Raw genomic sequence first — 72089 nt, 5'->3', positions numbered from 1 at the left:
ATAACAGGGTCAATTAGTTACGATATTTAATTTGTAACTAATTCTCAATTTCTTACTACTATACGTGTGTTTAATTGCAGCGAATCAATCTCTTGGTACAGTAGGCATGCCGCGCTACGCCGGTCCGACATCATGTCCATGCTTCCTGAGGTTGTAATGTCGCCTGTTGTCATTGAGTCCTGGGCTGTTTTGCTGAACCATTTGGAGTGTCTTTGAATACTTACTTCCTAGGATGGCCTTCTTTGGGATACGTCATATGGCACCACCCCCCCCCCCCCCCCCGCACAAAGCCTAAAAGTCGTACATTATTTTTACTTTTATTATGTAGGCTCACTCACTTCTCTGAACAGGAATGTATCATGCATCTTTTGGATATACGTGAAGTAGGCTCACAGTCTAATGCCATCACTGAGCGGCTGTATCTAATTTGGGATACCTTCATCCAGGACTGTGATAAAACTTTCAACCTGAATGCCGAGTTTATCTTCGTACCTGTCAACATTGGTGGGCACTTTGCATGCGTATGTATAAATTTTGGAGCGCAAACTGTTGATCTCCTTGACTACCAACATCATGCCAACTGGGAGCAGTCTGAAATGTGCAATGTTACTCGCCAAGTGGTAAGTCTGATGCCAATAAATCATTTTCGAAGAGATGAACAATATATGGTTTATTTAATTGTTAGTGCTTTAATGGCAGGCATCAGCTGTTGGCGATTATTTGGATGTCGAACGGACAGAAGTACGAGATTACTAGCTTTGACCATCGGCAAATTACATTCGGCGCCAAACACCCCTTCCTAACATAACGAAATCAAGGATTTTCTGTATGATGTATATGCTGATGTACGAGGGTCAACCTTTTGAGCATCCAGACTTGGAGAGGAAGAGGAATCGACGGTACTTGGTAGTCGAGTTGGTGGCGACCCTTGTACTAGCTGACATAAATGTCAACAGAGACGTTTTTGAAGCAAAGTTGAATGGGTTTATCGCTGGAAAAGAAGATTTATGGGGCAAGTTACAAAAGAAGCGCAAAATTAAGGCTGTGTTATCGAAAAAGTAAACAATTTGTGGACATATTTTTGATTGAAATGTATTTTGTTTGGCAATGTTGAAGTTAGAAAAGAATCTTGACTATTTGTATTTTGGTTGGCAATGTTTACACTAATGTGTGTAATTGTATATTTTTTGCGATTATAATCATAGTTTTTTCAAAGTGTAAATGTGACTAAATTGCAAGTGTAATCAAGTTAACACACTTAAAGTGTAAATGTTAACACTGAAATTGAAGAATAGTTTCATTCAGATGAAACTATTATTGAAAGTGTAAACGTTATCATACTTGAAAGTGTGAATGTAAACACACTGAAATTGAATTTGATTTCATTCAGATGGAAGGTAAATGTGAATGAAAGGTAAAGGGTAAATGTGGTGACATGGGAAGTGTAAATGTTAACACAAGTTACTTGAAAATAAGTGTAATCACATACTTGAAATAACATAAGTAATCCAAAATAAGTTCAAGTAACACAATGTTTGGCTATCTAATAAAACAGAGAGATTTTGGTCTTATGACAGTGTAACTCTAACGTTGGTGTTACTAAAAGTTACACCAACTGCAGATTTCAAAGTTACTGTTGCCGCCATGAGACCAATTCCTAATCGCTCGCTCCAGTTATAGCACATCAAAGTTTAAAGTTACACACTCAAAATATATAGAGCAACATTTGTCACTGCTCGACGTCTATTCTTGTTCGATTCCAGCTCTTCCTCCTCCTCTCCTTCATCCTCTTAAGTTCGACGACCCTTCGCAGAATGGCGTGTGTCTTTGAGAGGGGGTTAGGGCAGTTCCTCTTGTCGTGATTTGTCATTCTCTTGCAATTATTACACTTACGTTTGGGTTTCCTAGCCAACACCATTGCTTTTGTTTTGGTTGACAACAAACTTTTTCCGGTACCCTTGTTTTTCGAATTCTTTGGTGGCAATATCGTCACTACCCCACATGTCGTACAATTTAGAAATTTCTCTATTTGTTGATTTTTATTCAACACTTCCTCTAATGGTGACAGCGACTCTTTAAATGCCCTAATTACAGCGGAAAAGCTGTCAACATCAACTACTCCTTTGTCTCGAAGGAGCCCTACAGCTTCATGAACTTCTGACCACATTATTTACATTGCAATTTGTTTTTCATCGATGACTTGCATGTTTTCTGTCCCTTCACCATTACTATTGAAAATCCTTAATCGGAGATACTCTTTCATCCATCTATTAACAACATAATCTTCTGGTATAGTCTTTATCCCACTTGCTGAAAAAATCTATATTATATGGCGGCATAGGATTCCGGTTCTTTCAAACATCGTACAACTGCAGCTTGCTTTACGTGTACCTATGTCATCAGTTAAAGTTAGCATGTAAGTGTGAATGTTAAAAATAGTGTAACTGATTATATAGAAATTTAAATGAGATAAAAACAGAAACTGTAAATGACATATCATGGAAAGTGTAAATGTCATATGATGTAAAGTATAAATGTCATGAATTGTAAAGTGTAAATGTTAAGTTATTAGAAGTGTAAATGTAAACTTATAGGGAGTGTAAATGTCATGAACTGTAAAGTGTAAATGTTAAGTTATTAGAAGTGTAAATGTTAAGTTATAAGAATTTAAATGAGATAAAAACAGAAAGTGTAAATGTCATATGATGTAAAGTGTAAATGTCATGAACTGTAAAGTGTAAATGTAAAGTTATTAGAAATGTAAATGTTAAGTTACAGGAAGTGTAAATGTCATGAACTGCAAAAGTGTAAATGTTAAGTTATAGGAAGTGTAAATGTCATATCATTGAAAGTGTAAATGTAATATCATTGAAAGTGTAAATATCATTGAAAGTGTAAATGTCATGAAGTGGAAAAGTGTAAATGTTAAGGTATAGGAAGTGTAAATGTCATATGATGTAAAGTGTAAATGTCATGAACTGTAAAGTGTAAATATCATTAACTGTAAAGTGTAAATGTTAAGTTATAATAAGTGTAAATGTTATGTTATAGGAAGTGTAAATGTTAAGTTATAGGAAGTGTAAATGTAATATCATGGAAAGTGTAAATGTCATATAATGTAAAGTGTAATTGTCATATCATTTTAAAGTGTAAATGTAATATCATTGAAAGTGTAAATGTCATGAACTAGAAAGTGTAAATGTTATGAACTGGAAAAGTTTAAATGTTAAGGTATAGGAAGTGTAAACTACCTGGACTGTATGCAACTTCAAAATTCTTCTTCCTGGATGAATCTTTGACAGTAGTTACCTCTAGCTCGTTTCTCTCAGTGAAACCTCCTGTTCTACATGTATCAATTGAGAAGATGGCTTCTTCTTTGAATTTCTGGAAAGCTAAATAGGTGTACACCTTTGCAGCATGAATCTCTAATGCAGAATGTGTTGACGCCGTTGCGGACGAGTGCTTATCCATGTTGTCAAGCTGCTTCTGTGTGTGTCTTTGTTGGTCCATAGCGCTCTCAAAACACATCCAAAACTCAACCAATGTTCCTGACTTATGCTCAAACCTCTTGAAAAAGCTATTTTCGCTCTCTGATCTTTGAGTCATCCTCATAATCGACGCCATCCTCAAGTCTCTGCAATGCGCCATCACCCACTGTCCCCTTATAGCATACGTATCCGCAAACCAATCATTTACGCCAACACTATGATCTTCAATTATTTGCTCCCAGATACCATCAAATTCTGCTGCTTCAAGCTCATCGTCTCATATAATGTCATTAATTTTACACATGAAATCATTATAATCACTCCTAGAGACACCAAACTTACTGGGCATTTTGTTCATTATATGCCACATACAGAACCGATGGCGCGCTGTCTTGAAAACAAGAGGGACAGATTTGATAATACCCGGGTCCTGATCTGTAATTATGTACTCGGGTTCCTTACCCCCCATTGCTTGTAAAAACCGGCTGAAAACCCAATTAAATGACTCATAATCTTCCCTTGCAATTAGAGCCCCACAGAACGTCACAGATCGTTTATGGTGGTCAACACCTGTGAATGGTGTGAATACCATAGAATACTTATTTGTGGAGTAAGTTGGGTCGAATGACAGCGCATCACCAAAACTTTTGTAATTATCTCGGGCAGTACCGTCCGCCCATATGGCCCTACGTAGGCTGCCATCATCGTCAAGATCATAGTCAAAGTAGAAATCTATTCTTGTTTCAGTCATTTCCTTGAAATGGTCAACAAACAACTGACCATCCCGTTCGTGAATGAAACATTTAACATCCCTATAGAAGTTCTTAAAATCATTTAAGCTTGCTCCAATGTTCTCGAATCCTTTCACTTGTTCTTTGCAGATTCTGTATGTCTTTCTTGCTTCTATCTTTAGCTGCCAATCAATCATTAACAGATACGTCATATAAATATAACATGAATGGAATTATTTATTTAGTATAGATAGTGATTATATATTACAAGCCCTTGAGTTCGAAACGATTATCATCTTGTGATAATCTGTTATGTTACGCGACAATTTCTGGAACTCTCTGTCCTTAAGTGAGATAAGCTCGTGATTGTGACCCTCGTGGAACCGGTCAATTAATAAAAAACCATTCTTCATATATAGTCGTATCCTCGCTTTACACCCCACTCTAGTGACCCTGAATATCCTCTGTGAGTTCTCCCCAACCAGTTCGTCATCCCGATCATTACTTGGCGTCTTGTGAGCGAAACCTTCTCGATTGCAGACGACGAGCTTTGACTTGATCTCACCGCCATGCCATTTTTTTGTTGTGTACCTACGCACATCAAACCCACAAGCAATGGCGGATATCTTATAAAAAGTCACCGCGTCCTCAACCCCCCCCAAACTCCTGCCCGATGTACGGTGTAAACCTCTTCTCGACCTCCCTACACAGCTCCTGCCTGTCAGGTTGAACTCAATTCTGTTTTAGTAAGTCTGTAAATGTCCACAGAGTGTAAGTGTAAATGTAAATGTCATCAGATATGAAGTGTAAGTGTAAATGTCCATAGAGTTTAAGGGTAAATGTCATCAGATATGAAGTGTAAGTGTAAACGTAAGTCGAAGTAAAGTGTAAATGTAAAGGGAATGTTCCATAAATGTAAATGTTCCAAAAGTGTAAATGTCCAAATTATGATGTCCCAAAAGTGTAAGTGTAAATGTAAACATCCAAAAGTGTAAGTGTAAATGTCAGCAGAAACGAAGTGTAAATGTGCTGTTCTGAAAGTGTAAATGTCAACAAAAGTGTAAATGTTGTCATAACGCTAACTCAAATTAAAACCATAACAATAACAATTAAAAAGTGTAAATGTAAAACTACACCAAAAGTGTTAATGTAAATGTCCCATAAATGTAAATGTTCCAAAAGTGTAAATGTCCAAATTATGATGTCCCAAAAGTGTAAGTGTAAATGTAAACATCCAAATTATGATGTGCCAAAAGTGTAAGTGTAAATGCAAAACATCCAAAAGTGTAAGTGTAAATGTCAGCAGAAATGCAGTGTAAATGTGATGGTGTAAAAGTGTAAATGTCAACAAAAGTGTAAATGTTGTCAGAATGCTAACTCAAATTAAAACTATAATAATAACAATTAAAAGGTGACAATAACAATTAAAAAGTGTAAATGTAAAACTATAGTAAAAGTGTTCATGTAAATGTTGTCAGAATGCGTTGATACTACTCAAAACTCAAATTAATGAAAACCAAGCATACGGATTTACTTCTAACAATCTTCATTTCAAACCCAGTAACAAATAACAATAACAAGAATGAACAAATTCGATGACATGCAAATTTTATCATGACCTTCATCCATCCTATTCAACTAAAAATATTAAAACGTGACTGAAAACAATGAATAAAATGAACAAAATACCATTGATGCCGTCTATTATTTGCATGTTTACGCTGATTTGCAAGATTTAGAGAGAATTTTAGCTGAAAAGTTCATTTTCAAAAGGAAGGACCCAGTTTTAGAGAGAAGAAAGAAAGAACCCAGTTGGAAATAAGTGTGTTAAGGAAGGAAGAATGTGGGAGTGTAAACATAGTACAAAGGATATATCCTTTTGTCCGTCAGTTTTGATCATTGGGAAGGACAACTTGCAGGGTTTGTTCTCTTCTTTCCTACCCAAGCTTTTCCCTTTCTTTTTTTGGCCTATATTTTGTAAATAATCTCCACCTTAGATGTTGTCCATCTAAAGGTCCTTATAAGGACTTAAGGACTCAAATGAGGTAAAGAACTCATTAGATCTCCTCTCATATATATATATATATATATATATATATATATATATATATATATATACATGTATCGTATATTATTATTATTATTATTATTATTATATTATTATATTATTATATTATATTATATTATTATTATTATTATTATTATTATTATTTTATTCTGTCTCATACATAACTCGTATAAACGCAATATAATATAATTTTATAAAATATATTTACCCATTTACCGTTGACTAGCCCTTGACCAAGGTAATTAAATAAGGTGTATTACAACATCAACTAGAGTCTTCACAAGAGTACTTGTGGATGCTAAATTACAAACTAAGGGATAGATGACTGATTACCTCCATGATGAGCTCGCCGTGCTACTTCTACTTCTAATGCTAATCTATGCTACGCCTAAGAAACTAATCTAAAAATAGACTAAGTTGTAGTTGTTGTTTGCTTGAATGAAATGCCTCCTTATATAGGCGTCATCCGGCTTCTTGGAAACTACTCATTAGTGGGAGGCGGTTAGTAAACCGTCGAGTCTTCTTTAAGCTTCATATGGGCGCTTATTACCCTCTTTAGCCCAGCGTTCTGTCTTTTGGACTTCTTGGTCCTCTTGGACTTCGTTTATCTTCGATCTTGGACTGATTTGACTTAGGCCCAATAACTTTATTCTTCAGTTCTCAGGGCTCACATTCCCTTAAAATAATAAATCTAATATCCTAACTAAATTAGGCGCCAACACTCAGCCATGTCTGTTTTGGTCTCCCTCTACCCCTAGAAACCTTTTCTGTTCCCCAAGTTTCCAGCATTCTAACGGGTGCGTTCATAGGTTTCCTTCTCACATGGCCAAACCATCTTCGTCGATTTTCCATCATCCTCTCAGATATGACATCTACATATAGAGGAATAAAAATTATGAATGATGGTATACTTTTTATATTTTTCAAATTTATCAAATTTTAGTTTTAAGGATTTTAATTTTTGATTTTATTTGTTTGTTAATCAAAACAAATAGTGATTAGATTATTTACTTGTTAATTCTTACTATAACTTCTTGTTTTAATTTTACATATAATCAAAACAGTGATTTGAGTATTTTCTGGTTAATTCTTACTCTAACTTTTTGTTTTTCCGATAATTTAGTATTTACTTACTTTTACTGGTCATTAGCTAGACACTAGCAGGATTCATGTCATTTGTCAAAGGTTGTGCCTGTTTGGAATTGGCTTAATACTGTCATACTATCTTGTACAGATTTGATCTACCTCTTAATGCAATCTTAGAGGTTTTGTTGCATCTTGCTTTTATTTGGGTTGGAACAAGACTCATTGAATAATTGTCATTGATCCTCCTTGGGGTAAGCATTATTTTTTCATGAAGATCCTTGCAGATCCTTTTGTGTATGTTTGGATCTAGATCTTGTATTTCTCTTTTATTACGAATTAGTTTTTTTATCTTTTCTTCTTCTTTTGGGCTTTTAAAGATTCCGACTTTCATTTGAGAATTTTCTTTTTGCCCTTGTTTTCTAGGTACTTTTTTGGTAATTTGAAAGTCTTTATCTTTCTGTTACGACTCTCATCCGCAAGGATGTTACAAATTAATTTCATTAACCTATTTTTTGTTGGTAAAGTAAAGAAGCAACAATGGACAGAATAGAAAAACTTATCAAAACCGGAGAATAAAGCAGTGCCATGGTAAGGTAGCCACTGACTTGAAAACTATATCGGCACGACCGCGGTGGTAATCGTCTAACGCCGGTAGTTCCCCATGGTTAACACTGCAGCTTTCGTGCCCAACCACTCGAGTAAGACAACTTTGGAACGAAATAGAGACAGTACCCAGGAAAGATTTCAGAAGAGTATAGAAAGAACATTTGAGAGAGAGAAGTGAGAATTAGAGTTGTGATTTTTCTGTGAAGAGAAACCACTCTATTTATAAGAATAAATAGAGCAGTTATGAAGCAAAAAACGCTCCACTAAAGTAGTAGTCAAATGTGATTAAAGGAGTTAATTAATCTCCTTAATCACAGCCACAATTGACTAACGGTTACAGAAACAAACACATACTCTAAATGTGGACAGTCCAAGTCCAATTACACACAAGCCCAAAAAGGTAAAAGTGGGCCAAGGCCCGCACCGCAGGTGCTCTACCCAAACCCGAGCCCGAGCTCGAGCCGGGCTGGCGCGCGCGCGTGTGTGTGTGTTTGGACCCAAACCAACAAGCCCAATACTCACAACAAAAGCCCCTTGGTCCACACTATTGAACACTACAATAACTTGTAGCATTATAAACAAGAGAAACGTGAAGTAATTCACCGATGTGGGACAAGAGGCAAAATGGGAATTGAAGACTTTGGCTCTAAGAAGCCATCACTGCCGACAATCCCCCACTGATGGCGAAGAGAAGCTAAAGAACAAATTCTTGGGTAAGGAAGGGTGGATACTTAAACGTTCAATGTCTTTCGACTTGAATTGACGTATTAGTGAAACGAGGTAACAACTTACTTTCAACAAGTGAATATCTTTCGATTTGAATTCCTCGTTGGACTTCGGTTGAGACCCCCACAACACATATCATACCTTCAAAAATTGTTCGTTCGCGATTTCAAAGTGCAACGCCTTTTAAAGCCATGCGTTTACCCTGGTTTAGGTGAGTGCTCTAGCGAGGATTTGAGTATTCTCACATAAATGGTGGCTAAACCATCACACCCCCATAGGTAGCTCAAGTACTTCTCAGTAGCACTTCTCATAAGAGCTATTAAGGACAAAAGTCCAACCTCAAATAAAACACAATCCATCAAGTGCGTCTCAAAAGCACCACCATAAATGGATATGGATTGTTAAATGCCATATGAATGGAAACTATATAGTCCATCAAGAGTCACTCAATCTTGACTCGAGGACCTAAGCCCCATTCCCCTCGACATCTCAAGGACTACTCTCCTTGTTAACCCCTTTGTAAAGGGGTCGGCAAGATTACGTTCGGACTTCACATAGTCCAAAGCAATCACTCCATTTTTATGGAGTTGTTTTACCACACCGTGCCTGATTCGAATATATCGTCTCTTACCATTATAGACATTATTCTTAGCAACACCGATTGCAACCTGTCGCCCCCACATAGGCACGTCTGCTAGTAAGTTCCTCAACCAATCTGCTTCTTGACCTGCCAACTCAAGAGCAATAAACTCAGACTCCATGGTAGAGCGTGCTATACAAGTCTGTTTTGCAGACTTCCACGAAATAGCACCTCCGCCTAAGGTAAACACATAACCACTAGTGGAACAGATCTCATCATTACCTGAAACCCAGTTTGCATCACAATATCCTTCTAACACAGCAGGAAACTTACCATAATGCAAAGACAAATCAATTGTTCCTTTCAAGTATTTAAGTAAACGACGAAGTGCGTTCCAATGTTCAGCACTAGGGTTACCGACTCAGTCTACTAATAGCATAAGCATTGTCTGGTCGAGTACAGTTCATGAGGAACATCACACTTCCTATAATTTTAGCATACTCTTCTTGGGAGACACTATCACCCAAGTTTTTACACAAAGATACACTAGCATCATAGGGAGTTCTAGCAGGTATAACATCAAAACTGTTAAATTTTGTCAACACTTTTTCAACATAATGAGATTGACTTAAGGATATTCCATTTGAGTTTTTAACGACTCTAACTCCAAGAATAACATCAGCTTCACCTAAGTCTTTCATCTCAAAACGTGATGACAAAAATTGTTTGGTTTTATTTACAACAAATAAATTACTACCAAGAATTAGCATGTCATCAACATATAAGCATATAATCACACAATCTGACCCAAACAATTTCGAATAACACATGAATCAGAATTGTTGGTAATATAGCCATCATCAATTAAAGTGTTGTGAAATTTCTCATACCACTGTTTAGGCGCTTGTTTAAGACCATATAGTGATTTTCTTAGTTTACACACTTTACTCTATTGACCCTTTACCACAAATCCCTCGGGTTGAGACATATAGATCTCTTCCTTTAGGTCACCATTCATAAAAGCAGTTTTGACATCCATCTGATGTACCACAAGATCATGAATAGCAGCTAAAGCGATCAGAGTTCTAATGGTGGAAATTTTTGTCACGGGTGAGTAAGTATCAAAATAATCAATGTGTTTCTTTTGTGTAAACCCCCTAACCACAAGTCTGGCCTTGAACCGTTCTATTATTCCATCAGGTCTCATTTTGTTTTTAGAAATCCATTTGCTACTAATGGGTTTACTACCTTTAGGCAAATCAGTCAACTCCCAAGTCTGATTAGAAATAATAGAATCAAGTTCGTTTTTAATAGCTTCTTTCCAAAAATTAGCATCGATAGATCTCATAGCCTCATCATATGTTTTAGGATCATCTTCTATTAAAAAAGCAGAAACAAGCTCATCACAAGCGCAGATATCACATGCATTTTCAGTTAGGTGAGTTCTAACATAATCAGTTCTAACAAAATCACTACCGAAGTTCTTTTCAATTCTAGGCCTTTTACTCCTTCTAGGTTCAAAAGCATGATCAACAGAGGTGCTACTACTAGCATGCATAGAACTATCAACAGGATTAATAGGCAAAACAGGAACAACAAGCAACGATACATCTTTCTTTAAAGGAAAAACATGCTCAAAAAATTCGGCGTCTCTAGCCTCAGAAATAGAACGGTCACTCAATGACATGAATCTATAAGCAGAATTTTGAGCATAACCAATGAAAATACAATCATAAGTCTTAGGTTCAATGGTAGGCCTCTTAAAGCTAGGTAAGCCTACTTTAGACAAACACCCCCACACCTTAAGGAAACTCAAGTTGGGAGCATAACCCTTCCATATCTCGTAGGGTGTCTTGTCTAGTTTCTTATGAGGTACCCTGTTAAGAATGTGATAAGTTGAAAGCACCGCTTCCCCCCACATATCATCAGAAAGGCCAGAACTTAAAAGCATAGCATTCATCATTTCTTTCAAAGTTCTATTTTTTGCGTTCAGCTACTCCATTAGATTGAGGTAAGTAAGGTGAACTTTTTTCATGAATTAAACCATTTTTCTCACAGAGATCTACTAAATAATTTGAGCCATACTCACCACCTCGATCGGACCTGACTCTTTTAATCTTTCTATCAAGTTGATTTTCTACCTCAGCTTTGAACTTTAAAAACATGTCCTCAGCTTCACTTTTATTTTTAAGCAAGTACACTTTAGTGTATCTAGAACAATCATCAATAAAAGTGACATAATAGTGTTTACCTCCTCTGCTCATAGTGTTTTTAAAGTCAGCTAGGTCGGTGTGAATTAACTCAAGAAGATTTGTATGTCTAGTTGTAACAGGTCTACTAGGTTTTTTTAGCAAATTTAGCCTCGACACAACTGGGACATTTTTCAAAAACTTCTGAAGATAACAATGGTATAAGCGACATAGATTTAAGCTTTTTAATCGAATCAACATTCACGTGACCTAGTCTACCATGCCAAATATCAATAGACTCAGCAATATAAGCAGAAGTAGAAGCATTATTATTAATGATAGGAGAATCAACGTTTAAAACAAATAAACCCCCCACAGAGATAACCCTTGCCCACAAAATCCCCATTGCGCGACATTACAACCTTGTCAGCCTCAAAAACAAGTTTCACTCCAGCTTTGTTTAGAAAGGCACCAGACACGAGGTTTCGACGCAAGGTAGGAACATATAAAACATTATTAAGAGAAAGAGTTTTCCCCGAGGTCAGTTTGAGAAAGATCTTGCCTTTGCCTGTGATCACAGCAGAAGAAGAGTTACCCATGTAGACACATTCACCATCAGCCACATCTTCGAACTCAGCAAATAGCTCCTTGTTAGCACAAAGAAGCCTCGAAGCCCCTGTATCCAGAATCCAATCACTGGCATTGGCAACCATATTTGCCTCAACCACCACAGCAGCAATGATATCATCTTTCTCAGCAAGATTAGCTTCAACAACTTTCTTTTGAGGACACTGCTAAGATTTATGACCCGGTTTTCCACAGACATAGCACACCAGATTCTGATTTGGTTTCTGGATCTTACTTGCAGGTTTAGTGAAATTTTCTTGACCGGATTTTTTAGCATTCTGACCCTTAGCTTGACCATGACTAGCTTTAGCCTTTCCCTTACCCTTGAACTTTTCTCCATTTGAAGACCCACCAGTTTCAACGAGATTAGCCTTTGTAGTAGTAAGAGACAATTGGACTGACTTATTTTTCAGACGATTAGCTTCCTCAGTCCTCATATGTCCTATCAGCTCTTATAGGGATAAATCCTTTATCTTATGTTTCAAATGGTTCCTGTACTCATTCCACGATAGGGGAAATTTCTTTAGCAAGACATTAGCCAAAAATATCTCATCTAATCTCATACCCTCATTGACCACATCAGCACACAAGTTCTCATAAATATGAACTTGTTCCATAATAGGTTTGTCATCTACCATTTGAAACCCAAGCCACTGCCCGACAACATACTTCTTTTTACCCGCATCATCAGCCCCATATTTTTTCTCTAAGGTCTCCCAAATGGTCTTAGCAGATTTATGGACCATAAATAAGTCAAAAAGGGTATTAGTCATATGATCGATTAAGGAGATGACATTTAGCAGTTTTGTTATTCTTATCATGTTTCTTAATAGACTCCTCATTTGACTTAACAATAGCAGATGAGGGTGGAGTAGTCTCGGCACTAGCAGCGACAACAGGAGAGGGAAGATCAGAAAACAGAACATAGTCTATTTCTAGTTGTTCAAAAAACATAAGCAATTTCTGAGACCACCTCTTATAATTCTGACCATCTAAAGGTTCAACTTTCGACAAATCAGGAATGGTTTTGCTCGAAATTACAGCCATTGTTACGACACAGAATATAGTTTTCAAATTGTTGGTAAAGTAAAGAAGCAACAATGGACATAATAGAAAAACTTATCGAAACCGGAGAATAAAGCAGTGTCGTGGTAAGGTAGCCACTGACTTGAAAACTATATCGGCACGACCGCGGTGGTAATCGTCTGACGCCGGTAGTTCCCCAAGGTTAACACTGCAGTTTTCGTACCCAACCACTCGAGTAAGAAAACTTTGGAACGAAATAGAGACAGTACCCAGGAAAGATTTCAGAAGAGTATAGAAAGAACATTTGAGAGAGAGAAGTGAGAATTAGAGTTGTGATTTTTCTGTGAAGAGAAACCACTCTATTTATAAGAATAAATAGAGCAGTTATGAAGCAAAAAAACGCTCCACTAAAGCAAAGAGTCAAACGTGATTAAAGGAGCTAATTAATCTCCTTAATCACATTTCACCGACTAACTACATTCTGACGAAATAAACACATACTCTGAATGTGGATAGTCCAAGTCCAATTACACACAAGCCCAAAAAGGTAAAAGTGGGCCAAGGCTCTACCCAAACCCAAACCCAAGCCCGAGCTCGAGTCGGGCCGGGCCAGCACGCGTGTGTGTGTTTGGACCCAAACCCACAAGTCCAATACTCACAACAAAAGCCCATTGGTCCACACTATTGAACACTACAATAACTTGTAGCATTATAAACAAGAGAAAGGTGAGCAAAATGGGTATTGAAGACTTTGGCTCTAAAAAGCCATCACTGCCAACAATTTCTTTACCAAAAACAAAAATTGAGAGTATCTTACTCCCTACTCTTACAAGTAGGACCATATTTACCGTAGACGTTAGGCAGTTAGACACCAGTTGGCCATAATAACAGAAAACGAAAGAAATAATTGGAAGCAAGCAACCAACCAATAGCATAATAGGAAGAGAGGATAGCGAAAGAATAACTGCCGATAAGTATTTCAGTTTATATCATACGGAATCCAACACAGTGAACAACACTTTGTAAAACGCAAAAGAATCCCCAGATATCCAACACAACACCCTTTTATTTTCCTGCGTATTCTCTCCTCTCCTCTCTCCATTTACACTTGTTGTTAATCAATCCCTTCAAATATATTCTGTTTTTGGATTTCTTTCTTAGCATTCCAACCATCACAATTTCGTATATATGAATATGATGTACAATCCATTTTGGGTATATTTACAATCAAATTACCCATTTTAAATTATAAATAACATTACGTGTCTTCTAAGTTTCACTTTCCTTGTTTCTTAACTCTCACTCTTTTGTGTTTTTTGTTTAATTTCAGGGTTTTTACCATTTCTTGAATTGACCCAATTTTTTGATGATTCAATTGAATATTTGCATTCATCGTGTTGACCCATTTTTAAAATATTAATACAGGTATTGACCTGTTCATACTTTCTTAGAACCTTTGATCAATCAACCAATCAGAAATCATCCAATTCTTTTATATATTCAATTATTCACTTCTTCATTCATTATCAAACTCTTCAATTCAAGGGTTTATTTCAATTTCCTCTGCTTTCCCTATTTTATTTCTTAATTTCATTTTATTAAATTTGATCGCTCGTCAAATATGTTGGGAGACTTCATCGGCAGGGGACTTTTGTAAGTAACGTGATCAAACTTGTTTCCATTATCGTTTTATTTTATGTTTTTCTTATTTCGGTGTCTTACTCTGTTTATTTACGTTTTCCATTTTTGAAATAAAATATTAACAAGGCTGGGATGGATGCAGTATGATATTAGGATATGCATACCCAGCATTTGAATGCTTCAAGACGGTAGAGAGAAACAACGCTGACATCCATCAACTCCGCTTTTGGTGCCAATATTGGTACGTTTTCTTTTTAATTAATTATCAATAATAATTAATTCTCCATAATTAATAATTAATAATTTTGTCATTATTATTATTATTATTATTATTATTATTATTATAATTTTGATTAGTGGATAATCATTCACTTATATTTGGTATTTAAGTAGTCCAATAATCTGTTTATTTGTTCTTTTTGTCGCCAATTCAACGTGCAACTATTATGGGGGTCCAATTATTCACAAATTCTCATTATTGACGAGAAGGTATCCGTTTATAGTTATAGACGGTCTAAATATCTAACCATCTAAAGTATAAAACAAGCAATAAGTTGCGTGGTGGGGCCCAAAAATATCATCATTTCAAGCATATTTGACCCGTCTTTCACTATAGACAATATATCCGTTTATAGTGAGACTAATTACCAATTACTTATTATGCAATGCAAATATGCAATGTAATTAATACTCCGTAATTAATAATTAATAATTAATGTTTTTTTTTTCGATTTTCTGCTATGTTTTTTGTAAGACGGTTGGCATTAAGCGATTGATTGCCCTGATCAAAAACTTGCTTACATAGGAAATGTTGGAATGTAACAAACAACAACAAAAAAAGTAGTTGTTTTTGGTTTAAAATGAAATGTAAAGTTGTTGTGTCAAGAGTGTCGGACACACGAAATGGCATCAAAGTAACCTAGTTTGAGTGTTTTCTTTGGTAGAAATTGTGAAAGAAGCAATCTTTACTGAGAGATGCTGTAGAGTATATGTAATTGAATCATTCCGGAAAAGTGGGTGATCATCAAATATGAATTTACTGGCCACATTTAAGCATAAATGATTTGAAATTGGAGAACAAATGTGGACTAGTCATTATCAATAATTGTCATTCTGTTTGTTTCTAGCCATCATGTTGTTCCTTGAAGCATCAAGCAACTCACATTCATTTGATATTTTTTTATAGGATAATTGTAGCTGTACTTTCAGTTTGCGAGAGATTTGGGGATATATTCATCTCATGGTAAGCATAACTTTCTTATTTATAGATAGATTAACCACTCCCAACTTACTTATCCACTTTCGAGCGGCTTAAGAATCGCTTAACTATTCTTGCAAAAGGCTCCCGCTGTATGGTGAAATCAAGCTGGCTTTTATCATCTACCTCTGGTATCCAAAGACCAAGGTAAATATGCATGCTTTATCAACTACTTTGTTGCTTTCTTTATTTCATTCATAGCAAAATCTTCCATAATCATTGACTGGTTCAAAAAATAAAAATTAAAAAAAAAAAAAAAAAAAAAAAAACCTAGGCAGAACCATGAACAATATCCTTGAATCACTTTTCTGACTTTCTTGTTAAAACGTCTTGATAATGAAAACGGTTGACATTGGGTTGGTGCAGGGAACTTCGTATGTGTATGAGAGCATATTGAGACCATTGGTGTCGAGGCACGAGACCGACATTGATAAACATCTACAGGAGTTGAGATTCAGAGCTTGGGATTTGGCTATTTACTATTACCAAAACTGTAGTGATTTAGGACAATCTGCCTTCTTCAATGTTATTCAGTATATAGCCAACCAGTCTACCAGACTTCAAGGCCGTTCTATTCAGGTACCTTCAACCTTTTCCTCTCTTTCACTCAACCTTGTTTTTCTTATTCAGAGTTCGTGAATTTGGTTGGATTCTTATTTGTCGTACAATGACTAGAATCAAGGACATCAAGGTTCTCCTCCACCGCCATCATCAGCGTCGAGGATTTCACCCCTCAGGCAACGAAAGCCAAAGCCGGAGTCACCCGCTGCCTCGCCACAACACTTGAACCGACGGTGGCCTCCACCAATAGTGGAGCAGCCGGCTCCATCAGCACCCCCGATGCCAGCCACATTTCCCACATTGTTCAAGGAGCAGGCACATCCATCAAAGTCAAAAGTGGTCCAAGTTGAGGTCGATGAGGTTCACACGGAATACGTCCATGTTGACCAACTCTATCAACATGAAGAGGCAACTAAAGAAAAGAAGCATAGCTCATCGCGTTTAAATTTTTTGCGAGTTAATAAAACTTGATCATCGTCATTAGGAATTAACATTTGTTTAACTCTTACATACCTTTGTACAAAAATAGCAAAATACATTGTTTGATATGCAGAAAAAAAACAGTTAAAAGATTAAGATCTCATTGCTTGAGGCAGACGGCTTATAACAAGACTTGTTTATTTTTATTTTTTTTAGGCAGAAAAGCACAATTTTGGTCCTCAAGGATGAGTGGGAAATGTTACAGATTTAGATCTCATAGCTTCATACGGAATACTCCGTATGATATACAGTACTTAGGTGTAAATGTTAGCCAACTTTACTAAGTCATTAGAAATGTTAATACTTGCGAACTGCATTCAAATTCATCATCAGCATCAAAATAATCATTTTCCTCCATTTACGTACAAAAGAAAAAAGAAAATTAAACTCATGCTTTTAATCGTTCATTAACTATTCTTGAAATTTGACAACTTGAATAAATAAGCAGGTTTGATGCAAAGTTTTCAAAGGATGAATATCGTCGCGGGCCTGTGATTCAACATGCAAACACAAACCACTAAACATGTAACCCAAAACTTCTGATTCACTTCAACTGCATCTATTAACACAGGTCTAGATTTCTTGCCGTTTTCACCAGTTCCGAATAAGGATGCTGGCTATCCCACCTCACAGAAAATATTCCAACAATATATATTTTGATGGAATCCCCCCTACATGTATGTATCATTTTGACATAGCATAGCACCAAATTGATTGTGAGAGTAACATAAGTTGCAGGCTGCAGCACAATCAGTTGGGGGTGGTGTTGGAGCTTATGAGCTCCCTGTGTAAAATCGGATTATAGAAATGATATGATGCAATAGGTCATTTGGAAGATACACCTTTAGTCCTGGTAGCATCAACCCTGAGTAAACTCATCCCCTCTCCCCCGAGATTAATCTCAGTGGTTGTTACATGCAAGTTGCATACTTATGTGTTCTTTTCCTGCACAGTAAAACGTAGCAAATTAGCCATACTAATAATGATATGCACTAGGATACAAGCAAAAAGTCTCGAGTCCGCTTTGCTCGGCATTTTGGGCAACTTTCAGATCTGCTACAAGACATGCTAAGTAGCCAGTCGCCTACCCCAACAATGATGTCTTGGTTAATACTGATAGACAAATGTAAAGATTTCATAATGGTAAAGAGAAACCAAACATTTTCACCACGGACCGCTAAAAAAGATATTTTATTTCTGGACTCGTACACAGTATAAAGAGCTTATATTTAATGTACTCCAACGAAACTTACCACTTTAATGCCACTGAAGAGTCCCAGCTCTCGAAGTGATTCTTCTGACATACAGTCACAATGCACAATCATATTGTGCATACCACTCTCATACGATGGTCCTGTTTCCGTGTTTCCAGACATATTCGGGATATAAACTGCCCCTTTGAACATCCATTCATCCCTTTCTTGACTATAGAAATCCTCAAAAAGCTCACCACACAACAGACACACACATTGACTTTCATCTGCAGGAACCATTTTCTCATTGTCTTCTCCTGTCCTGCTAGACTCTTCAGAGAGGCAGGTGAAATTATACCCAAATGGGAAACCCGCATTACCATCTATCCACTCCTTAGTATTTGAGTACCATCTTCTCGATGGTGGGTTTGTGCAGTTCCCTATTGAACTTTTGAAAGCATGCCATTCTGAATGTTTGGCAAGCCTTTCTTCCAGTTTAAAACAAAGACCACACACATCGCACCTGTGGGGGTGGTCTTCCGAGAGTCTGTCAATTACAACTGAATGGAAGTTACGTAGCACAGGTGGCTTAAATTCTAATCCAATGAGATATTCAGCTTCAGCTTTTGCACTTGGAACAACGATGTCAGGCGCCTTTTCAGCAGGTCCGGAAGGTGTAGTCTCATCACTAGCTACTGCAGGCAGGGCTTCAGAGCTTTTGCGAACTGGTGGTAATGTCACACTGGCATTAGTAGCAACTGTAGGGCTTTGCTCTGAAATCCGACCATCGCATATGATAGAGGCAGGAACTATTTCTTCAGGTTTCGGTGCAGATATCAAGCCCTTTGAAATCAATGTACTTAAGATTGAGAGTGGATTTGAATCACCACTTGCCTTTTTGGAAATTTGAGCTGATGTACTGGTCGCAAGAGGCAAAGAATTTGAAGGACAAGATGTGACTGGTGGCTTTTCCACTTCTCCTTCAGGCGCATTGGGGCCAGCTGTATCACGAGGACCTGACGATATTGTAGCACCCCTAGAAGTTGGAGAATTTGTTGCTGGTGATTGAACAGCTACCTGTCCTGAAATGGGCCTGCCAGTGATCAACCCACTTTTCATAACAGCAGCCAACAAGTTGCTCACATTTGATTGTTCACTTGAATCTCCCGGGAGCGGATTCGAACTGACTGGTGAAGCCACATGCCCAAGAGACGGTGATCCCAGGACCTGCTTAGCTTTCTGAACAATGCCAGTAAGCTTAGCTTCTGGATTTGACAATTGCAGTGATGATGGAACATAATGACTTTGTTCAGAAGAAGACACAACGGAAGATGGCTTCTGTGAGGTCTGCGATTGCATTTTTGGCAGATATCCTAGTTGGGGATTTTGATTCCGACCTGGTAAATCACGAAGCCCCGTGTTTGGCTGGCCAGAAATCAAAGCTGCTCTTGGATTAGTCTGAACCAAGGATTGAGATTTCAAAATGTCTTTTTCAATAAGACTTTGACGTGGATCTCTTTTAGAAATGGCAGAAGGTGGACGTCGGGGGCCCACAGTTTGTCCAGTTGAGTATTGTTGCCCCAGGGAAGCTTTGGCACCTGAGGCAGCAGCAGCTGGAACACCAAAATTTGATAAACCCGCCAAAGAACGAGTGCCTACTTGCTGCAACGAAGGACTACTGGACCTTGGTTGAGCAAAAGGTGAATCTTTTGGTTCAGTGGGACTCTCAATGTTGTATCTGCCTTCACTTTGAGTTTGCAATTTAGAATGATGATTACCGAATTCCTGCAAATTGACACCATAGCGAGAGTTTACCAGGTCAATTACTCCGGAAAGCCATGCAGATGAAGGGGGGGAGGGAAACAATGAACCATTTTGCCTCATTATGTACACGAAGCTGAGATAATGCCAAAGCAAATAAAAACATTCATTACCTGGCAAGAAAAATGGACACCCAAAAAAGAATTTATATAACTCTTAGTGAAACAACTCCCAATTATGTTTTGCCTCCCCAGATATTATAAAATCAAGTATACATGTACTCGGAAATGACAAGCACAATCATGATAACATACCAATTTGTCTATAGCACCATGATCAGTTGTCCTATTGCTCAAATCATCCCACCTGAACTCCTCTTCTTCGGAGTTCTTCCAGCTCTTAGACACCTCTAGGCTACTTCTTGGAGGATTCTGAAGTAAAGGAACATCAGTACTTGCTGCTCTGGCACTTTTGTAATTAGAAATCGCACGTTTGGCATCATACCCATTTCTTTGGGTAGAAATAGACTCTTCCACCTCTCCGCTAGCACCAAGCCATTGTTTTTCATTTCCTTGTCCGATTGATTTACTGACTGTAGTTAGAGATCTCTTTACACCTGAAGGAAAATCAACGTTTCCATATCCAGCACCACGCGGCTTTTGTAGACTGGTCCTAGTTGGCCTTTCCACATCTTCGGAAGATCCTACATCGACCCCGCTTGTATCGATTACTTTAGGCTGCATGAGTTGATGCAAAAGGGGGAAAAAATCAGTAAAAAGACGTAAATATGTTTCGATCAAGTACATCTAAATGCAGCCGGTCACCTAGGCACAAGTGAAAGGTTGCAACTACCAGCACATACATGGCAAAGAGAAAATGTTTTGATACACCGAAAAATGAGGAATCCACTGGATAAGCTAAACAGCCGACATTTTATAGCGCGCCATTGTTAGTCAGATTCAACGGTTAATTAACGGTTAAACAAATAATGCGGTAAAACATGATCAATAGCAACACTGCGATGGTTAATCCAAATCCCTTCATATGATCACCCTTTTGCACTCGGTAGGAAATCAGAAATGGCCAGAGTGACTGACTGACGATTCAAGATCCAATATCCAGAATGTTACTGTGATTCATGTCCAGGACTCAGTCATGTAACAAATACAAAATGACGAGAAACTTCTGCCGCTCAATTGACAGCCACTCTCAAAAGGAATGAAAACGACAAGCACAACAAAAGAAGAAAACAATAATAATAATTGTGTGCAGTGTGTAAGAATGAAATGTGAACTTACTTTTAACAAAAATTCAAGTCTGGTACTCTAGCGACCATGTATTGTAATCGGAATAACTATGTTAATTTGACAGTGGCAAATATAAGTGGACAGACAAAGAGAACATAGGATAACTACCTACTTTGTTGGTAGTCTGTCATGTTTTGTAGACTGGTTCAGACATTAAGAGAATACAAAATTAGAAACAAGAAATTAGGTTACCAACATTTAACTCTTATATTTACATGTTCCTGAAATCTAACAAGATAAAAAGAACATAGAGGTTGACTTATATGTCCTGTTGTTTCATCCTGTTCCTGTCTGTGACCCTCACCGCCTTCTTTTGCCCCATTGCCTTCCTCATTTCCCAAAAAATCTACAAAGCTTCTCTAAAATTAGAACTGTAATGGAGTTATCTTACAGTACAACTCCCATGCATCTAGGGCTCTAAGCAGCATGGAGTAGTGCATAGAGCATAGCAATATAGCATGTTAGTAGCAAATACAGTTGACTGAAATCAGATGTCCCTTTCACTATCAAAGTATATAACAACGGGTTGCCAGCTAAAATATTACAAATCTAACGCATTTTTAAACGATGAGTCAGCCAATTCTAAGACAAAATTTTACAATAAAGTGAGTGTTTTAATTGCTCAAGGTCCAATAAGAGCAAGACGAAAATTAGCTGCAAAGCATACTTTTGTTTGGCAGGATTTTTTTGTTGTTTTCTATATCATTAGACAACTCACATGGTACCAAAATAATCTGAGGAACTATACTAGGCCAAAGTACAAACATGCAAAACAGCACTAAGATATATAGCTTACCGGACTTTCTTGTTGAAGCCGTTGTCTAGCTTGCAAATATTTGGGATTCACATGGATACTGTGGGGCTGACGCTGAGTTTGTGAATCGGTCTTTGATGAGGCGGATCCAGATGATGACCCATTGACAGCAGTCGAAAATCCCAACTCCATCTCAATAATCTGCAGCTGCTGAGGAGGGAAAACTCCCTTCCAGGTTCCAAAAAGATGCCGCATACTAGAATGGATTGGAGGCTCAACTTGTCTATAAGCCTTGCAAAATACCTAAAGAATCCCAGCCAAAACGTAAGGTGACATACAAGAAAATGTTTCATAAAATTTGGAAAATAAAGGTTAAAAAGCATGGTTGATTCTTCTTAAAATTGCTTTATAAGAGGGAAGAGTCTTAACTAGTGATGCAGCATTGGAAAAAAAAAACACGCGCCACACAAAATAGTCATTCTTTGAAAACAATCAATCCCAAACTTCAAACGAACACAATAAAGCTTTATCTGTAATAACTAAAGACACGAGGACAACACAGGTAACCATGAGATCAAAACATCCATTTTTCGACATAATGCTAGATGATTGGAAAAGACAAGGCACTTGTAACTCGTCAAACGTATTTTGAAAAACTAGTCTTGACTCCTGAGGGATGGAAAAGTGTCAAGATTAGGGCCACATAGCATAGCCCAAATGTACTGTTAACTGAAACAGAGTACAAAAATATAAAATTCTTACCTCAGGTAGTCTTGTTGCAAAAAACTTGATGTAATCTCTACCAATATTCTTGACAATACTATCAAGAAGATAGAGTGATGGCAGCTTTTGCTCACTAGGAACCTGCAGAGCAAATGCTAAGATCGTATGAGAAGCCAACACTCATGAAACAAAGAGATGAAATAACACACGAAATCTGGGCAAAGCTTTAACAAGATAGAGACAGCTATCAAGAACCAATCATAGATACACATGCATTTGAAACAATTTCTCGAACATAATTTCTCGAACATAATCCTGAACCATTTCTTCACCCTGAAACACTACGACACTGAACCTATCTAGGAATACCAGAATTAATAATGCACGGTGCAACAGCTATTGTTGAAGTTACAGTAAGAATGAAATGGTCTTGAGACTCTTGACTGTGAGGAACCTTGTCTAAACAATTACTGTGACTTGATAAGGTTTCATACATCACAGAAGCACAGAAATTCCACTGTCAGTCGGAAGCATAGACACATCCCAATACACTCTTGTGACTGATCCTTCCAAATGTTGTAGAATATTTGATACACCGGATTTAGAAATCTAAATGAAAAGCGGTAGTGAAAAAATATTCACGAAGAAATACGTTCTCCACAAGTTGCACGGTACGAAATTCTAATTCGTATCGCGTTCATGTGAAGATAACATAAACCAGTGCCTAACATCTAGAATAAAATCGTAAATGTTGACTGCCAAGTGTCAACAATTCCTTCATATACAGTGGCATGATAAATTGATTTTTATGGGGAAAGCCTTACACCAACCCAACAGATAATGCTCTTCTCAAATATTATCATAAGAGAGAGATTAGAAATCGAGAATAGTACATCTTGTACATCAAAATTACAGTTTTGAAACAAAGATATAAATATAACACCGTCATTTGGAGCAGAGCGCACAGACTGAGTGCAGGCTGCCATGTCAAACATAATGGATAAGCAGTAACCCATATGTTTCCTGTAAAGCTTAGGAAAACCTAAAAGGCATAAATGGGGTTCTTAATGTTCCAGAACTCTATATTTAAAGGAGCAACATTAAACAAAACATGGGTTGTAGAGAGACCTTGTTTAGAACGTATCACAATGAAGTGCCATATTTCCATCAACTCATAAAATGACATAAAACATGTAATTGTAGATGCCCATAGGCTTCGAACTCCAGTAGATACAAATTGCAAAAGATGGAAACTTGATCTCAAATTCCTGAGCAAATCGAAGTTTGCTGAAGAGTGAGAAAAATAAATTCCGGTAATGAGAAGTTGCAAACACATTGATGTTCCATTTAGGAAAAGATTATTTAGTTGATTTTATATGCTCAATCTCATGGCATGCATATTTAGCATTCAGAGTTTTCCCTAAGATACAAGCTACCAAGCCTCAAAACGGACATTGGAGAGAAAATTGTGAAAGGTGAAGATATACATCATAAGCTCCGTAACTGATCGGAATAACTACAAACAGCTGTAATTGGACAGTGCTCTTGTTTCAAAGGTTATTCCTGATTCAGAACCATTTTTTTCTTTTACAATTGATCAGAAGAACTAAAAACAGCCTACAGCATACAAACTTAAAAGAACCATGTATTAAGCCCACTAGAATTACCTTCTGTACATAAACATTATATCAAGATAAACCTTATCTACCAATGCTTCATATTTAAAAAAAAAATAAAAAAAAAATCACTAGTATACAATAAAATATAAAGCTACGTTAGCAACTAAAAACACTTTGATTGATAGTTAAGCCGAAATACGGATTTCACCTCAATGATATGAGAACAGATGGTGGAGGCAATGGCGCGTGCCGCCTGCAAATTCTCTCCGGCAATAATAGTCAAATTGGTAATAATAGGCTTCGAATTGAAGGTAAGCTCAGCCAACGCGGTCTTATACTGATTTAGCAGCTCCTGATGCTGCTGAAACTGTTGTATCGTGCCTCGAACTTCGCCCACGCCCTCATTCGCATTATTCCGAAACCGATTTGAGCCCAACCCCGTCCCGATCGTGGTCAAATTACCACTATTATTCGGTGGTGGCAGTCTTCGAGGATCTTCAGCTGAAAGCCTTGGCTTCTTTAAGCTGCTGAGTTCTCTTGATCGATCGAAGGGTGGCCGCCGAGAACTCTCCATTGTACAAGTATAAATTACAACGCTAATTAGGGAAAAAATTAAAAGAAATCAAAACCCTAACCCTAAAAATTAATTAATTAAAGTACAAAAAAAAGACTATCATCATTGTTACAAGTAGTACAAGATTGAATCTTTGCGATGAAACAGAAAATTAAAGAGCAGAAACAATGGCATTAATGTAAGAATTACAATCTACAGAAATTATAAATCAAAATCTAGATGGTTACAAGCGGAATTGATGGAATCGGGAGGATGATAAATAATCAAAACCCTAATTGGACATAAAAACCTCAAAGGGGCATATATGTGACGATGAGATCGATTGAGTATATATAAGAATTAAGAATAAGAGAGAGAGAGAGAGAGAGAGAGAACGAGGAGGGGAGATGAGAGAAAGATATAGACACTGGGGAGGCGACTGAAGAGGTTTTAAAGGTGTAGCTAGAGATAGCAATCTGGGCCGGGCTAAGGTGGGCGGCAGCCGGCACGGGCACGAGTCTGGCACGGTACGAATGAACGGTACTGACGGCGCGGGTACGGCACGAACGGGTTGGAAGCATGCCGCTGCTGCGTTTTTTGGGAATTCCCATGCCCAGGCAAGAGCATGGCCCAAGCATGGAGGGTCCGACACACCTGGCACAACACGACCCGAGATTTGGCGTGTATCTTAATTATTTAATTAAATTCCTTTTTTTAATATGTTTTTTAATAATCAATCAATCATCAATACTATATATTAAATCCAGAAACCAAGGGATTTCAATGTAATTAAAGAAAGTTATACAAATTAATTATACTATATAGGCCCTATTTGGTACACAAAATGATTAATTTCAAAGATAAGCGGTTGCAAAAGCAGATTATAAATGGCAGATTTTATCATAAGGTTTGACTAGCATATTATAATTAGCAGAATTGATTTGAATGTTTGGTAATTGGCAGATTACGATTAGTAGATTGTTAGTTTTCTTTGTAAAATGGAGAAAAATTTCCTATTTTACAATATGCTGGGGTAAACAACATATTGACCCCAAATATGCTGTTTCAATATGCTGTTTACCAAACACTAAAATTAGCATATTGATTGGTCAAACATGCTAAAAGCCTTGAATATGCTAAAATTTGGCAAATATGTTGTTTACCAAACAGCGCCATAGTTTTAAATCACTAGCACCGTGTGATGGACCCGATTAAGGGATCTCAGTGCAAATATTATATAGTTTGGGTTAAAATTAAATTATATAGAAGCTTGGTAATTTTCCTAAACATTTGTAAGAGACTAAAACATGGTCAATTTCCTTAAAATAAAATATTTTTAATTAAGATGGTCAATTTCCTTAAAATAAAATAATTAATTAAGATGGTCAATTTCAAGGAGACTAAAAGAAAGAAGATGTTCGGTAATTTTCCTAAATATTTATAGAAGACTAGAAGATGGTAAATTTCCTTAAAATAAAATAAATAATTAGTATAAACATGCACACTTATGGTATTATTTATTATCATCATAAACTTATATATTAAATTAAAATTTATGCAATTTTATTAAACTTTATTATAATTTATTAGATGTATAGAGATGTTAATTATTTAACATACACAAATATAATATAGGTAGGTTATAAATAATTCAAGTTAGATTCCATAATATATAATATTGCATAATTCTTTCGATTTGATTTAATGCATATATGTAATATATTTATATAAATATATAATCCTCTTAAAATTACATGCATAAGTAGTAAAAGTAATTTCATCAGTAAAGAAAAGAATTGTAGTAACATGGATATAGTTATATGATAGTAATCACTCATTTGAATAGTAAAATTAACAATATTATCAGCGAAATTAGTGAAAGTGAAAGTGGTAGAAACAACAACGGGAGTAGTGAAATAATCAATATTAATGCGGCAATAATGAAAGTAACAATAATTACGGCAGGAGTAATGAAATTATCAATATTAATGCGGTAGTTGTGACAGTAACAATAACTACGGTGGGAGTAGTAAAAGTAATAATGATTACGGGCAAGTGGTGAAATGTTATTACTATTGTTTCATTAATAAGAGTAAAATATTAATAGAGGGGAGTAGTGAATTTGTCTCAAAATTTATTTCATCGTAATTTTAGGACATGTCATAGAAAAATATATTAATGATAAATTTATGGGTTATAAATTCCTTGGGAATCGATTCGAGGTACTTGGCAAATTCCTTGGGAAATTTCTAGTATTATCAAGGATGTGAAATTAGATCTTCATTTTTTCGATGAAGTGATAATTAAACATTGTTTTCGTGAAACCAACAAGGTTGCTGACTTCATGGCTTCTATTGGACATTCATGTCCAACTCTTTCGAGGTGGTTTGATAGCCGGTGGCTTCAACTTACCTCCCTCATTCGAAAGGATGAGATAGGTTGGTCCTATCCTAGAGGATCAACCTAGTTTTCTTACCTTATAAAAAAAAAATGATAAATTTATGGGTTATGCAACTTTAAGTAATTTTATTTAATTAAAAAAAATTAACAGTAAGTAGAGATAGCCCGGGCGAAGCCGGGCACCAATACTAGTTTAATTTAATCTAGTACACTAAAAATACATGTAATCAAGACATCAAGTACATTAATATTTAATAAAATATACATTTAAATCATTAATATTCATTATTTATATAAATCAAAAAGTATTTAGAAAAAAATACTAAGGCTATTGGGCCGGCTCACGTGCCACGCACGATTAGCCCATGGGCCAGGCATGGTCCGAGCACGAACTGGGTGTGCCAGGAGTGGGCCGCGACGAGGGTTCGGGTGAGTGGGCCAGGCACGGCACGACCAACCCAATATCCGTGCCGGAAGGCACAATGGGCCAGCACGCGGGGCGGCCCAGCACGACCCAATGCCAAACTCTATGTAGCTAGTTTTTTTTGCCCAATTTCACGGGGCGATATAATTTTATAGGGCTACTCGATCGAGTACGGAGTACTCGGTCAAGTCCAAAGAGGTGTACTCGATCGAGTAAGGGGTACTCGATCTAGTAACCCCTGTTTTGGTCATATGCTTATCTTTTGACCTCGTCGCATATCATATTTATTTCAAAAATGTTCTTTTGCTTTTTTATGCATTATTTTACATATGTGTTGGTCCTGATGCGTAAGTTACCAGATCTTATTATGTAAGGAGTAGCACCTTATGATGGGTATGAGTTTGGTGGGAAGGACATGGATTATACGTGATTGTGATGGATAGTGGAAAGAGGAAGGGAAGATTGATGAGTTTATTGAGGCAATGAGCATATTTGGTGAGGTATGGTGAGTGATATGGTCGTGGGTTTAAGTAGAGTAGTGATAAACGTACATGGTCAGAGGGGTAGGTAAGTTTGAGGAATGTGAGAATGAAAAGATTGAAAGGAAGGATGTGAATAGTGGCAACTTGGGATGTGTAAGGATTTAAGGAGGGAGATGGTTAGGATTGTGTTGGTTAAGAATATATGTAATGGAAGGTCGTTATAGAGGGATGGAGAAGAGTGGTATATAGTGAATTTAGATAGAGGTATGTCGCAACGTGGACTTGTAGATAGTGACTGAGTTTGGGAATTTGGATTATTAAGAGGTGAGCCTAGTGTGTAATTCTTTGAGCAATTAACGATATGAGGTGAATTTTTGGTTTTCTAGGGATACAAAAGGAAGATACAACTAATTGAAGAGTAACCGTTGGTTGTGTGGAGCTAATGGTGGCAAGTGTGAGTGAGTAGCATGATGAGAGAGGATCCATGATAAGAAAGAGTGAGAAGTTACTGATATGGATTAATTGAGTTTTGGAGCAATGAGAAGATAACCGGAGCACTAAAGAGTTAGGTAGTAGGAATAAGGAGTTGAATTGTTAATTGATTTTGTCGTGTGTAAAGGGAAACGAATGAGGGGAGTAAACTAAGAGAATGTTGACCGGAGTTATGCGATATGGAAGTAAGTAGTCGTCGAGGTGTATGATACTATCATTAAGCTGTGAGTTAATGGTTATATAGGAATTTCAGGACGACATGTTAGTCATGAGTTTCGAGGAATTAAGGGGAGTAAAAAGTTGGTCAAGTATTTGCACAATATGTGTAACACCTCCTTCTTACCAGCCAAGGTAATTAGGGAATGTTACCGTCTCGGTTTCCCGAGGCAGTGAAATCGGAATTACAATTAAGAAACTTTATTAAATAACAAACAAGTTTAGTTACTACAAACATAAACTAACACTACAAGAATTCCTGTTTCGGGCGACTGGTTAAAATAGTCGCCAAATTGGCGATTGAAAAAAAATTCGGGCGACTACTAACAGTCGCCAATTTGGCGACTACCAATTTCCTCCCAATTATTAGAGCGGGCGAGTGAATTTCAGGAGTGGCGACTGAAATCAGTCGCCAATTTGGCGACTACCCCCTATCGGTCGGGCCAAATCCGTCGCCCATATTTGTATTATGTTGAAAGCACGGGACTCTTTCTCCCCTCTCTTTTACTTTACTAAAACACAAACACACCTCATACGCAAACACCTACTCCGACCACTACTCCGACCACCACTGCGACCAGCTCGACGCCGGCAAGCTTTCCTTCTCCCTTATTTCGGTTAATCCTAACCTATTTGAAGGTATAATTTCTTTGTTTTAAATTTCAATTTCTTTGTTTAATTTTAGATTAATTTGTTATTGTAAATAGTATTAAGATGATTTGATATGTTTATATATACATTTGTGTTGATTATTAGGTTTTTAAATGTAATTTAATTTAATTAGGTTTTGGTGAAATTGGGATTAAGGGTTATGTAAATTGGGGGTTTTGATAGTGATGATTGTGGTTATAGTAGTGTTGTTGATTTTGATTAATATTAGTTTTGTTAGTGTTGTTGATTTGTTTATTGGTTATATTGTTTAGTGAATTAGTATAATGTTAGTAAGGTGGAAGTTAGTATATGTTAGTAATGTTGAATATAGTAAGTTAGTATAAAGTTTGTATTCTTGAAGGTAGTAAATTATTATAATTAGTTTGATGTGGAATATTCTTAAAGGTAGTAATAAATTAGTATAATTAGTATAATTTTAGTTAATTAGTATAATTTTAGTTAATTAGTATAATTTTAGTTAGTTAGTATAATTTTGTTTAATTAGTATAGTTAATTAGTTTGTATGGATTATTGTTAAAGATGGTTCTATGTTTTATTGTTAAAATTATGGTTTATATATTATATAGATTAAAATGAAGAGATTGGAATGTGGATGGATGTACGAAGAAAGAGTAGATAAGAAGAGACGTCCTACCGCTAGATTTATAAAGGGGGTTCGTGGATTTATTGAATTTGCTAAACAAAATGATGAATATGATTTGGTAGAAAATAAACTTAGATGTTCTTGTACTAAATGCAAAAACTTGAAATATCTACATGACATAGAGGTAGAAGAACATCTTTATACAAATGGCTTTTGTCCAAACTATTACAATTGGATTTCTCATGGAGAAGCATATTCTCCCGAACAACCTCAAATCCAACAAAATGAGAACCCATATAGAGATATGGTTGTTGATGCCTTGGAGTCTAATATTTTCAACAATGAGGATCATCTTGCAATAAATGAAGAAGAACCACCAAATCCACAAGCAAATGCCTTTTTTGACATGTTAAAAGCTTCTGAACAACCATTATATGAAGGGAGCAAAATGTCATTGTTACAAGTCGCCTCTAGGATAGTAACCTTGAAATGTGAGTTTAATATGTCATTTTATGCCGTTGATGGCATTGCTTCTTTGCTTGAGGATGCTATCCCCGAAAATAATGTCATGATCCGAAGTTTCTACAATACCAAAAAAGTAGTTAAAGGTCTTCAACTTCCGTATCAAAAGATTGATGCACGTCCCGAAGGATGTATGCTCTTTTGAAAAGATGATATTTTCCTTTACAAGTGCAAGAAATGTCAAAGAGATAGATATGAGACAAGTGAGGGAGATATTGTTTTGAAGGGAAAAAAAGGCAACAAGGGTAATAAGAGAGGTGAAAAGAGTAGGAAACCAATATCAATAAACCTGCCATCAATTTACTTTCCTCTCACTCCAAGACTTCAAAGAATGTATGCAACAAAAAATATTGTCGAACAAGTGAGATGGCACAAGGAAAATCCTCGTACTCCGGGAAAGATGTGTCATCTGAGTGATGGGGAGGAATGGAAACGTTTTGATATGATGTATCCTGATTTTGCCGATGAACCCCGCAATGTGCGACTTGGCTTGTGTACAGATGGATTTTCTCCATTCGATCAGTTTGGTAAACCTTATTCATGTTGGCCTATAATGATCACTCCATACAACTTACCACCTTGGTTGTGCTTAAAAAAGCAATTTATCTTCTTGTCACTTATTGTTCCCGGTCCAAAGAATCCAAAAAGTAACTTAGATGTTTATTTACAACCGTTGGTGGAAGAGTTGAAACATTTGTGGGAAGTTGGTGTGCAAACATATGATGTGTCCAAAAAGCAAAATTTTCAATTAAGAGCTTCACTTTTATGGACAATAAATAATTTTTCCGCTTATGGAATGTTATCGGGTTGGTCTACTGCTGGACAAAAGGCATGTCCTTGTTGCATGGAAGAGAGTAAAGCATTTTATCTCCCTAATTTCAAGAAAATAAGCTGGTTTGATTGTCATAGACACTTCTTATCGGAAATACATGGACATAGGAGGAACAAGAAAGCTTTCTTAAAAGGTAGAGAGGTGTGTGACGATGCTCCGGATCGACTTCCGGGGGATGAGGTATGAGAGTTGATATGTGATTTGCCAACTACTGTTGATGGTACAGAAGAAGAGTTTAAAGAGTTGAAAAAAATGGTTGGTTTAAAAGAAGCATTTTTTGGGACCTTCCGTATTGGAAACCAATGTTAATTAGGCACAACTTGGATATAATGCACATAGAGAAAAACTTCTTTGAGCTACTGATTCACACGATTATGGATGTAGAAGGAAAGTCATGTGATACTATTGCTGCAAGAAAAGATATAAAGAAATTTTGTGACCGTCCCAAATTGCACATTCGCAAAGACGGGTCAAAGCCAAAATCCATTTTTACTCTTGACAAAGCTCAAAGGAAGGTATTGTGTGAGTGGTTACGAAAGTTGAAGTTTCCTGATAGATATGCATCAGATTTTAAACGATGTGTTGATATGAAGAAGCTAAAGTTGCAAGGCTTGAAAAGCCATGATTGTCATGTCTTCATGGAATGATTATTACCCGTTACTTTGAAACATCTTCTCCCGACTACCGTATGGAATGCAATTGCTGAGATTAGTCAATTTTTTCGAGATTTATGTTCCTCCTCAATATGCGTTGATGACATGATACGTCTCGAAGAGCAAATATCAGAAATATTGTGTAAACTTGAGATGATATTACCTCCTACATTTTTTAATTCCATGGAGCATCTACCGGTTCACTTGCATTACGAAGCCAAAGTTGGAGGACCCGTCCAATACAGGTGGATGTATTCATTTGAAAGATAATAAAAGTTAACTAGTATTATTGAAATTATAACTATTATTGTTTTATACACTTTAATTTTTTAACTTTATCAATTTTTAATTAAGCTCTACAATTATATTATAGGTTTCTTAAACACATGAAGAAAAAAATTAGTGACAAAGCTCGGGTAGAAGGTTCTATATGCAATGCCTATTTAACATAAGAGATTGCAAATTTTTGCTCTTTTTACTTAGAAAAACATATAGAAACCAAGGCAAAATACTTGAACATTGACAAAGAGGATGAAATTGATGCAAGTTTACCCGCGTTTTTTCAAACTCATGATGATGAAGGTTGCTCAACAATTGGGGAAACAAGATATTTGGATGACAAAGAATATAATCGTGCTCACCTTTACGTTCTATCTAATTGTGAAATCTTAGATCCATATGAAACGCAGTTTGTGTCTGATTTCATGAAAGAGCATCCTAATGTGAGCAAGGATGATGATTGGAACAAACACGAGGAGCAATTTCCATCATGGTTTAAGAAGCATGTTATTGAGTTGAATATCGAAGATGATTTGATAAGGAGTTTGGCCTCTGGTCTTTCACGAATGGTTAGAACCTGGAATCGATACCTAGTTAATGGATTCAATTTCCATATATTCAACTACGGTAAAAATAAGGCTAGATGCAATTATGGTGTCACTATTTCTTCTCTTGATGACAATGACTATTATGGTATAGTTGAGGAAATATTTGAGATGTGTTATAATGGGCGTGACCGTGCTTATAAGACTGTCTTATTCAAGGTTGAATGGAAGGATAATTCTGTGGCCGGAACAAGAGTACATGAACGTTACAAACTCGTAGAAGTGAATCATACTCGAACATATTCTAAGTATGACCCATTTATACTCGCACATCAAGCTCATCAAGTGTATTTCTCTTCTTATCCATGCACGAGGAATGATAGAAATCAAAAGCAATGGTGGGCAGTCTTTAAGACATAAGCAAGATCAAAAATAGATACCTCTTTTTTCCAAGAAGAAATAGTATCAACTAGCACAATTTTGTCTCCAATTGAAGAAATCAGTTACGAGAATGGGAATGAAGAGGGTGAAGAGTTGGAAGATGAGGAAGAGGAGGAAGAGAATGGAGAAGATATAGAGTTGGAGGAGTGGGAGGAGGAAGTGGATAATGATGATGATGATGACGATGATGATCATGTTGATCATGATGATGTTGGTGATGAGGAGGAGGAGGAGGATGAGAATGAGGATGAGGATGAAACTGATGAAGAGGATGATGAGGATTAGTGTTAGTTACATTGGTAAAAAAATTTTATTTTATTTTTTATTTTATTGCAATTATGTTTTTGACACGTCTGTCGCGTACCTGTCAAAAATAACCAACTGGCTCTAACTAATATAGCTAGGGAAGTCGGGTCGAATCCACAGAGAGGTAGGAATTTGTCAGCTGAATTTAAGTTCGTCTAAGTAACCAAATTGGGGGTTTATAAAATGTTATTTCTAAACTAAGAGAATAAGGAAAATTGAAATAAAAGGAAGGAGTTTAACAAATAAAGGAGAATAGCTAAGACAAACGGTTCACCATAATCATCTGGTCGAGTAATCTAGGTCCCAGGTCAATGCAGTACGGTCTAAGGGGTAGCGAACGTCACCTTTCGGTCCTTAATTCACCCTAAAGTGTAAACAGTTTAACTTTCGCCCTCGCTGCAATACTCTATTGTTCGCTACTAGTCTGCCTCTTCCAACCTTTCGGTCCAGGTCAAGGTCCACTAAAAATAAGGGTCTAACTGCGTCGACTCAATTAGGCAATTACAATTAATTGTAGCATTTAAACAACAAAGACAAAGACTAGCATTAACCTAGTAAATCGATTACTCTCCCTTCAAATCATGGATCCCCTATAGTCTTAGCAAAGGAAATTTAGCTACTCATGACCGTCGGGTTAACAATCACAATAACCAAGCAATTAAAACTAAGCATGGTGATAATACTACGGGGAAACCGATTGGACAATTATAAAGCAAAGAGAAAAAGGATTTAAAAGCGAAATACGATTAAGAAATAAAACTAGATTGATAATACCGAATCCGAGTAGCAAAGTAGAGAATAGAAATCCAAAGAACAAAGGATGTATAGCAATCGAAAATGTACGTCGTCAAGAGATAGGAGTAACGTGATGTTCCCCTCGCCTTATACTAGAAAATCGTCTTAAACCTAATCTATGGACTAATTACAAAGCCCATAAAAGATTAGGCGAAAATAGGCTGAAAGCACACGAAACCCCTCGATCGAGTAGACAGATTACTCGATCGAACGCAAATCACTCGATCGAGTAAGAACAACCTCTCGATCGAGCACTTAACTTCCTCGATCGACTCCTTAAACTGGTCGATCGACCAATCTTGAGTGTGTAGAGCATTCGATCGAGTCAGAAACCACTCGATCGAGCTAAATAGGCACGCGGACCTTGGATTGCTTTCCAAACTCAGCTCATACGTCTTCCAAATGTTAGATTTCCAAGCTCCAGCTCCTTATTCCCCATGATTGGGACAATTAAGGCTCGATTTAGCTCCTCTTTGGTCAATCCCTGCAAAATACAATAAACGGACCAAAGTAGAATATTCGGGGTATTTGTAGCCGATGCTACATAAAAGCACAAAAAATGCGTGTAAAAATGAGGTGAAAACCTTATATAAAAGACACGCATCAAATCTCCCCAAACCAAACCTTTGCTTGTCCCCAAGCAAATATGAATGCAACTAAGGGTGAACAATGGAACGGGACCAACGCATCAGCTACAAATCATCCACTAGAACCAATTTAATGCAACAAAATGACAAAATGGCAAATCCTGAAAAGTGCAAACGAGTTAAATTAATGTTTCAAGCTTATCAACCGTCGACCTTGCAAGACTCAAAGATGTCGGACTCTCACGGGTCGCTCGTCACTCAAAAACAGGCACAGGTGAGTATAAACGTGAAAGATAGGAAAGAATCAGACACTCACCTAACTCGACCTATAAGAACATGCATGCAGTTAACATGAATAAAGTCTCTACAACCGTACATATGCATTCCAACCATACTAATGACCAAGACACGTGCCGAGGACTTACATTTGGGTCAGTGAGGTAATGGGTAAGAAGGGGCTAAAATGAATTTGGATGTGTGGGGTTAATAGCCAGGCTAGCAACAGCGGATCCAAATATAGACTGCATCCCAACTTCGTACTCATAACAGCAAGATGAAACGGTGCAAAATTATGCACTAAACTCACAAAACACCAAAAATCGTCAACTCCCCATAAAATACAAATAAGGCATGGGAGTGTGAAACATTGTGCAATTCTCATTCCTTTTTTTTTCATTTCGAATTTTTTCATTTTCCATTTTTTTTTTCTTTCTTCGCACTTTTCGTTCTCTTTTTTTTTCAATTCAACATTTTTTTTTTCTTTTTCTTTCTTTCCCTTCAATCTTTCCACCATCTTCTGAAATCAGATAAAATAACCATATTGCAATAAAACATTCCAAGAACTACTCGTTACTTAGCTCGGCCTAGGGTAGGAAGTATTATAGAAAGTAGTTGATAGGACAAGAAGGCAATTTGGCTATGTGAGGCTCATGGGTAGAATGAAATAAAGGGGACTGCCTCTCCTAACACGTGTCACCATCCACAGACCGAATGCATACATGTATTAAGAAGACTAGACTCATGCTTATGCAAATTGATGTTACATGTCTTAAAGAGAGTACTACTCACATCCTAAATGAAACCGGTCATGAATGTCACCAGTTTAATAAGCTCTAACCTCAGAATGTAATGTAGCTTGCCGACATAAAGAATCAAGTCTATTCGTTCAGATAAGAAAGAAACAAAAACTCGTAGATTATGCACATAATCATGCCAATTAAATGTCAAGAAAATGCAAGGCTCAAGTAAGGGTTCAAAGTAGCGTCAATGTTCAAACGTTCCGACTCAAATTAAACATGAATTTTTTGAAATATTTTTTTTTTTTTTGTTTGGATTTTATGAAACAAACAACGATGCATGCGAGAATAATAAATATGGAAGCAGAAATGCAATGAAACATGCAGACACAGATATGGATGCATACCTCCCCAAACCAAACCGTACAATGCCCTCATTGTACCAAAAATAGGGAAGGAAATGCAAACCGAAAGGAAAAGGAGAGGCGGAGTCGGAAAACTTACAAAACGTCTTAAGGAGGGACCTTCCCAAACCGACCATGAACATGGGAGGTCAAAGGAAGTCAGCAGTGGCTCCATAGACGTAGAAACAAGAATGGAGATCATAACTACTCGATCGAGCGCCCGAATGCTCGATCGAGTGAACCAGTGTATTGGAAGGGCACGTTCGAGTGACAACCCACTCGTTCGAGTAAGCACGGGTTCGGATCTGTCGATCGAGGAGCACATCACTCGATCGAGTAACAATTTGCATCGATCGAAAGTGCTCGATCGAGCACAAAATCATTCGATCGAGTACTTTACTCGCAAAAGACGATAAGAGCAAGGAAAGAACAAAAGAGGTTCATAAAAAACGTCTAAAGTTCAACGTAAAGCTAAAGAAAAACAAATAGTTAAACAAGAGAAAAATAAAACGGTCCGGCCGCCTCCCGAGAGCGCTGGTTTAAGAGGTCCCGCACGACCTTTCTCGGTATCAATTAATCAAGGCGTGTCGAGCTCGTCGAAGCGCAAGACTTCAACGCGGTTGTCCGCTTCACTCGCCTCGTGGTAATGCTTCACATATTGGCCATTTACCTTGAATCTATGACCCTCGGAATCTTCAAGCTCTACGGATCCAAATTTGGTAACAATTGTCACCGTATATGGACCACTCCATCCGGACTTCACTTGCCAGAAATAGTCTCGGTAGGGCATTAAACAATAGCACCTTCTGCCCCACATAAAACTCCCGAGGTAGGATTCTCTTGTCATGCCATCTCTTCGTCTTTTCCTTGTAAATGCGCGAGTTATCATAGGCATTAAGCCTAAACTCCTCTAATTCATCTAGCTGCAAAAAGACGATTCGACCACACAATTTAGGATCATAATTAAGCTCACGAATTGCCCACCAGCCTTACATTCCACCAACGTAAGTGACACGATTTCCCATAAACTAACCTATAAGGTGATGCACCAATTGGTGTCTTAAAGGCGGTTCTATAAGCCCATAATGTGTCATCTAGCTTAAGACTCCAGTCTTTCCGTGATTTAGAAACTACCTTAGACAAGATCTCTTTCACTCACGATTAGAGACCCTCTCGACCACTAGTTTGGGGATGATACCCCAAACCACGCCTGTGTGGACACCAACTCTGACATATGGAAGTGAGTTTCTTTTCCTTAAAATGCATCCCCCCCATCACTAATGACGACCCTAGGGACACCAAAACGGGGGAATATGATCTTTTTGAACATCTTTATCACGGTCTTACCATCACAATGAGGTGAAGCAATTGCCTCAACCCGTTTTGACACATAGTCTACAGCTACTAAGATGTACATTACCTTTTCGGACGGAACGGTCCTTGGAAATCAATGCCCCAGACATCGAAAACCTCAACCTCTAGGATGCCGTTTTGTGGCATCTCATGTCTCTTCGAAATGTTCCCTGATTCATCAATGATATCGACCGAATAGCAAGTGTCCTCTATCATTGGGTGGGCTAAAGTACTGGGCAAACTAAATGTGATAGCGTCATCCCCTACTGCAAGAGTCAGACGCCCTTGTCTGACATCAATAACGGCCCCAGCTGTACAAAGGAATGGTCTTCCTAAGATAATTTGGGTCCGGGTGTCCTCAGCTATATCCAAAACAATGAAATCTACTAGGATGTAAAGCTTGCCTATTTTCACAGGCACATCCTCCAAGACACCTAAGGGTCTCCTAACAGATCTATCAGCCATCTGTAGGGTAATGTTAGTCACTTTGAAATGACTCATCTTCAATTTCTTGTAGACAGGAAGGGGCATGACACTAACACTGGCACCTAAATCGCAAAGGGCCTTATCAATAACCATATTGCCTATGACACAAGTAATAGAAAAGCTGCCCGGGTCTTTCATTTTTGGAGGGGCCTTATTTAACAGTAGATTACTAGACTCTTCCATAAATGAAATTGTCTCAAATTCGCTCAAATTCCTCTTACGCGTCACGATATCCTTCATAAACTTAGCGTAAGTGGGTACCGAGTAACGAGTTCGGAAAAAGGGACAGCTACCGGAGGTTCTTCACGATGTCCACGAACTTACCGTCATCGTTGCTCGATCTTTGCGTCCTTCAGACGACTTGGGAAGGGTACCCTGGTAGCGATGAGCGATCCTGCAACCTTTTCTTTACCCTTATCAATGCGTGACGTCTCCACAGCAGGGGAAGATGACACGGTGGCGGTATTAGATAGTAAATTGGAATTTCCGCCACTTGAAGTACTGGATCGAGTACCTTTGTCGCTCGATCGACCTTGTTCTTCACTCGATCGAGTGATATCTTCAGCATGGTTGCTCGATCGAGTAGTAGTGTCACTCGATCGACCGTCTTGAATTCGCACCTCTCGATCGAGCACCATTTTCACTCGATCGAGTCACCGGACGATTAGAACCGCTCGATCGAGTAGAAGAGTCACTCGATCGAGTGGTTACAAAGACACGCAGCAAGTATTTCCTGCAGAACTCGTCTAGATCATCATCCGAGTCATCATCACCGTCAACACCTCGTTTTCTTCATGAATAAGGTCATTTTAAAAATTCATCGACCGGGCCGGATCGCAAATTGGAAGAAACTTGGCTTGATCCGTCGCGTGTGTCAACTACGCGACTTGCTCTTTCAATTCGATATAACCGTATCGTTTTCGTGACATACTCATCATAATGGATTTCAACTCGGCAATTTCTTCTCTTGCAGAGGGAGAGACCGGTTGTGGTATTGGCGTAGAAGGGGTAGAGACGCTCTTTATCTCTTCATATAGCCGAGAAAAAGGAACCCCTTGCTTGTACTTCTTGTAAGCAAGGGCGCGCTCTATACTTGCTACACATTCATAAAGGTCATGTCCTTCCTCGCCACATCTACCACATGGCTCTGTATGCTCTGTAATCGTAGGCATCTTGCAAATAAACTTCCGAGGCAAAAGTTATCCTGCACCTGATCAAACTTTGCAAAAAAAATGAGATCGGTCTCAAGGAATAAATTCCCTGAGACGAGAGACAAACTTAATTAAAGCAACAAATGTGCGCCACCTCCCCAAGAACGGCGCCAAAATTTGACACGTCCCGTACACAGACTGTCAAAAATAACCAACTGGCTCTAACTAATATAGCTAGGGAAGTCGGGTCAAATCCACAGAGAGGTTGGAATTTGTCGGTGAATTTAAGTTCGTCTAAGTAACCAAATTAGGGGTTTATAAAATGTGATTTCTAAACTAAGAGAATAAGGAAAATTGAAATAAAAGGAAGGAGTTTAACAAATAAAGGAGAATAGCTAAGACAAACGGTTCACCATAATCATCTGGTCGAGTAATCTAGGTCCCAGGTCAATGCAAAGACGGTCTAAGGGGTAGCGAACGTCACCTTTCGGTCCTTAATTCACCCTAAAGTGTAAACAGTTTAACTTTCGCCCTCGCTGCAATACTCTATTGTTCGCTACTAGTCTGCCTCTTCCAACCTTTCGGTCCAGGTCAAGGTCCACTAAAAATAAGGGTCTAACTGCGTCGACTCAATTAGGCAATTACAATTAATTGTAGCATTTAAACAACAAAGACAGCACTAGCATTAACCTAGTAAATCGATTACTCTCCCTTCAAATCATGGATCCCCTATAGTCTTAGCAAAGGAAATTTAGCTACTCATGACTGTCGGGTTAACAATCACAATAACCAAGCAATTAAAACTAAGCATGGTGATAATACTACGGGGAAACCGATTGGACAATTATAAAGCAAAGAGAAAAAGGATTTAAAAGCGAAGAAATACGATTAAGAAATAAAACTAGATTGATAATACCGAATCCGAGTAGCAAAGTAGAGAATAGAAATCCAAAGAACAGTGACAGAAGTAGCAATCGAAAATGTACGTCGTCAAGAGATAGGAGTAACGTGATGTTCCCCTCAGTCTTATACTAGAAAATCGTCTTAAACCTAATCTATGGACTAATTACAAAGCCCATAAAAGATTAGGCGAAAATAGGCTGAAAGCACACGAAACCCCTCGATCGAGTAGACAGATTACTCGATCGAACGCAAATCACTCGATCGAGTAAGAACAACCTCTCGATCGAGCACCGCTTATGTAACTTCCTCGATCGACTCCTTAAACTGGTCGATCGACCAATCTTGAGTGTGTAGAGCATTCGATCGAGCTGTAAACCACTCGATCGAGCTAAATAGGCATGTCAGACCTTGGATTGCTTTCCAAACTCAGCTCATACGTCTTCCAAATGTTAGATTTCCAAGCTCCAGCTCCTTATTCCCCATGATTGGGACAATTAAGGCTCGATTTAGCTCCTCTTTGGTCAATCCCTGCAAAATACAATAAACGGACCAAAGTAGAATATTCGGGGTATTTGTAGCCGATGCTACATAAAAGCACAAATGCGTGTAAAAATGAGGTGAAAACCTTATATAAAAGACACGCATCAAATCTCCCCAAACCAAACCTTTGCTTGTCCCCAAGCAAATATGAATGCAACTAAGGGTGAACAATGGAACGGGACCAACGCATCAGCTACAAATCATCCACTAGAACCAATTTAATGCAACAAAATGACAAAATGGCAAATCGAAAAGTGCAAACGAGTTAAATTAATGTTTCAAGCTTATCAACCGTCGACCTTGCAAGACTCAAAGATGTCGGACTCTCACGGGTCGCTCGTCACTCAAAAACAGGCACGGTGAGTATAAACGTGAAAGATAGGAAAGAATCGAGACACTCACCTAACTCGACCTATAAGAACATGCATGCAGTTAACATGAATAAAGTCTCTACAACCGTACATATGCATTCCAACCATACTAATGACCAAGACACGTGCCGAGGACTTACATTTGGGTCAGTGAGGTAATGGGTAAGAAGGGGCTAAAATGAATTTGGATGTGTGGGGTTAATAGCCAGGCTAGCAACAAATGATCCAAATATAGATCGCATCCCAACTTCGTACTCATAACAAAGCAAGATGAAACGGTGCAAAATTATGCACTAAACTCACAAAACACCAAAAATCGTCAACTCCCCATAAAATACAAATAAGGCATGGGAGTGTGAAACATTGTGCAATTCTCATTCCCTTTTTTTTCATTTCGAATTTTTTCATTTTCCATTTTTTTTTCTTTCTTCGCACTTTTCGTTCTCTTTTTTTTTCAATTCAACATTTTTTTTTCTTTTTCTTTCTTTCCCTTCAATCTTTCCACCATCTTCTGAAATCAGATAAAATAACCATATTGCAATAAAACATTCCAAGAACTACTCGTTACTAGCTCAGCTAGGGTAGGAAGTATTATAGAAAGTAGTTGATAGGACAAGAAGGCAATTTGGCTATGTGAGGCTCATGGGTAGAATGAAATAAAGGGGACTGCCTCTCCTAACACGTGTCACCATCCACAGACCGAATGCATACATGTATTAAGAAGACTAGACTCATGCTTATGCAAATTGATGTTACATGTCTTAAAGAGAGTACTACTCACATCCTAAATGAAACCGGTCATGAATGTCACCAGTTTAATAAGCTCTAACCTCAGAATGTAATGTAGCTTGCCGACATAAAGAATCAAGTCTATTCGTTCAGATAAGAAAGAAACAAAAACTCGTAGATTATGCACATAATCATGCCAATTAAATGTCAAGAAAATGCAAGGCTCAAGTAAGGGTTCAAAGTAGCGTCAATGTTCAAACGTTCCGACTCAAATTAAACATGAATTTTTTTTTTTTTTTTTTTTTTTTTTTTTTGGATTTTATGAAACAAACAACGATGCATGCGAGAATAATAAATATGGAAGCAAATGCAATGAAACATGCAGACACAGATATGGATCCATACCTCCCAAACCAAACCGTACAATGCCCTCATTGTACCAAAAATAGGGAAGGAAATGCAAACCGAAAGGAAAAGGAGAGGCGGAGTCGGAAAACTTACAAAACGTCTTAAGGAGGGACCTTCCCAAACCGACCATGAACATGGGAGGTCAAAGGAAGTCAGCAGTGGCTCCATAGACGTAGAAACAAGAAAGTGAGATCATAACTACTCGATCGAGCGCCTGGAACAGCTCGATCGAGTGAACCAGTGTATTGGAAGGGCACGTTCGAGTGACAACCCACTCGTTCGAGTAAGCACGGGTTCGGATCTGGTCGATCGAGGAGCACATCACTCGATCGAGTAACAGCTGCATCAGAAAGTGCTCGATCGAGCACAAAATCATTCGATCGAGTACTTTACTCTGCAAAAGACGCATAAGAGCAAGGAAAGAACAAAAGAGGTTCATAAAAAACGTCTAAAGTTCAACGTAAAGCTAAAGAAAAACAAATAGTTAAACAAGAGAAAAATAAAACGGTCCGGGCTGCCTCCCGGAGAGCGCTGGTTTAAGAGGTCCCGCACGACCTTTCTGGTATCAATTAACTGGCGTGTCGAGCTCGTCGAAGCGCAAGACTTCAACGCGGTTGTCTGCTTCACTCGCCTCGTGGTAATGCTTCACATATTGGCCATTTACCTTGAATCTATGACCCTCGGAATCTTCAAGCTCTACGGATCCAAATTTGGTAACAGCTGTCACCGTATATGGACCACTCCATCTGGACTTCAGCTTGCCAGGAAATAGTCTCAGCCGGGCATTAAACAATAGCACCTTCTGCCCCACATAAAACTCCCGAGGTAGGATTCTCTTGTCATGCCATCTCTTCGTCTTTTCCTTGTAAATGCGCGAGCTGTCATAGGCATTAAGCCTAAACTCCTCTAATTCATCTAGCTGCAAAAGACGATTCTGACCACACAATTTAGGATCATAATTAAGCTCACGAATTGCCCACCAGGCCTTACATTCCACCAACAGTAAGTGACACGATTTCCCATAAACTAACCTATAAGGTGATGCACCAATTGGTGTCTTAAAGGCGGTTCTATAAGCCCATAATGTGTCATCTAGCTTAAGACTCCGCCTTTCCGTGATTTAGAAACTACTTTAGACAAGATCTCTTTCAGCTCACGATTAGAGACCTCTACTTGACCACTAGTTTGGGGATGATACCCCAAACCACGCCGGTGTTGGACACCAACTCTAGACAAAGATGGAAGTGAGTTTCTTTTCCTTAAAATGCATCCCCCCATCACTAATGACGACCCTAGGGACACCAAAACAGGGGAATATGATCTTTTTGAACATCTTTATCACGGTCTTACCATCACAATGAGGTGAAGCAATTGCCTCAACCCGTTTTGACACATAGTCTACACTACTAAGATGTACTGTTACCTTTATCGGACGGAACGGTCCTTGGAAATCAATGCCCCAGACATCGAAAACCTCAACCTCTAGGATGCCGTTTTGTGGCATCTCATGTCTCTTCGAAATGTTCCCTGATTCATCAATGATATCGACCGAATAGCAAGTGTCCTCTATCATTGGGTGGGCTAAAGTACTTGGGCAAACTAAATGTGATAGCGTCATCCCCTCATCGCAAGAGTCGACGCCCTTGTCGACATCAATAACGGCCCCAACTGTACAAAGGAATGGTCTTCCTAAGATAATTTGGGTCCGGGTGTCCTCGGCTATATCCAAAACAATGAAATCTACTAGGATGTAAAGCTTGCCTATTTTCACAGCACATCCTCCAAGACACCTAAGGGTCTCCTAACGATCTATCACCCATCCGTAGGGTAATGTTAGTCACTTTGAAATGACTCATCTTCAATTTCTTGTAGACAGGAAGGGGCATGACACTAACACTGGCACCTAAATCGCAAAGGGCCTTATCAATAACCATATTGCCTATGACACAAGTAATAGAAAAGTCGCCTCGGTCTTTCATTTTTGGAGGGGCCTTATTTAACAAGAGATTACTAGACTCTTCCATAAATGAAATTGTCTCAAATTCGCTCAAATTCCTCTTACGCGTCACGATATCCTTCATAAACTTAGCGTAAGTGGGTACCGAGTAACGAGTTCGGAAAAGGGACAGCTTTACTGGAGGTTCTTCACGATGTCCACGAACTTACCGTACTGTTGCTCGATCTTTGCGTCCTTTAGACGACTTGGGAAGGGTACTCTGGTAGCGATGAGCGATCCTGCAACCTTTTCTTTACCCTTATCAATGCGTGACGTCTCCACAGCAGGGGAAGATGACACGGTGGCGGTATTAGATAGTAAATTGGAATTTCCGCCACTTGAAGTACTGGATCGAGTACCTTTGTCGCTCGATCGACCTTGTTCTTCACTCGATCGAGTGATATCTTCAGCATGGTTGCTCGATCGAGTAGTAGTGTCACTCGATCGACCGTCTTGGAATTCTGCACCTCTCGATCGAGCACCATTTTCACTCGATCGAGTCACTGGACGATTAGAACCGCTCGATCGAGTAGAAGAGTCACTCGATCGAGTGGTTACAAGACACGCAAAGAAAGTATTTCTGCAGAACTCGTCTAGATCATCATCCGAGTCATCATCACCGTCAACACCTCGTTTTCTTCATGAATAAGGTCATTTTAAAAATTCATCGCACTGGCTGGATCGCAAATTGGAAGAAACTTGGCTTGATCCGTCGCGTGTGTCAACTACGCGACTTGCTCTTTCAATTCCGATATAACCGTATCAGATTTCTGTGACATACTCATCATAATGGATTTCAACTCGGCAATTTCTTCTCTTGCAGAGGGAGAGACCGGTTGTGGTACTGGCGTAGAAGGGGTAGAGACGCTCTTTATCTCTTCATATAGCTGAGAAAAAGGAACCCCTTGCTTGTACTTCTTGTAAGCAAGGGCGCGCTCTATACTTGCTACACATTCATAAAGGTCATGTCCTTCCTCGCCACATCTACCACATGGCTCTGTATGCTCTGTAATCGTAGGCATCTTGCAAATAAACTTCCGAGGCAAAAGTTATCCTGCACCTGATCAAACTTTGCAAAAAAAATGAGATCGGTCTCAAGGAATAAATTCCCTGAGACGAGAGACAAACTTAATTAAAGCAACAAATGTGCGCCACCTCCCCGGCAACGGCGCCAAAATTTGACACGTCTGCCGCGTACCTGTCAAAAATAACCAACTGGCTCTAACTAATATAGCTAGGGAAGTCGGGTCAAATCCACAGAGAGGTTGGAATTTGTCGGCTGAATTTAAGTTCGTCTAAGTAACCAAATTGGGGGTTTATAAAATGTGATTTCTAAACTAAGAGAATAAGGAAAATTGAAATAAAAGGAAGGAGTTTAACAAATAAAGGAGAATAGCTAAGACAAACGGTTCACCATAATCATCTGGTCGAGTAATCTAGGTCCCAGGTCAATGCAGTACGGTCTAAGGGGTAGCGAACGTCACCTTTCGGTCCTTAATTCACCCTAAAGTGTAAACAGTTTAACTTTCGCCCTCACTGCAATACTCTATTGTTCGCTACTAGTCTGCCTCTTCCAACCTTTCGGTCCAGGTCAAGGTCCACTAAAAATAAGGGTCTAACTGCGTCGACTCAATTAGGCAATTACAATTAATTGTAGCATTTAAACAACAAAGACAGCACTAGCATTAACCTAGTAAATCGATTACTCTCCCTTCAAATCATGGATCCCCTATAGTCTTAGCAAAGGAAATTTAGCTACTCATGACTGTCGGGTTAACAATCACAATAACCAAGCAATTAAAACTAAGCATGGTGATAATACTACGGGGAAACCGATTGGACAATTATAAAGCAAAGAGAAAAAGGATTTAAAAGCAGTAAATACGATTAAGAAATAAAACTAGATTGATAATACCGAATCCGAGTAGCAAAGTAGAGAATAGAAATCCAAAGAACAGTGACAGAAGTAGCAATCGAAAATGTACGTCGTCAAGAGATAGGAGTAACGTGATGTTCCCCTCAGTCTTATACTAGAAAATCGTCTTAAACCTAATCTATGGACTAATTACAAAGCCCATAAAAGATTAGGCGAAAATAGGCTGAAAGCACACGAAACCCCTCGATCGAGTAGACAGATTACTCGATCGAACGCAAATCACTCGATCGAGTAAGAACAACCTCTCGATCGAGCACTGCTTGCAGAACTTCCTCGATCGACTCCTTAAACTGGTCGATCGACCAATCTTGAGTGTGTAGAGCATTCGATCGAGCTGTAAACCACTCGATCGAGCTAAATAGGCACGTCAGACCTTGGATTGCTTTCCAAACTCAGCTCATACGTCTTCCAAATGTTAGATTTCCAAGCTCCAGCTCCTTATTCCCCATGATTGGGACAATTAAGGCTCGATTTAGCTCCTCTTTGGTCAATCCCTGCAAAATACAATAAACGGACCAAAGTAGAATATTCGGGGGTATTTGTAGCCAGATGCTACATAAAAAGCACAGAAATGCGTGTAAAAATGAGGTGAAAACCTTATATAAAAGACACGCATCAAATCTCCCCAAACCAAACCTTTGCTTGTCCCCAAGCAAATATGAATGCAACTAAGGGTGAACAATGGAACGGGACCAACGCATCAGCTACAAATCATCCACTAGAACCAATTTAATGCAACAAAATGACAAAATGGCAACTGAAAAGTGCAAACGAGTTAAATTAATGTTTCAAGCTTACTGAACCGTCGACCTTGCAAGACTCAAAGATGTCGGACTCTCACGGGTCGCTCGTCACTCAAAAACAGGCACAGGTGAGTATAAACGTGAAAGATAGGAAAGAATCAGACACTCACCTAACTCGACCTATAAGAACATGCATGCAGTTAACATGAATAAAGTCTCTACAACCGTACATATGCATTCCAACCATACTAATGACCAAGACACGTGCCGAGGACTTACATTTGGGTCAGTGAGGTAATGGGTAAGAAGGGGCTAAAATGAATTTGTATGTGTGGGGTTAATAGCCAGGCTAGCAACAGCGGATCCAAATATAGACTGCATCCCAACTTCGTACTCATAACAGCAAGATGAAACGGTGCAAAATTATGCACTAAACTCACAAAACACCAAAAATCGTCAACTCCCCATAAAATACAAATAAGGCATGGGAGTGTGAAACATTGTGCAATTCTCATTCCTTTTTTTTTTTCATTTCGAATTTTTTCATTTTCCATTTTTTTTTCTTTCTTCGCACTTTTCGTTCTCTTTTTTTTTTCAATTCAACATTTTTTTTTCTTTTTCTTTCTTTCCCTTCAATCTTTCCACCATCTTCTGAAATCAGATAAAATAACCATATTGCAATAAAACATTCCAAGAACTACTCGTTACTAGCTCAGCTAGGGTAGGAAGTATTATAGAAAGTAGTTGATAGGACAAGAAGGCAATTTGGCTATGTGAGGCTCATGGGTAGAATGAAATAAAGGGGACTGCCTCTCCTAACACGTGTCACCATCCACAGACCGAATGCATACATGTATTAAGAAGACTAGACTCATGCTTATGCAAATTGATGTTACATGTCTTAAAGAGAGTACTACTCACATCCTAAATGAAACCGGTCATGAATGTCACCAGTTTAATAAGCTCTAACCTCAGAATGTAATGTAGCTTGCCGACATAAAGAATCAAGTCTATTCGTTCAGATAAGAAAGAAACAAAAACTCGTAGATTATGCACATAATCATGCCAATTAAATGTCAAGAAAATGCAAGGCTCAAGTAAGGGTTCAAAGTAGCGTCAATGTTCAAACGTTCCGACTCAAATTAAACATGAATTTTTTGAATTTTTTTTTTTTTTTTGTTTGGATTTTATGAAACAAACAACGATGCATGCGAGAATAATAAATATGGAAGCAGAAATGCAATGAAACATGCAGACACAGATATGGATGCATACCTCCCCAAACCAAACCGTACAATGTCCTCATTGTACCAAAAATAGGGAAAGAAATGCAAACTGAAAGGAAAAGGAGAGGCGGAGTCGGAAAACTTACAAAACGTCTTAAGGAGGGACCTCCCCAAACCGACCATGAACATGGGAGGTCAAAGGAAGTCAAGCAGTGGCTCCATAGACGTAGAAACAGCAGCTGGAGATCATAACTACTCGATCGAGCGCCTGGAACAGCTCGATCGAGTGAACCAGTGTATTGGAAGGGCTCGTTCGAGTGACAACCCACTCGTTCGAGTAAGCACGGGTTCGGATCTGGTCGATCGAGGAGCACATCACTCGATCGAGTAACAGCTGCATCAGAAAGTGCTCGATCGAGCACAAAATCATTCGATCGAGTACTTTACTCTGCAAAAGACGCATAAGAGCAAGGAAAGAACAAAAGAGGTTCATAAAAAACGTCTAAAGTTCAACGTAAAGCTAAAGAAAAACAAATAGTTAAACAAGAGAAAAATAAAACGGTCCGGGCTGCCTCCCGGAGAGCGCTGGTTTAAGAGGTCCCGCACGACCTTTCTGGTATCAATTAACTGGCGCGTCGAGCTCGTCGAAGCGCAAGACTTCAACGCGGTTGTCCGCTTCACTCGCCTCGTGGTAATGCTTCACATATTGGCCATTTACCTTGAATCTATGACCCTCGGAATCTTCAAGCTCTACGGATCCAAATTTGGTAACAGCTGTCACCGTATATGGACCACTCCATCTGGACTTCAGCTTGCCAGGAAATAGTCTCAGCCAGGCATTAAACAATAGCACCTTCTGCCCCACATAAAACTCCCGAGGTAGGATTCTCTTGTCATGCCATCTCTTCGTCTTTTCCTTGTAAATGCGCGAGCTGTCATAGGCATTAAGCCTAAACTCCTCTAATTCATCTAGCTGCAAAAGACGATTCTGACCACACAATTTAGGATCATAATTAAGCTCACGAATTGCCCACCAGGCCTTACATTCCACCAACAGTAAGTGACACGATTTCCCATAAACTAACCTATAAGGTGATGCACCAATTGGTGTCTTAAAGGCAGTTCTATAAGCCCATAATGTGTCATCTAGCTTAAGACTCCAGTCTTTCCGTGATTTAGAAACTACCTTAGACAAGATCTCTTTCAGCTCACGATTAGAGACCTCTACCTGACCACTAGTTTGGGGATGATACCCCAAACCACGCCGGTGTTGGACACCAACTCTGACAAGATGGAAGTGAGTTTCTTTTCCTTAAAATGCATCCCCCCATCACTAATGACGACCCTAGGGACACCAAAACGGGGGAATATGATCTTTTTGAACATCTTTATCACGGTCTTACCATCACAATGAGGTGAAGCAATTGCCTCAACCCGTTTTGACACATAGTCTACAGCTACTAAGATGTACTGTTACCTTTATCGGACGAACGGTCCTTGGAAATCAATGCCCCAGACATCGAAAACCTCAACCTCTAGGATGCCGTTTTGTGGCATCTCATGTCTCTTCGAAATGTTCCCCGATCATTGGCATGCATCACAAAAAAAAAAAGACTTAGCGTCGAAACAAAGAAGGCCGGTAAAAACCAGATCGGTACCTTAGCCACGGTGCGCGATGGACCGTGGTGACCACCATATGAAGAGGAGTGACAGCCTTCCAGGACTATTTTGGTCTCCCACTGCGGAATACACCGTCAGAGACCGTCTCGCACATTCCTTAAACAAGTAAGGATCGTCCCCGGAAATGCGCTTAGCGTTATATAGAAAACGCTTCTTTTGCTGGTGAGAAAGATCAGGCGGCAGCTCCCCACTGACAACGAAGTTAGCTATATCTGCATACCAAGGTTCTTGGTTAACAATAGATGATACAACATCGCAAATAAAGTATCGTCAGGGAAAGAATCATCAATGGGTAGAGAATCTTCCCCTTCTTGTCGCATCAGCCGCGACAAGTGATCAGCTACAACGTTCTCAGCTCCTTTCTTATCCTTAATCTGCAAATCAAACTCCTGAAGAAGGAGTATCCATCTCAGTAGCCGTGGTTTAGCCTCCTTCTTAGCAAGGAGATGCCTCAAAGCTGCATGGTCGGTAAAAATGGTGACTTCGACCCAACTAAATAAGTACGAAACTTCTCTAAGGCATAAACTACAAACTAATGCTCCTTCTCGATGGTAGTGTACTTCACTTGAGCCTCATCCAGAGTTCGGCTCGCATAGTAAATAGCATTCAAGGCTTTGTCTTTCCTCTGGCCAAGCACCGCTCCTAGTGCATAGTCACTCGCGTCACACATGATCTCAAACGGCAAGTCCCAATTGGGAGGCTGTATGATCGGCGCGGAGATTAAGGCCTGCTTTAACCTATTAAAAGCGAAAGACAAGCGTCGCAAACACAAAAGGGGCATCTTTAAGCAACAATCGTGTAAGTGGTTTAGCAATTTTGGAGAGATCCTTGATAAACCGCGATAAAAACCGCGTGACCAAGGAAGCTCCTCACCCCCTTAACATTAACAGGAGGTGGCAATTGTTGAATCACTTCCACCTTTGCTTTATCAACTTCTATTCCCCTATCCGAAACTAAGTGCCCTAAGACAACTCCCTCGTTGACCATAAAGTGGCACTTCTCCCAATTCAAGACAAGGTTAACCTCAATACAAATACCGCAACACTTTCTCAAGGTTAGACAGACAGTTAGAAAAATCACTTCCGTATACACTGAAATCGTCCATAAAAACTTCCATGATAGACTCAATATACTCTGAAAATATCCCCATCATACACCTTTGGAAGGTGGCAGGGGCATTGCACAAACCAAAAGGCATTCTGCGATACGCAAAAACGCCCTTAGGACAGGTAAATGTAGTCTTGGCCGATCGTGCGGGTGGATAGGGATCCGAAAGAACCCCGAGTACCCGTCTAAATAGGAGAAAAATTTATGAGAAGCTAACCTTTCTACCATTTGATCAATAAAAGGAAGGGGAAAGTGATCTTTCTTGGTGGCGGCATTTAGTCTGTCTCGTAGTCTATGCACATCCGCCAACCAATTACTACTCGAGTAGGTATTAATTCATTCTTCTCATTCTTAACTACGATTTGTCCCTCCTTTCTTCTTCTAGGACTACCCGTACGGGCTTACCCATCTAGAATTACCTACAGAATAAATAATACCTGCATCCAGCAACTTCATTACCTCAGCCATCACAACATCCTCGCATCTTCCGGTTCAGCCGGCGCCGACCCCCGTCTGCGCAAGGTTTGTGATCCTCCTCCAGCTCTATCCTGTGCATACAAATATCGGGACTAATCCCCGTGATATCGTCCAGTGAATAGCCCATTGCTTTCCTGTTTTTCTTGAGTACGGCTAACAAAGAGGTTAGCTGATCATCACTAAGCTTGGCACTGACAATGACTGGATATTGCTCTGTATCGTCTAGAAAAGCATATTTAAGATGAGATGGGAGGGGCTTACGTTCCGGTACCTTTACCTCAATGGAGCAAAGAGTGCTGATCATTTGTTCCACCTGCTCCCCGTCATGCTCATCTAAATCATCAACAAGCAAATCCAATGCAGCGTCATCGTCCTCTGGGCTATCTGCACACTCATCAAAAAGCATGAGAGCTTCCAGTGGGTCCTTCATAAAAGAACCCGACCAGAAGTCATAAATAGATTCATCAATGATATCGACCGAATAGCAAGTGTCCTCTATCATTGGGTGGGCTAAAGTACTGGGCAAACTAAATGTGATAGCGTCATCCCCTCATCGCAAGAGTCGACGCCCTTGTCGACATCAATAACGGCCCCAGCCGTACAAAGGAATGGTCTTCCTAAGATAATTTGGGTCCGGTGTCCTCGCCTATATCCAAAACAATGAAATCTACTGGGATGTAAAGCTTGCCTATTTTCATAGGCACATCCTCCAAGACACCTAAGGGTCTCCTAACGATCTATCACCCATCCTGTAGGGTAATGTTAGTCACTTTGAAATGACTCATCTTCAATTTCTTGCGATGAAGGGGCATGACACTAACACGGGCACCTAAATCGCAAAGGGCCTTATCAATAACCATATTGCCTATGACACAAGTAATAGAAAAGCTGCCCGGGTCTTTCATTTTTGGAGGGGCCTTATTTAACAGTAGATTACTAGACTCTTCCATAAATGAAATTGTCTCAAATTCGCTCAAATTCCTCTTACGCGTCACGATATCCTTCATAAACTTAGCGTAAGTGGGTACCTGAGTAACGAGTTCGGAAAAAGGGACAGTTACCTGGAGGTTCTTCACGATGTCCACGAACTTACCGTACTGTTGCTCGATCTTTGCGTCCTTCAGACGACTTGGGAAGGGTACTCTGGTAGCGATGAGCGATCCTGCAACCTTTTCTTTACCCTTATCAATGCGTGACGTCTCCACAAAGAGGGAAGATGACACGGTGGCGGTATTAGATAGTAAATTGGAATTTCCGCCACTTGAAGTACTGGATCGAGTACCTTTGTCGCTCGATCGACCTTGTTCTTCACTCGATCGAGTGATATCTTCAGCATGGTTGCTCGATCGAGTAGTAGTGTCACTCGATCGACCGTCTTGGAATTCTGCACCTCTCGATCGAGCACCATTTTCACTCGATCGAGTCACTGGACGATTAGAACCGCTCGATCGAGTAGAAGAGTCACTCGATCGAGTGGTTACAGCACACGCAGCAAGTATTTCCTGCAAGAACTCGTCTAGATCATCATCTGAGTCATCATCAGCTGTCAACACCTCGTTTTCTTCATGAATAAGGTCATTTTGAAAATTCATCGCACTGGCTGGATCGCAAATTGGAAGAAACTTGGCTTGATCCGTCGCGTGTGTCAACTGCGCGACTTGCTCTTTCAATTCCGATATAACCGTATCAGATTTCTCGTGACACATACTCATCATAATGGATTTCAACTCGGCAATTTCTTCTCTTGCAGAGGGAGAGACCGGTTGTGGTACTGGCGTAGAAGGGGTAGAGACGCTCTTTATCTCTTCATATAGCTGAGAAAAAGGAACCCCTTGCTTGTACTTCTTGTAAGCAAGGGCGCGCTCTATACTTGCTACACATTCATAAAGGTCATGTCCTTCCTCGCCACATCTACCACATGGCTCTGTATGCTCTGTAATCGTAGGCATCTTGCAAATAAACTTCCGAGGCAAAAGTTAACCTGCAGCTGATCAAACTTTGCAAAAAAAATGAGATCGGTCTCAAGGAATAAATTCCCTGAGACGAGAGACAAAATTAATTAAAGCAACAAATGTGCGCCACCTCCCCGGCAACGGCTGTAATACTCCGTATTTATAGTCTTGGGGGTACTCTATAGAGTAGCCCTTACTCTGTCGAGTAAGGGTAAGTGTCGCAGCAAAATAGTTTCTGACCTGTTGGGCACTCGATCGAGTAGCTCGGGCACTCGATCGAGTTGGGGGGTACTCGATCGAGTACCTTGGGTACTCGATCGAGCGCCCGGTTTTACGGGTAAGTTTTCGCGGGTTTTGTTAATTATGCGATTAGGGTATTTAAACCAATTCGTCTTTGTTTTAAAACACTTTTACCAAAACCTAAAACCTGTTTAAGAGAGAAAGCAGCAGTTCTTCTTCCTAATCGCATCCTTAACGATTCCCGGAGTTCAGACGGTCGATTCTCGTTGTTTTTCGTGTTGTTGGATTCCTTGCGTCGAGGGTAAGCTTCTAGCATAATTTTTATAATGTTTTGCTAGTTTTGGTCAAACCCTAATTTAGGGTTTGGGGATTTTATGAGTAGGAATTGAATAGTAGTCTTTATGTGTTATGTATGATAGGAGGAGAATTCGTAGAGGAGCCGTTTTGAGACAGCTGTTTAGATCGTCTGCGTATTTGCTTTCCAGGTAGGATTTCCTACTCGGTATTAGTCCCATAATGGGATATTGGTGTTGTGCTGTAGTTAGCTGTTTGATTGTGATTGTGATTGTGATTGTGATTGTGATTGTGGTTGTGTTTGTTGATGGTTCTCGAGATGCGTTCTCGGCTGAGTGGGGTCACTTGCGGGAGTGATCTCACGCCCTAGTTTCGCCCTTCGTGGAACCCGCCACGAAAGGGGATGTGCACATTAATGATACAGGGTTATCGCTCGTACGATGAGCGGGGCTTAGGTGGGAACGGCTGCGGTCCCCACTCGGCGTGGTCGGTCCAAAGGACGATCGGTGTTGAGATGATGATGGGAGTTGGTGTTGTGTGTATGTGTGACAAATCAAATTTGTCTGTTTGCCTTATTGTAATTATCTATTTTGATTGTGTGATTAGTACTGACCCCGGTGTTGTTTTGTAAAACTGCGGTGATCCATTCGGGGATGGTGAGCAGATATTGAGCAGTATAGAGATGGTACTTGGATAGTCGGGGATGGCCACGACATGACGATAGAGTCTTCCGCTGTAGTTTAGTCTTTATTTACATTTCATTTGAGAACAGTTAGTTGGAATAATGTATTGTACTTTCAGTTGGTTTGAGGATTGTAACTTATTCATTAAAGCACTTATAATAAATGTTGTTTCTATTTTGTCTATTTGATTATCATACCTCGGGCAACCGAGATGGTGATGTCTCCATACCTGAGTGGTCCTGGTAAGGCACTTGGAGTATGGGGGTGTTACAACGGCGCCAAAATTTGACACGTCTGTCGCGTTCCTGTCAAAAATAACCAACTGGCTCTAACTAATATAGCTAGGGAAGTCGGGTCGAATCCACAGAGAGGTAGGAATTTGTCGGCTGAATTTAAGTTCGTCTAAGTAACCAAATTGGGGGTTTATAAAATGTGATTTCTAAACTAAGAGAATAAGGAAAATTGAAATAAAAGGAAGGAGTTTAACAAATAAAGGAGAATAGCTAAGACAAACGGTTCACCATAATCATCTGGTCGAGTAATCTAGGTCCCAGGTCAATGCAGTACGGTCTAAGGGGTAGCGAACGTCACCTTTCGGTCCTTAATTCACCCTAAAGTGTAAACAGTTTAACTTTCGCCCTCGCTGCAATACTCTATTGTTCGCTACTAGTCTGCCTCTTCCAACCTTTCGGTCCAGGTCAAGGTCCACTAAGAATAAGGGTCTAATTACGTCGACTCAATTAGGCAATTACAATTAATTGTAGCATTTAAACAACAAAGACAGCACTAGCATTAACCTAGTAAATCGATTACTCTCCCTTCAAATCATGGATCCCCTATAGTCTTAGCAAAGGAAATTTAGCTACTCATGACTGTCGGGTTAACAATCACAATAACCAAGCAATTAAAACTAAGCATGGTGATAATACTACGGGGAAACCGATTGGACAATTATAAAGCAAAGAGAAAAAGGATTTAAAAGCAGTAAATACGATTAAGAAATAAAACTAGATTGATAATACCGAATCCGAGTAGCAAAGTAGAGAATAGAAATCCAAAGAACAAAGGATGTGAAGTAGCAATCGAAAATGTACGTCGTCAAGAGATAGGAGTAACGTGATGTTCCCCTCGCCTTATACTAGAAAATCGTCTTAAACCTAATCTATGGACTAATTACAAAGCCCATAAAAGATTAGGCGAAAATAGGCTGAAAGCACACGAAACCCCTCGATCGAGTAGACAGATTACTCGATCGAACGCAAATCACTCGATCGAGTAAGAACAACCTCTCGATCGAGCACTGCTTGCAGAACTTCCTCGATCGACTCCTTAAACTGGTCGATCGACCAATCTTGAGTGTGTAGAGCATTCGATCGAGCTGTAAACCACTCGATCGAGCTAAATAGGCACGTCAGACCTTGGATTGCTTTCCAAACTCAGCTCATACGTCTTCCAAATGTTAGATTTCCAAGCTCCAGCTCCTTATTCCCCATGATTGGGACAATTAAGGCTCGATTTGGCTCCTCTTTGGTCAATCCCTGCAAAATACAATAAACGGACCAAAGTAGAATATTCGGGGGTATTTGTAGCCAGATGCTACATAAAAAGCACAGAAATGCGTGTAAAAATGAGGTGAAAACCTTATATAAAGGACACGCATCAGTTTTTATTTTACTAACAACACTGTTTAATAATTTTTTTTGCAATTGTAGATGGCAGGAGCTCGCGCAAGACGAGGTAGACAGCGAGGCGGTAGTAGTCAGCGTCGTAATATGTCTTCTTTAGAGGACGAGGAGACGGAGATTGAGCAACCGTCGGTCGAGGAATCGACCAATGATGATTACTCATTAGATCAGGGACCCGAGATTCAGTGGACTTAGGATGGGAAGATGATACTTGATCCAGCGGGTCTTTGGTAAGATATATGTTACTCATATGTTCGTTTCATATACTCCATTAAAGTTACAACATTGACACTTTGTTTAATATAAATGCATACTTGTACTTAACATATTGTATTTCAGGTTTAACTGCAGAACGATTGTTAGTGGTTGTTCGGCTAGTACGAAACAGAAGATGACGGGGCCTGTTCCTACTTGTTGGACTGACGCTATGGCCCAACAAAAAGAATAATGGTTAAACATCTTTCGGGTATGTTTTTGTATATATATAATTTGTTAATTTATATCTTGTTGTGAAATAAAGAGAAGAGAATTGTAGAGAAAAGTTAGACAGAATGTAGAGAGAGACAAAACTGTATTCTTATTCCATTATAAGGGGTATATATACACATACAATGGTAGAGTTTCCATAAGATAATATATTCTATAATTCTATAAGATATGGACATCCATATAATAATAATAATATTTCATAACACTCCCCCTTGGATGTCCATTACTGAAGAACATGCCTCGTTAAAAACCTTACTAGAAAAGCCCTATGGAAAAAATGCTAGAAAGGAAAAGAGTACAATAATCTTCAAACACACGTGATAATAGCTGCCTCGATAAAACCTTTCCATGAAAAACCCAGTGGGACAAAACCATGGATAAGGAAAAAGAGTACAGCGCGTGTCAACTCCCCCTGATGGTTACATAACTTGATAAATCTTGAAATGAACCTGTGGACATGGCCACCTACACGCCAAGCCACAACCTATGGACGTATAAAGGTCTTTTGAAAGCCACGCTCGGTGGCATAAAAATGCTTTCGACCGGATCGTTTTAGATCGGCCGGTTTCGTCTCGGCAAGGGTCTCAAAACGATTAGAGATGTTCGGAGTCGCCACCAAGCATTTGTGGGATGCTTGGAACCCGTTCGAATCCACTTTATACCTCGGTCAAACGAAGCACAAAGCAGTGTTTGAGATAGGTACTAAAGATAAGGAATCGTCCCTCTTTAGCATCCTATCTCTAGAATGACTCTCGTACGCCCTGGATAAGGTCGTCCACTATCCAAAGTTTCTGAGTAAGAGGTGAAGGTACGTATTGGGAAGCCCTTTAATCAGACACTCAATCCCGCCCGCGGTAGCGGCCTCTGCTGATCGATCTTGGTTGGTTGAATGCAAAAGTTGATAAAACGGTTTAAATGCATGAATGCGCATCCAATGGTTTAAACCTAACATGTGAGAGCTTTCTATGTCGGTTGATTTAATCCAAGTATCAAGTATAAGATGTCGAGTTGGATTTAACGTTGATTTTCATGCAAGACGGAAATTAAACACCCATTTACCGAGTTATGTTTACGGTGCATAACGTGATCCATTTGTCTTAGTAAGGCGTTTTACAAATACGACTTTTGAATGAGCAAATTAGTCATCTGATCCGTCCTATATCTGGGTTAGCCGGAGTCGGGATCATCCTAGACTGATGCTGGAAAGGAGAACAGACCCTGCATCAGGCAGCCAGAAGAGGCGCGAGCCTATTGGCGATGCAAGAGGGTCGCCCCTGGTTTGAAAACAGAAAAAGGAATGGCATGTTTAGGCGCGGGTCAGTCAACGATGGAAGACGCATTCTGACCATTGAAAAATGTTTGTAAAACATGTTGAAAAATGGGTATTTAGACCCGTTTTTGTTTGAAAAGGCCGTGTAGGCCACTCTGTGTTGATTTGAAGAAGGAGACTTGAATAATCGTCATTGTTTTGACGATATTCGATGTCGGGTTCGACTTTGTAAGCTTGACATGAATAGTTTTGAAAATGATTATGGCTCTGTTTGGTAATCAGCAGATTGATATTAGCAGAAGCAGATTGGTCAAGCAGATTATAAATGATAGATTGGATTAACAGGTTTGACTAGTATATTTCAATTAGCAGATTTAGTAGAAGTGTTTGGTAATTAGCAGATTTTGGTTAATAGATTGTTGTATCTATGTGTAGATTGTTGACGGATTCATATTTCACAATCTACTAATCTGAATATGCTGGGTAGAGCAGCATATTGGAAAACAGTAGATTGAGCTCCAATCTACTCTTTCAATATATCATTTACCAAACACTCAAAATAGTAGATTGGTGAGTCAAACATGCTAAAAGCCTTGAATATGCTGAAAATTTCCCAATCCGCCGTTTACCAAACACCCCCTATGAACTAATTGTTTTAAGTTCATTTGAATATAATTAGTCAATATTCATCATCGTACTCGGGTTAAAATCCGACATGGTATATGGAACCAAGGATGACTTTGTGTTGATGACTAATACATTTATTTTGAAAATGTAAAGAAATGATGAAAGGCTTTAAAATACCCTTCAAAATGTAAAGAAATGAAATAAAAGGCTTTAAAATACCTTTTAAATGTAATTAACCAAATATTATCACTGAAACACGGATTAAACCGTCATGGTATTAGGAACCAAGGGTGAAAAATGTTTTATGGTTAAAACTTGTAAAAATGGTTTGAAAATACTTGAAATGGTAAAAACCGTTTACAAATGTGAAAATAAAGAGATGAAGGGACCAAACACGGTTTGGACTTAAGGCTGGGCAGGGTCCTTTAGGCGCGAGCCTATCTGCTACGTAAGTAGCCTCAACCAAAAGTCTGGTTTTGGCTCATTCTTCCCATGTTTTGGACCATGTTATGCATGATTTAGCATGTTATAGTCATGAAACAAATGAAAACATGATAAAAGAATTTTACACCCTCATACTTACATGCTAGGCTTATGGCGAGAAATCGACGTAAGTGTATCAACTCGTTTGGTCGGAAAACTCGGTTTAAAACCGTTTTGGTAAGTAAAAAGAGTGTTTTGTTAAGTTTAGTGATGGTGTAGTGGTCGAGATGGTCGGTCAAGTGGTTTAATGCACGATGACGGTACCAAACAATGTGTAAGGCTTGTGTTTACGATCGGTAGGTCGTAAACACGTGTCGGATTATGACTTAGGAAGTCGAGTCGATAATTTTAAGGGACAGGTGAGGGGGCGGACACTCGCATAACTCTCAAATAGTTGCATTTGAGGGGTATTTATAGGAAAATGAGTGGTTGTGTGAGTTTTGAGCGACGTGGCCACCTGGGCTGCTCAAAGAGGCGCGAGCCATGTAGCACGTCTTCGAGGTGTCTTGTCGCTTTCACACAAGTGCAATCATGATTTGTTCTATCCTAGGATTTGGATGAACATATTTGGTACTTGACTATGTAAGATTCCGGGAAATCTTAACATAGAAGCATTTGAATGGTTTTGTTTTTTGTGTTTGACTCGGTTTGACTCGTTGTTGGAGTCGGGATTTGAATTTTGAGTCGGTTTTTGGTCCGGTGTCGGTTTTGACTCTAGTTAGTGTCATTGCGACCCCGTCGTCATGAATTAAACACTTCATGTACTTTTGAAAAGTTTTGAAATGTTTCATTTTCGAAATCGTTTTAAGTTTTCCGACGTAAAGTTGTACACAAACTGTCGATCAAACGTTGCGATTCCTAAGCATGTTGTAGTCCGATAATCATCGGGTGTTTGTTGGAGTCTCAGCAGATACTAGGTATCTACAGAGCCCCCACTTTGACTGTGGCTTGGATAGGGCGAAAGTCAAAGTAGAGCCCCCAGGTCATCGAAGATTACAACCTGGAGACCCAAGCGACGTCGAGGCGGCTCGAAAGGATTCGGGCCAAGGACCTAGCATCGGGAAGGGCAACGTTAAGGCTACTCGAGGGTACGAGCCAAGGACCTGTCGTCAGGAACAGTTAGAGTCTTTCGACTGTCCGTGCGGGTCGTTTAAAGTCCGTTAGACTACGTATAAAGGCTCGCCAGCCATAAGAAGGAATCATACCCGAGGCATCTTCGGGATATGTCCTTGAGTTGTCTCTTGTTTGCGGACAAAGGCTCGCCAGTGATGCGTGTCATTTATATGATGTTTTACACCCTATTTCACACGCCTTTCAGAGCTCAATTATGTAGTTTATGCTACTATTTTCCCTATTTCCGTCTACTTTTGTGTTTTTGTATAATATTGCAGAAATGTGAAGAATCTAGCGAAAATCGAGCCGAATCCGTCCCCGAGTACTTAGCATTGCATTTGACATGGAGTAAAGACTCGGGAAGTGAACTTGGTGCGCATTTCAAGGCCTGAAAGATATATTTGCGAGAGTTTCAGAAGCGGATTACCAGCTACAGTGGTCTATAGACTGACCTACATGGTCTATAGAGTGTCAGAATGCTGAACAGAAGTCTGCAGGAAAGAGGAGCGGTTGATCGACTGACACATCTGGTCGATCGACCAGAGCACGGTTATCAGAAGCTTCTGTACAGTGCAACTTAGTCGATCGACTGGTCCTAGTGGTCGATCGACTGAACAACGAGTCTGACGCAAGTTAGAAGACGTGACAAAGCCCATTATAATTAGGTTATAAGGATTAGGTTACGTGATAATTCCTTTATAACGTAATTCAACTCCTCTGTTTGATCGATCTAGTTCCTATCTAATATATCTTTAGTTTAGATACAACAAAAGACATTAGCTATTCGTAGTTTAGAATTCTCCATAAAGTTCGTACCTTACTTTTGGATTCATCGCTTGTTCCTTTGCTTCGGTAATTCTAGTCCTTTAACTTCAGTATTGTTTTATTCATTTCGTTAGTATTAGTTCTTGCTAGATAGAATCCCAAGCCCTAGTTATAGTTTTATGCGAATTCATTCATTCAATTATTTCAATTATGCAATCCATTATGCTTATTATCAAATTAGTTCTTGTCATTTGCGTAAATATGTCTAGCTAAACACCCCATGCTAAGATGTAGGGGATCTATAGTGTAGATGGCATAGAATAGGTGACCCCGAATTAGGGCTTGGTCGATCGACCGGGGTAGCTGGTCGATCGACCGACTTCGTGTCTGATTAGCACCGTTTGATTCGTTAAGTGCAATATTTAACAATGAGACCGAGAGGAGACTTGTTAGATGCTTAGTTTTGACCAACCCGTAGATCGAGAGATAGGGGAGGGCATTAATTAATGAATTGAGACGACTAAATTGCTGAGATCGAGAGATAATGTAATTTAGGCTTTAGGAATCACTAATCGGGGCGAGAGCTAGCATTAGTGAGACCTAGGGACTAGTGGCATAGGCCGAAAGGAGCTACTAGTTAACTTGGACCGAGATGACTTGTTTTACCCATCCTACGCGACTGTATTTCAGACTTACCTAGGATTGTGCGCCATCGCAGCTATAGTGAACCGACCGTCTTAGCATTTGTTTTATCATTGTTTACATCCTTTATTACTTTTATTTGCTTATTTAGTTTATGTTATTAGATTTAGATTTAATTCATATCAAAACCCCTTTCAAACTGTTATCCTTAGACTAAAATTAAAAGCAACTATTATCTCTCTACCTCCCTGCGGATCGACCCTTACTACCGCTTGCTAGTTGTAGTTTGGAAATTATAAATATTATTTTTGATACTCACATCGATGGGTATCAAATTTTGACGCCGTTGCCGGGGAGGCAGCGCTAGTTTTAGTTGTTTATCTATTTTAGTCTTTTTCTTAGTTTAAGGAACTTTTTGTTCCTTCAACTTTTCTCATCTTCTTGTTGTAGTTTATTCTTATGCGTAGGTCTCAAAAAGGCGAATTATTTCCCCTTGATCTCGAGCTAGAGAGGACCCTGCGAGTTAAGAGAAGTCTATTTCAAGAAGCACAGTCCGAGGAAGAGCCTAGTTCTCGGTCTAGTTTTTACGAGAACGAGCTATTTGAAGAAAATCCACCACCATCTCCAGTTTCTTCCATAGATACCGTTACTTCTCCAGATTTTTTAGAGATGGCTGAAGAAGCGAGTATAGCTAGTCACTCCGAGCCGAAAGCTGAGAATCTCTATAAGGGATTCGCGTTGCCAGCTGGGACGGATAGAAAATTCGAACCGAAACCGTCCTACATTAAGTTGATTGAGAGAAACCAATTTGGAGGAGCTGCAAATGAAGATGCAGCTAAACATATGGAGATATTCATTGACTACTGTTGTTCCATACCCCCACCAGCAGGTGTGACCCAGGACCAGGTGAAAGAGACGATGTTCATCTTCTCGCTCCGTGATGCTGTTAGGGAGTGGTACCGAGATCTGGATCGAGCTGCTAGTGGGATTACTGATTGGAATTCGCTGGCCCTAGCATTTTATAAGAAATACTTCTCTGCATCAAAGACCAATGCGATTAGAGCTCAGATCACAAGCATTAAACAAGGTCCTGATGAGGATTTTCATGAGGCATGGGTCCGTTTCAAGAGACTGGTGCGATCTATTCCGCACCATGGGTTCGAGCAATGGTGCCTGTGTAATCAATTCTATAATGGGCTTTATGATGATCAGAGGGCTATCCTGGATGCTGCAGCTAATGGCAGATTCCAGGAGAATGTTGGAGAAACTAAGGGGTGGAAGATTATTGAAGACATGGCCACCCATAGAGCTGAGCATGGAAATTCCCGGGGTAATCAAAGGTGAGCTGCTGAATCTCCTTCCGTAGCTGCATTAGAGGCTCTTACGACGAGATTTGACAAGTATGAGTTAGGAGGAGCTTCAAAGGGTGGTATTTATCAGGTAAATGCTGTGTCAGACGACCCTTTTTCATGCAAGAGGCGTGGAGGAGAAGGACACATTGCAGATTTCTGCATCAGTCCCAATGAGGTTTGTGCTGCTTTCCAGCATTATAGGCAGACCAACAGTTATTTTGAGCCGAATGTTCATCCCAATTTGAGGTGGAGTAGCCAAAATGTCCAAAATCCGACTCCACCTCCGCAGTAGCATAATTATGTGCCCCCTCATAAGTAGCAGCAACCGTACCAGAGACCACCCTATGTACCTCGAGAATCTTAAAGAATAATCTCAAAGTTCTCGAGGCTTCCGAGCTCAAAAACATGTTTCGAGCTTGACGGAATGCTGCGAAGGAGTCTCGGGCTAGAGAGGTTAGTACAAAGATGTTGGAAACTCGAGTTGCCCAGTTAGCGAGTAAATTTGCTACTAGAACTCCGGGGCGATTCTGTCGCAATGGACCAAAAAGAGACCCTGAATGCAATCACATTAAGGAGCGGATCTACCCTTGCTGGACCCGTTACTGTAGAGGATGAACTCGAGGGAGTTATGGTTGAAAAAGGTGGAAAAGCTGTTGGAAAAGGAAAGAAGAAAAAAAGCGAGAAAAAGACGAACAGCAGCGATCACGGTCGATCGACCGCCATACCCAGTCGATCGACCACCCCTAATTCCTCAGCGACACTTTCTGATCATTCTGGAAAAAAGGAGAGCGGTCGATCGACCGACCCCACTGGTCGATCGACTGATGATGCTGCTGATGTCGAACCATTTCGTCTTCCAATGCCATATAAGTTGAGGGATTTCTTGTTTCGGGGTGCTACGGCTCCGAAATTACTAAGGCAAGATCCAAATGCTGATGGGTCAGTTCCGGTTCCAAAGTATGACCCTACGACGGTTAATGGTTCATTCCTGAGACGGTCTGAAGAAGGTTCAAGCTACAACAAGGATAAAGTAGTGGATTTTCAGCCTAAGTCCACTGATGCTGGTATGAGAGACCTAGAGGAGAGGGCTAAGTTGCTTCTTACAGCCCCTTATCCAGAGAAACTAGTGCCAACCAAAGATGAGGTAACATTCGGTAAATTCAAAGATTTAGTGCGTAGTCTTAATGTGCAAATACCTTTCTTAGAGCTAGTTAATCAAGTACCTGCATATATGAAGTTTATGAGACAATTGCTAGCTAAGAAAAGGTCTTTGAATGCTGTCGAGTCTGTGCATTTAACTGAGGAGTCTAGTTCATACCTAACTCACACTGCTGCTCGTAAACTAGCTGACCCAGGTAGTTTCTCTATCCCCTGTAACATTGGTACCTTCTCAATTGAGAAGGCACTATGTGATCTTGGAGCTAGCATTAGTGTTATGCCATTGAGTCTAGCTAAGAAGTTGGGTCTGACCAGGTTTGCAGTTGCTAATATGACTGTACAAATGGCTGATCGTTCTGCAGTTCAGCCAGTAGGGGTCTTAGAGGATATTCCTGTGCAAATAGGGAAGTTCTTTTTCCCCGTTGACTTCATTGTCCTAGATATACCCGAGGATGCTCACATTCCTATTATTTTGGGAAGACCGTTTCTGCACACTGCTGGTGTAGTAATTGATGTGGGGGAAAGAACTTTGACCTTTAAGGTGGGTAAACAGTCCATTGTTTTTGCCCAGTCCCCTAGGAAGAAAGACCCTATGTGGCCAGTTACTTGTAATGTGATTTCTGAAAAGAAATCTTATTTTGTGCTTTCTGATATGCCTACTTTAGTACCTGTACCTATTCCTGTTGTGACACCTCCGCCCCAGGTTGGGAGCAAATTGGAGGACAATTCTTCTGTTTTGGATATTGCAGGAAATGGTTTGGGGAAGGAAGAGCCGTTCATCGCTCCAGCTGTGAAGGAGCCAATCATTAAAAGAGGCGGTCTAGGATGTCTTAGCTATGACACAGATGAGGAGCCCAAGAAGGCGCCAGTTCGAGTTACAGTTTCAGACTTGGAGCTTGAGACTGAAGAGGATGCCCAAGTGTGGGAAGATGCTTCTGATGTTGACCCGTCGGACGATGTATTGGATTGGAGTGCTGAGAAGTTGAGCACCACGGAGGGTACCTCATATAGTCAGAAGCCATGGTCGGAGATTTTCCGCATTTTTCGCGGATGAAAACTTTTTATTTCATAAGTTTTAGACACTTTTATTCCGTTTTAGACTATTTACTGTTTTTTTTTTGTGCGCAAGACTTCGCTTTAATAAGTTTGCTTAGGATTTAAAGACCTTAGACTGTTACTTTGGGTTTTGCGCAATTTTGGGAGCGTTATTATGTGTACTTGCAGGTTCATAGACCATATTAGCTCAATTTATTGAGCTAAATCGAAGAAATCAGAAACTTACAGCAGGTATCTCAGTCGATCGACTGGCTTGTATGGTCGATCGACTGTGCCGCGACTCCAGGGGCTTCTGTTCCTGTCACCCTGGTCGATCGACTGGATGGTGCGGTCGGTCGACCACTTCCCGCTGCTGTACCTGTTCACGACCATTCCCCTGCTGTGTTTGGTTGATTTGCGGAGTTGAGGGAGTCTTTTCTCCACTTTATTCTCCGATTCATTTCTGTTTTCTTCCGTTTTCTCATTTTTGCACATAATTTTGCGCTTCGTAAATTGTTTTCTCGGAATTACGCGTGGTGCCTTTGTTTCTTTTCAGGTATCTATTGTAGCACTGCTGGCTACTGAAACCTCCTAGCTTACGCTGGTTTGGGGAGGTTTCCTTTTGCACTTACAATATTGTGAGTTTCCGAGTTCATTTTCATGTCTTATTTAGTTAATTTATCGCAAATTCCCATTTCCCTTTTGTTTCTTTTATTTGATTTTGCACAATGGGGACATTGTGTGATTTGGTTTGGGGAAGGGTTTTGCGCATTGCATTCACATGTTTTATTGCATTTCTGTTTCACGTTTATTGCACTTCAGTTTGCATTTGTTATTTCATTTCTCTTATATATACAGAAAATCCAAAAAAAAAAAAAATTTGAAAATTTTCAAAATTCAAAAAATTGCATGTTTATTTTAGCATAGAGGTTGAGTCAGAACGGTAGTATTTTCAATGATGACATTGCATTTGCAGCTGTTTATGCGTAGGCCATGCTTAATTAACATGTTATTAGTAGAATCACATATGCATAGTCTACGAGCTTTCATTAATTTCTTGCTGAACTTTAAACTTGACTTAGATTTTTGGCAAACTACATTATATTCTGAGGTTTAGAGCTTATAACTGGTGACATTCATGACCAGTTCATCTAGGATTGTGAGTAGTTACTCCTTGTAAGACATGTTACATAAATTTGCATAAATATGAACTTAATCTGCTTAATACCTGTATGCATTCGGTTTGTGGTTTGTTGACACATGTGGTAGAGGTTCCCTTTTATCCATTTTACCCATAAACCTCACATAGCCAAATTGCCTTATGTCCATAAGCTACATACCATATTTAGCCTACCCTTGCTGAGCTAGTATTGGTAATTGTGGGAATGTATTCATTGCATTTTGGTTATATTGCACTTTATGAGAAGGTTGGTGAAATGTTGGAAGGGAGGAAAGAAAGAAAGAAAAAAATAGAATTGAAAAAAAAAAGAAAAAAAAAATGAAAAGCAAGTTCGTCCTTGGTCGGTCGACTGGACTTATGGGTCGATCGACCGTGCACTGCAGTAGCAAAAGAAAATTCGAAAAATCACATGGTTGAAGTCTTTATTAGATGGTGATTTTATTCCCATGTTTTATTATTATCATTTGGGGAATTACAGTTATTATTGGAAATTATGAGATTTGTGCTTCTAATTGGCACCGTTATGTATCGATTGATCTTGAGCAAGAAGTTGGGATGTTCCCGTAATTTGGACTTGTAGTTACTAGCTTGGCTTTAACTCCTGTATTCCAAATTTATCTTAGCCCCTTCTTACCCATTACCTCACATATCCATATTTACCTCGGCATGTGTCATGGTCATTTGTTTGGTTGGAATGCATATGTACGGTTGTAGAGATTATTTTCATATTGAATTGCAGGCATGTTCTTATAGGTCGTAGTTAGGTGAGAGTCTTTACATTTACTTCTTTCTATCTTTTACATATATTTACCTGTGCTTATGTGTGATTTGAGCGACCCGTGAGAGCCCGTAATGATAAGTCTCTATGGTTGACGGTTCAGCAGTTTTTAACGACTACATAACTCGTTTGCATGATTCATATTGCTAATTGATTGTTAGTTGTTGCATTAAACTGGTTTAGGCTTTGCAGTTTGCATTTTGCTCTGAGATTGAACTCGTTCCATTAGGTCCTAAGATCGAGTCTAGTTCTTGCTTGGGGACAAACAAGGGTTTGGTTTGGGGAAGTTTGATGCGTGTCATTTATATGATGTTTTAAACCCTATTTCACACGCCTTTCAGAGCTCAATTATGTAGTTTATGCTACTATTTTCCCTATTTCCGTCTACTTTCGTGTTTTTGTATAATATTGTAGAAATGTGAAGAATCTAGCGGAAATCGAGCCGAATCCGTCCCCGAGTACTTAGCATTGCATTTGACATGGAGTAAAGACTCGGGAAGTGAACTTGGTGCGCATTTCAAGGCCTGAAAGATATATTTGCGAGAGTTTCAAAAGCGGATTACCAGCTATAGTGGTCTATAGACTGACCTACATGGTCTATAGACTGTCAGAATGCTGAACAGAAGTCTGTAGGAAAGAGGAGCGGTCGATCGACTGACACATCTGGTCGATCGACCAGAGCACGGTTATCAGAAGCTTCTGTACAGCGCAACTTAGTCGATCGACTGGTCCTAGTGGTCGATCGACTGAACAACGAGTCTGACGCAAGTTAGAAGACGTGACAAAGCCCATTATAATTAGGTTATGAGGATTAGGTTACGTGATAATTCCTTTATAACGTAATTCAACTCCTCTGTTTGATCGATCTAGTTCCTATCATATATATCTTTAGTTTAGATACAACAAAAGACATTAGCTATTCGTAGTTTAGAATTCTCCATAAAGTTCGTACCTTACTTTCGGATCATCGTTTTTTCCTTTGCTTCGGTAATTCTAGTCCTTTAACTTCAGTATTGTTTTATTCGTTTCGTTAGTATTAGTTCTTGCTAGATAGAATCCCAAGCCCTAGTTATAGTTTTATGCGAATTCATTCATTCAATTATTTCAATTATGAAATCCATTATGCTTATTATCAAATTAGTTCTTGTCATTTGCGTAAATATGTCTAGCTAAACACCCCGTGCTAAGATGTAGGGGATCTATAGCGTAGATAGCATAGAATAGGTGACCCCGAATTAGGGCTTGGTCGATCGACTGGGGTAGCTGGTCGATCGACCGACTTCGTGTCTGATTAGCACCGTTTGATTCGTTAAGTGCAATATTTAACAATGAGACTAATAGGATACTTGTTAGATGCTTAGTTTTGACCAACCCGCAGATCGAGAGATAGGGAAGGGCATTAATTAATGAATTGAGACGACTAAATTGCTGAGATCGAGAGATAATGTAATTTAGGCTTTAGGAATCACTAATCGGGGCAAGAGCTAGCATAAGTGAGACCTAGGGACTAGTGGCATAGGCCGAAAGGAGCTACTAGTTAACTTGGACCGAGAGGACTTGTTTTACCCATCCTACGCGACTGTATTTCGGACTTACCTAGGATTGTGTGCCATCGCAGCTATAGTGAACCGACCGTCTTAGCATTTCTTTTATCATTGTTTACATCCTTTATTACTTTTATTTGCTTATTTAGTTTATGTTATTAGATTTAGATTTAATTCATATCAAAACCCCCTTCAAACTGTTATCCTTAGACTAAAATTAATAGCAACTATTATCTCCCTACCTCCCTGCAGATCGACCCTTACTACCGCTTGCTAGTTGTAGTTTGGAAATTATAAATATTATTTTTGATACTCACATCAACGGGTATCAGCCAGCTGTGTAGAGGAGTCGTACCCGAGGTATCTTTGGGATACGTCCTCGATTTGTACATTGTTTGCGGACAAAGGCTCGCCAGCTGCCGTGGAGGAGTCGTACCTGAGGCATCATCGGGATACATCCTTGAGTTGTATATCGCTTGAGGACAAAGGCTCGCTAGCCATATGCGATTGTAAGGCCCGCCAACCATAATGAAGGGTCGATTAATCGACCGTGGAAATAGCCGCGTTGGATAGGCTTGTTTTGAAATAGCGGGCTTCGCGAGGAAGCCCCCGACATCCTGTTTGGGGATTTCGGTGTTTGTATTGAATGTTTGAGGGGATAGCGGGTTTGGATCCTGCTACCTGCTTGTTTTTTACATATGGGGCTTGTGACGCCGCCGTGGAAATAGCGAATTTTGAATTTCACTATTATTGTTTTTGAAGTGACGGTTTATGTTGCCGCCGTTGTGTGGACATGGGCCACGGGGGTGCTTGGGAATAAGCGTTTGCATTTGTGGAGTCGCCACCAATTTATTGTGGAAAATTGGAAACCGTTCGAATACCTCGTGCCATGTCAAGACACAAAGTAGTGACATGAACACTAAGCACTCGTCACCCTTAGCATTCTATGTCTAGAATGACTCTCGTGGATGCCAATGAACACGGATGTTCAAAGAGATCTGGAGTAAGGGGTGAGGGTACGTATTAGGAAGCTCTTTTGATCGAACACCTAATCCCGCCCGCCTCGATAGCGGCCTCTACTAATGATTAGGGAAAATCGTCTATACTCGATATATTGTCGATTATATGCATGCAATGCAACATCCAAGTTTTTATCCTAACATGTGAGAATTAGGCTATGTCGGTGAACAATTAATTTAGCATACAATTGAGTCGAAGTAGGGATTTAGATTAAATTACATGTGGAAGCATACAAACAATGCGATAAAAGAAATACAATAATAAATTCAATAATTACAACGGATTAATGATTTATGTCGAAAATACCTTTAAAAACGGATAATTTGGGAAAAAAAGAATAAATAAATTAACGAACAGGAATTAGGCGATAATACGAATAATAATAGATTAATACGTAAACTAATTAAACTAGGTCAAGGCAGAACGGGAGTTCAGAGACAGAAATCAACCTGGAACAGGCACAGCAGAGTTGCGCCCTCTGGAAGAGGCGCAGCAGTTGCTGCGTCTGTTCCAAGGCTGAGTTCTGGCTGTGAAGCCGGGACTGCAAATCGTTAGTATTCGTGGGTGAAATTTAATGATTGATTATGATATATGACTCGGATGAAAGTGATTTAATACATTAATTACATGTGAATGAGTCATAAAAGCGATAAAACATGGACGAAACGAACGCAAACGAATTAATTACACGAATGAAAGATTGATTAGTGACATGAGTGAACTAATTAGGGTAAATATGACGAATTAATGAAGAACTAATGACGGACAAACAGGTGGGAATATATCAAAGATCGAATTCCAGAAACTTAATATGAAAGAATCGAATCTCTACAACTCGGTTTGACTTTAATGACGAAAACCCGCAAATATTGGATTATAAGGGATTTAAGTCGGGAATTAACGATGAATTATATACTAACAGTGATTAACAATATGTTGAATTATTAGAATTATCATGCTTAAGTCGTCATATAAACAATGAACAATAAACGAAAGAAAATAACAAAACAAACGAATTGACAGAAGACGAAGGAAGAAGAAAGGAAGCAGAAACTGCGGCAGCCTCACGAAGAGGCGCAGCAGGTGCTGCATCCATTCGAAGAGGCGCAGCAGTTGCTGCGTCCTTTCTAGACGTATGTCTTCTGATAATCCGTAAAAAGGGTTTTAAACATGGTTTTACAAATCGGTTTTTAGAAGTACTTTCGACATAAACCTTACAAGATGATTATAAAAAGTAAATAACAATGAATAAAAAAGGATTTACACCCTCAGACTTACATGTTTGACGAAACGAGATGAACTAAGTTTATGTTTTAGTGATGCTCGACTCGAATGTAACGAAAGTGCCCTCGTAAGAGGAAAACGATTAAGATTTATTAAGTTAATTATGGTGGAGTTGGTCAAATTGGTCGGTCATGCAAACGAGGCTGGTACTCAGAAAGATCCGACCTTACGTGGTCGAAAGTTCAAGCACGTAAACGCCAAAAAGTAAGAACGTGGTCTAGAATGCAAAGGGAGAAGAGAAGGGCGGACACTCGCGTGAGAAATATGAGGAGCGAAGGCTCCTATTTATACTAATCACGTGGAGGAATTAGGGTTTTCGGAGAGACTTTGGAAGTGAATCTCGAAAAGATATGAAAAGATACGAAAAATACGCAGAAAAGGACTTGGGAAGAGGCGCAGCAGGCACTACGTCTCTTGGAAGAGGCGCAGCAGCTGCTGCGTCTGTTCCCATGTGGTTTCCTCCTGCGGAAGAAAGATTTTCGTGTTTAGTTTATGGATTAACGGATTAATCTTATTTTCCTTAATTTTGTGTGTGAATATTACGGGAAATTCTTTACCAAAGATTAAAAGATTGTGAAATATGGAATAGAAATATCCGGAACATTCCAGAACATTCTGACTCGGGATTTAGCGGTTATCAGAAAATGAAGACGGTTTTAGGCCCAGACTCCAAATGTACTCTAATTACTGTCAAAACGACCGTATCGGCGCGTAGATGACAATTAAAAGGTAGACACCAGTGTTTGAGCAATCACTTGACGAT

At 39.3% G+C, this 72089-nt stretch overlaps 2 protein-coding genes across 2 annotated transcripts; one reads left to right on the top strand and one right to left on the bottom strand.

The window, feature by feature from the left end:
- The first annotated feature begins 14083 nt into the window (after positions 1–14083).
- LOC141592304 (putative HVA22-like protein g) lies at positions 14084–17252 on the top strand. Its single transcript, XM_074412914.1, has 6 exons — positions 14084–14780; positions 14911–15009; positions 15955–16011; positions 16110–16173; positions 16393–16605; positions 16702–17252. Exons 1-6 carry the CDS (start codon positions 14749–14751, stop codon positions 17056–17058), a joined length of 822 nt encoding a protein of 273 aa, XP_074269015.1. The 5' UTR covers positions 14084–14748; the 3' UTR covers positions 17059–17252.
- Positions 17253–17462: 210 nt separating this feature from the next.
- LOC141592303 (polyadenylation and cleavage factor homolog 4-like) lies at positions 17463–25391 on the bottom strand. The gene is made up of 6 exons (XM_074412913.1): positions 24633–25391; positions 22845–22946; positions 22125–22385; positions 20336–20758; positions 18321–20045; positions 17463–18012 (listed from the first exon to the last, which is right to left on the bottom strand). Exons 1-6 carry the CDS (start codon positions 24996–24998, stop codon positions 17998–18000), a joined length of 2892 nt encoding a protein of 963 aa, XP_074269014.1. The 5' UTR covers positions 24999–25391; the 3' UTR covers positions 17463–17997.
- Positions 25392–72089: the final 46698 nt, after the last annotated feature.

Source organism: Silene latifolia, chromosome 7, assembly GCF_048544455.1.
Source record: "Silene latifolia isolate original U9 population chromosome 7, ASM4854445v1, whole genome shotgun sequence".
In the NCBI taxonomy this organism is placed as follows: Eukaryota; Viridiplantae; Streptophyta; class Magnoliopsida; order Caryophyllales; family Caryophyllaceae; genus Silene; species Silene latifolia.
Note: the sequence above shows the minus strand (reverse complement) of the source record. Positions and strands in the feature narration are given on the sequence as shown.

What these genes read in the sequence shown, in the direction of transcription:
- LOC141592304 (XM_074412914.1), top strand. Translation starts at nt 14,749, where the DNA reads ATGTTGGGAGACTTCATCGGCAGGGGACTTTT. An exon ending in GGGGATATATTCATCTCATG is followed by an intron (nt 16,012 to 16,109) that starts GTAAGCATAACT and finishes TTCTTGCAAAAG; the next exon opens with GCTCCCGCTGTATGGTGAAA. An exon ending in TTCAAGGCCGTTCTATTCAG is followed by an intron (nt 16,606 to 16,701) that starts GTACCTTCAACC and finishes TACAATGACTAG; the next exon opens with AATCAAGGACATCAAGGTTC.
- LOC141592303 (XM_074412913.1), bottom strand. Translation starts at nt 24,998, where the DNA reads ATGGAGAGTTCTCGGCGGCCACCCTTCGATCGATCAAGAGAACTCAGC. An exon ending in TCTGTTCTCATATCATTGAG is followed by an intron (nt 22,947 to 24,632) that starts GTGAAATCCGTA and finishes TTTGCTCTGCAG; the next exon opens with GTTCCTAGTGAGCAAAAGCT. An exon ending in TTGCAACAAGACTACCTGAG is followed by an intron (nt 22,386 to 22,844) that starts GTAAGAATTTTA and finishes GGGATTCTTTAG; the next exon opens with GTATTTTGCAAGGCTTATAG.